General features: G+C 32.6%; 3 protein-coding genes and 2 long non-coding RNA genes across 14 annotated transcripts; 2 read left to right on the plus strand and 3 right to left on the minus strand.

The window, feature by feature from the left end:
* Positions 1-13130: 13130 nt before the first annotated feature.
* On the minus strand, positions 13131-20167 carry LOC7486557 (ubiquitin carboxyl-terminal hydrolase 17). Of its 2 annotated transcripts, XM_024601407.2 has the most exons (12): positions 19810-20167; positions 19478-19678; positions 17084-18500; positions 16902-16990; positions 16597-16682; positions 16326-16488; positions 16097-16217; positions 15768-15925; positions 15156-15240; positions 14861-15073; positions 14163-14224; positions 13131-14066 (listed from the first exon to the last, which is right to left on the minus strand). In XM_024601407.2, the coding sequence occupies exons 1-12, from the start codon at positions 19824-19826 to the stop codon at positions 13373-13375; spliced, it is 3306 nt and encodes a 1101-aa protein (XP_024457175.1). In that variant the 5' UTR covers positions 19827-20167; the 3' UTR covers positions 13131-13372. The 2 variants fall into 2 exon arrangements, with proteins under 2 accessions (XP_024457175.1, XP_002307344.3); XM_002307308.4 differs by having other exon boundaries at positions 19478-20167.
* A 5636-nt stretch (positions 20168-25803) lies between these two features.
* On the plus strand, positions 25804-28822 carry LOC7486558 (uncharacterized). Of its 7 annotated transcripts, none has more exons than XR_002981727.1 (4): positions 25804-26004; positions 26105-26418; positions 27123-28527; positions 28660-28822. It is a non-coding gene; the product is annotated as an uncharacterized LOC7486558 (long non-coding RNA). The 7 variants fall into 7 exon arrangements; XR_002981728.2 differs by lacking the exon at positions 28660-28822 and having other exon boundaries at positions 27123-28162; positions 28392-28566; XR_002981726.2 differs by lacking the exon at positions 28660-28822 and having other exon boundaries at positions 27123-27220; positions 28094-28566.
* LOC112327484 (uncharacterized) lies at positions 28533-36560 on the minus strand. 2 transcript variants are annotated; one of them, XR_008059373.1, is made up of 2 exons: positions 35815-36560; positions 28533-28942 (listed from the first exon to the last, which is right to left on the minus strand). It is a non-coding gene; the product is annotated as an uncharacterized LOC112327484 (long non-coding RNA). The 2 variants fall into 2 exon arrangements; XR_002981732.2 differs by lacking the exon at positions 28533-28942 and adding an exon at positions 35158-35517.
* A 9327-nt stretch (positions 36561-45887) lies between these two features.
* Positions 45888-47314, plus strand: LOC7468862 (mitochondrial uncoupling protein 5). The gene has a single exon (XM_002306506.4). It carries the CDS (start codon positions 46220-46222, stop codon positions 47183-47185), a length of 966 nt encoding a protein of 321 aa, XP_002306542.3. The 5' UTR covers positions 45888-46219; the 3' UTR covers positions 47186-47314.
* Positions 47315-57192: 9878 nt separating this feature from the next.
* On the minus strand, positions 57193-71802 carry LOC7468863 (rho GTPase-activating protein REN1). Of its 2 annotated transcripts, none has more exons than XM_024602337.2 (23): positions 71503-71802; positions 71328-71408; positions 71104-71140; positions 70680-70756; positions 70457-70527; positions 70268-70346; positions 69564-69708; positions 69317-69436; positions 65211-65288; positions 64839-64894; positions 64667-64736; positions 63740-63824; positions 63229-63472; positions 62448-62651; positions 61803-62135; positions 61547-61596; positions 60226-60286; positions 60050-60133; positions 59455-59568; positions 59209-59378; positions 58893-58956; positions 58285-58392; positions 57193-58015 (listed from the first exon to the last, which is right to left on the minus strand). In XM_024602337.2, exons 1-23 carry the CDS (start codon positions 71533-71535, stop codon positions 57644-57646), a joined length of 2736 nt encoding a protein of 911 aa, XP_024458105.1. In that variant the 5' UTR covers positions 71536-71802; the 3' UTR covers positions 57193-57643. The 2 variants fall into 2 exon arrangements, with proteins under 2 accessions (XP_024458105.1, XP_024458104.1); XM_024602336.2 differs by having other exon boundaries at positions 61803-62141; positions 71503-71801.
* Between the last annotated feature and the right edge of the window lie 287 nt (positions 71803-72089).

The following is a 72089-nucleotide window of genomic DNA, read 5'->3' on the forward strand; positions in this document are numbered from 1 at the left end:
TAGATAATGCGGTTGTCCTTTCTATGGTTGGGTAGGATAGATGGATTCAAATCAAGAAATGATCTGTTATTTTTTTACTTTGGTGATCTGGTTTATGCAAAACATAAAACTTGCATATATATTAACAAATAAAAAACAATTGCACAACTAAAAATAAACGGTGAATCAAAATTGCATGTTACTTTCTATAAAAAAAATTGACAAGAAATGCAAAAGATAAAGTTTTAGAAAGACTATAAATTTTTTCTATTATCAAAACCGCGTGAGAATTGTCTATTTGAAAACTTATAGTCTTTCTAAAAGATGGAGAAAACTTATAGTCTTTCTAACAGTTACCTTCTAAAATAAAAGGATACAACTTTCTAGTTTAAAAGAGCACAAATCTATTTCAAGTAGAGTTTTAACATACACAACATTTTTATTCACACCATAACAATCCCCTCACATTAATGAAAATTGTTTGATCAAAATAAAATACAAAGTAGACATGAAAATATAGAGTAACAGCGAAAAATCATTGTATTGGGCAATGTATCTTTAGGCCTTGAAACATTCCTTAGTGAAAACTATTGGATTCACTATACTAGATAGTGAATATGATATCTTGAACTATTTAGTCTTTTGTGTGAAACTAGACAATAGAAATCACACAGTTCCTTTTCTTACAATTTTGGTTCTCACGATTGTGTTCATTTTGACCTCGAACATATCCTGGTTTTAGAGAGTCCCTTAGAGAATTCAACATTTTTCAATTCTCATAGAAGTAGTCTCATTTCACTCTCTCATAGGAGATTTTTATTAAGAACATCTTGTAATACCCAACTTGGATTTCTTAAGCTATAAGAATAATTAAAAGTTTAGTTTATCTTGTTTTTACTACATTTAGCACTTTTCATCATAGGAATGGATAAGAGTGCTACTACTGAATTGACACATGATTTGGGTTTTCTTTTGAATCTAGATCTTGGGATCTCCAGTCAACTAGGTTAGGTTGTCATCATGACAATTCTTCGAATATAGGCTTTAATCCCATTCCCCTTGATGATTTATCGACTTGCTTTCTTGTTAAATATTTTATTAGCAGATCCACGATATTATCCTTTAACTTTATAAAGTCAATAAAGACAATCCTACTTGAGAACAACTATCTTATGGTATTGTGTCTTTGACAATTATACCAAGACTTACCGTTATATATAAAATTTTATGCCCTTCCAATTACAGATTGGCTATTGCAATGTACACAAATCATTGACATAAAATTTTGGTCAACTTGAAATATCCTCATAAAAGTTTTAGAAATCACTTTGCTTCTTTTCCATATTTGTCTAAAGCTATAAACTCAGACTCCTTCATGGATCTGGAAACGCATGTTTATTTAAAGGATTTCCAAGAGGATATAGCTTCTTTAATAGTTAATAAAAACTCATTTATGAATTTTGAATCTTTATTATTGAATATCCATTTAGCATTGTTATACCTTTCAAGTATAGATGGATATATTATATAATACAATCTATATTTTGACTTTTTCGGTGGAGGAACCATTTTGTCTAATTTATTAAGAGGTATTTTATTTATAATATAATTTACTGATAAAATATCCTCCATACAAGTTCCAAGATAATCTTGAACTTACCAACCTAGCATCATTAATTCTTTCAATATTCGATTATTGTATTTAGCAATATCATTCTCAATTTCTTTTGATCAACATAATCTTCGTGCTAAGTTGATTTTTACCATTGTTTTCCCATATGGAGCATGTGTAAGAATAGGGTTTACCAGCAGGACAACAAGGGTTATTGGTATTACTAGTGCATTAGTGTTATTAATACTAATTTTAACCATCTATTGTCTCAATAATAGAATCAACTATACACATGTTTATCACACTAGAAACTAATATAAGCAAATTGAATCACATAATGTATATAAAAAATCAAGCACGAGTTCGACTTTTACTGTCAAGGAGCAAAATAATAATTAAGTATTTATCAATGGAAAGTGGATGTGGTTCTTTCAAGAGTTCTTGTGTTCAAAGCCCAGCGTCCACTGCCTTTCTTACATGTCTTAATAAGACAAGACAATGCAATTAAGGAATTTAACATAAAAATGTACACCCACACGGTAGAGTTTCTTTAGCATTTATTCCCCGTTTTGTTTCACCAAAGCAAAGCAAACAGGCACTTCTTTATTTTTTCCAGTTTCCAAGAGTAAATAAAAGTTCTTTCAATCTCTAATTTATTAAAAACCGGTACGTACGTACTTAATAACAACCAGCCAGTAATTAATGAAATTAGGAGACATGCTATGCACAAAAATTGCCAGTATTATTTATTTAGCAGTGGACTTCTTTTATATCAAGAGAATTTTATTACAGAAATAAACATAATAGACAATATTATAGAAGCAAAGCAAACATCCTTTTTATATTTATTTTTAGTTTTGTTTCAGCAAAACAAAGCAAATATCACATAATAGACAACTTCCTTTTCTTTCTTTCCTTTTCAATTTCCGTTTATGTCACTGATAAACTTCAACAATAAAGGCAGTGATAAACTTCAGCAATTTTATTTCAACAAACGTTCTTCTTTTTTCTTTTTTTTTTCTTTTTCCAACGTAAACAGACCATTAAAATAATTAATATAATAAAAAATATTTACTTCACCTTCTCAGTTAAATGCAAACACATATATCTAGTTTGTTTTTAATATATTATCTGTTTCATGTATAACCAGATCATACTCATAACTAAGCAAGCTAAATTGTTTTAAGATTGTTGCAACACTTTAAATATATAGTTCTTATTCTTGTTCTTTCCTTACTCTGATGTTTTGGTTTCTACAAAACATAAACATGCATATAAATTAACAAATGAAAGAAAAAAACTTAAGATCAAGTACAAATACATGAAAATTCTCTCAAAGAATTCAATTCTATCAAGGAAGCAAATGATCAAATTCCTTTCCTTCATCAAACACTACCAAAAAATCTATGAATACAAACACAATCACCGATGGAAAATTTCCATCGGTATTTTGGATAATATTTACCGACTGAATATATTTCATCGCTAATTTTATCAGTATTTACCGACATAATATTTTTGTTGGTAAATACCGAGGTATTATAGTCGGAATAAAAGAAATTTAAAAAAATCAAAAAGTACGATGAAATGTAATTTTTTTTGGATGATTTTACCAACAAAATTACAGTTGGATCAAACAGGAAAAGCTATACAGTAACGTGTCACTTATACCGACAGATTGACATACGGAATAATTTCATCAGCAATTCCATCGATAATAGTTAATATTTAACCTGGTCGTCGACCCTCCCTAGGGAATATTTCTCCTTCTTCCCCTCTGCATCTAAACAACCCCCCCAAATCTGCAACTAACATAGCCCCCTATATAACCCCCCCTCCAATCTCAACATAACTTATCATTCCTTGACTTTTCAAGTCATAACAACAATTTTATTATGGAATTTCTATTTTAAGTAAGTAAATCTACTATTTTTTTTAATTTAAATACAATTTTGAAATGTCAATTTTTTTATTGTATATTTTTGTAGTATATGTATTTTGTTTGGGTGTTTACTTGTTTTATTGTTTTTTTCTCAAACAAACTTGCTGTATGGATACATGATTTTGTACATGTTATGTTCTGTTTTAAATTTTATAAAATTATATTTGTTTGTAAATTATTGAAACTTATATCGAATTACTGACTTAGGTATGTTGTGATGATATAAATAATAGCTTGTTTAACAGATCTGTTTTATATTTTGTCAATTTTATTGTTGAGTTGTAATTTTCATAAATTAATGTGTACAAATTTGTATGTACGTAAATAATTGATAATGAATTAAAAAAAGTATGAAAGTAGGTTTATTATTTACTTAACGTAGTTAATTAATACATATATATTTTTGTCATCATTATATATATATATATATTCGATAAAAGTCATGGATGTATCGAGATTCAATCCAAGAATTGTGAATGATAGATTATTGTGATGTGATTCAAGGTTTTAATAATCACACAACATATATCCTGAGAAATATTAGTGGATGCAGTATTAGGTGTCCATGTAGGAGTTGTCAAAATAAAAAGTTTCTCAATCCAGATGTTGTAACGATGCATCTTCTACACAAAGAGTTCATGGAGAAATACTTGTGTTGGTATGCACACTAAGAACCATTTGTTCCTCCCAAGACCATGGTAGAAAGGATGGTTGGGTCAACTTCTAATGCTAGTAACGTGCATGGAGTTGAAACTAACAATAGTAATCCTTATAGGACTATGGTTATGGATGCAATGAGAATGAATAAGGGTTATGTCGGTCAATGTCCAATCATAAATGAATAACCAAATACAGATGCGGCCAGGTTTTTTGATCTTATAAAAGATTTTGACGAACCATTATGGGATGGCTGCACAAATCGTAATAAATTATCGGTCATTGCACAAGTGTTTACTATTAAGTCAGATTATACGTTGAGTGAGGCTGGTTATGACAGAATTGTCGAATGAGCGAGAAGCATTTCACCTGAAGGAAATAGGCTGAAAGAGAACTTCTATGCTGCCAAGTCCATGATGAAACCCCTCAGTCTAGGATATCAGAAAATTGACATGTGTCCAAACTTCTACATGTTGTACTACCTTGAAAATGTTGAGCTGACCAAGTGCAAGACATGTGGGTATTCCCGTTATAAACCCAGAACTGGCAGGAGAAAGATTCTGATAGCACATAAAAAACTTAGATACTTTCCAATCACACCTAAACTACAGAGGTTATTCATGTCACTAAAGACTATTGAGCACATGACATGTATCAATCACATGATGCGGTAGATGGAGTGATGGTGCACCCTTCTGATGGTGAAGTATGAAAACATTTTGACAGTGTGCATCCTTATTTTTCAGTTGAATCAAGAAATGTGCGTCTTAGGCTATGTATAGATAGATTCAATCCATTCGGATCATTTGTTGCGCTTTATTCTTGTTGGCCGGTTATACTAACGGTTTACAACTTACCACTAGGGATGTGTATAAGGCTAGAGTTCATGTTTTATCTATGGTCATACTCGATCCTAATAGTCTGGGCCGAAATATAGAGATTTGTCTTCGACCGTTAATTGATAAGTTGACGCAATTATGGTCCTCTAGGGCGTTGACTTATGATGTATCGATGAAACATAATTTTCTTATGAGGACAGCTTTGATGTGGAATATCAATGATTTTCTAGCTTATAGAATAGTTTCTTGTTGGAGCACACATGAAAAACTAACATGTTCATATTGCATGGAAAATAACAAGGCATTCACGCTAACAAACGAGGGTAAAACATCTTTTTTTTTACTACCATCAGTGTTACTTGCCAACGGATCACAGGTATAGAAAGAAAAAAAATGATTTTTTTATTGGCAGAGTTAAAAAGGATGTTGCACCCCTACATCTTTTCAATGAAGAATTGTATGATGTGGTGTTAGAGTACGGTGATATTGTGTTTGGTTTTTAATCTGGTAAGCAGAAGTTTCCTGGTTTTAGTTTGACCCACAACTGGGCAAAGCAAAGTATTTTCTAGGAGCTTCCTTATTGGTAGCCTAATCTCCTCCACCATAACCTAGACGTCATGCACATAGAAAAGAACGTGTTTGAGAACATTTTTAACACGGTTATGGACGTGAAAGGAAAGAGAAAGGATAACATCAAAGCTAGAATAAATATAACATTGTTTTGTCACCATAAAAATATGGAGTTGATTTATGCTAGGTCATGGGTTGCAAATCCCAAAGTAAGCTTCGTCTTAGACAAGAATGCACAAATATTGGTGTACCAATGACTGAAGAGTCTATGTTTTCCTGATGGACATGCCTCGAATATATCAAGGTTGGTTTATTTGGAGGATTGTAGATTGTATGGAATGAAGAGCCACGACTGCCACGTGTTTATTCAAATACTCATTCTATTAGCTTATCATGATTTATTGTCAAATGGAATATGGGATGCACTCACGGAGATCAGTCATTTCTTTAGAAATATATGCTCCAACAAGTTGCAAAAACAACACATTGAGAGGCTTGAAATGGATATTGTCAAGACAATATACATCTCTCCATCATTTTTTGAGCACTTTATAGATGAAATATTTAACATATCAGACTGTTTTTCTCCCTCTCATAACTTGTGAACCATAAATTATTTTTTGTGGTGAGTCCCATATTTTTATAAAAGAGAGGAATATGATTACTTCCTACATGATAATTTCTCTCACTTTATATGCGTTTTGTTCTGGTCAACATTCTGGTTAATATAGACTAAGTTAAGGGTTTCTATTTTTATTTTTATTTTATCAATATGAACACTGTATATATTAATATATTGTCCTGTAACTGACTTGTATAAATTCACTGCCAGGTAACTACTTGGCTTTCAACATTGTCAAGGCAGATCAATCATCTATATTATGGGCATATCGCTAGTAAAGTTATCCGCACGATGTTCACTGCTTTTCAAAATCTAGATATTTATAAATAAATAAATAAATAAAACATTTACGATTTAAATTCTTAAAAAATATATTTTGTTAAATGAATTGTTTTATATATATATGACTTTTTCTACCATAGTAATTTTTTTATTCGTCATGTTTTTTGAATTAATAGTAAAGGTAATTATAATAAAATTTTGAAAAAATAATTTAAAATAAATGAATATATACACACACACATTCAATTTAAACTACATTTTCTTATTAATGAATTTTTTTCTAACAAAAAAATATTTTTTCATCAAAAATTTTGTTTTTTAAATAAAAAACTTAAAAACAAATTTCAATTAAAAAAACACTGAAAATCATATCTTGATATTTTGTATATAATTAAAAATTATAATTAATATGAGAAAACTTTGTAAAAATTTTATTATAAAAATAAAAAAAAATTATTTTCACTAAATAACCTTGACCCTAATTTTTTTTTTTCTAAAACAAGTGCATATTAAATTCATATATAATAATTAACAAAGTTATTAATGAAATGATTGCAAATATTACCAAAACAAAAAGCTATAATCTTAATTGAAAATAAAGACAAAATTAAATGGTATTTAATAGAATATTATTTTAAATATATTTAAAAATGATTTTTTATTAAAAATAAAATAAAATAAAATAAAAACTAAATGGTTTTCTAAAAAGAGGCTATGTCCATTCGCTTGGATAGGTCAATGTGCCTGGAAAAATACAAAAATCCCAGTTACGAGTAGGCCTGCAAGGCCAACCACTAGTCTTTTCTTTTCTTTTTTGTTCCCGTTGCTTGCCCAATTGTTTTTTTAAAGGAAAAAAATTGGCAATAATGAGCGGAAAATCGAGTCTGAAGTTTTGGATTGGATTTTAAAATAGGATTTTCTAACCATTTTGTTTTATCTAAAAAGATCTAAGCACCTCAATAAATCCGCTCTTAACATTTAAACACTCTAAAACAGTGTGTGTATATATATATATATATTAAACCAAATCAAAAGAGAAATTAGTTATTAATTAGCTGCCATATCCATTAATTCAAAAAAAAAAACTCTTAAAATTCGGAAAAGAGCTTCAATCTTTATATCAAAAGAGATGGGTGGATGATCTTTAGAAAGCACACAAGCCACCATTGTTTAAAAGCAAAGGAACACTGCACTTCTTGACATGGGTGGATGATCTTTAGAAAGAACACAAAAATTATTGCCTGTTGCTGCTTTGGCCGACAGCTCCGATACACAGGGGATTCTGTGGTGCGGCGGTGGACATCTTTTCCTGCATGCTTGTGTTGTTATTACAATTCACAGGCTTACAGCTAGGACAAAGCTTCATGAGAACACGCACATCCGTTATAAATCACTCCTCTCTCTGGGGTGGTTCACGGTCCGGTTCGGTCCGGTTTTAACCTAAAAATACAACCAAATCGGAAAATAATATTCTTTATTAATACAACCCGGACCGAACCGAGAACCGGTTCAAACCGAACCAGTTTTGTTCGGTTTGGGTCGGTTTTTTAGCAAAAAAAACCAGAAAAACCGGATTGTTCTATGGTAACAGTGATAACCATTGTTCACTCGCTTCCCCTTCCTCTTTCAGATGATGTTAAGAAATATTTGTATATTAATAATCAAACTATACAATAATCAAACCAGATTGTTCTATGGTAACAGTGATAACCGGACTTTATACCCTGCACAATGGACCATTTGCCCTTCTCACAGGTAACCGGGAAAGAGTATACAAGGCCAAGTTGAATCCCACAAGATCCATCAGAATATACCCCCATGAAAACCCATGTTCCCTGAAAACAAGATACAAGGAGAAACAAGATAAATTAGCCAAAAGGGATGTCTTACGATCTGCAGATCTGCAGGGAGAGCTTGGATAACCATTGTTCACTTGCTTTTGGGGAAAGGGGAGGGGTGGCTGAGAAGGGAAAAGGGGGAAAGGGAAAGGGGGAAAGGGAAGGGGAAGGGGGTGGGGCGGCTGAGAAGGATGAAGGGGAAGGGGGAAGGGGGAAGGGGGAAGGGGAAGGGCGTGGGTTGGTTGAGAATGGGGAAGGGGGGAAGGGGAAGGGAAAGGAAGGCTGGAAAGGGAGAGTGGAGGGGTGGCGGCTGAAAATGAGAAAAGTGATTTAGGGTTAGGAATTGTTGTTTTTATACCTTTTTTTAAACCGGTTCGGTTTGGTCCGGTTCAATCGGTTTAAGTTGTTTTAATTCGGAACCGAACCGGACCGGGTGGTTTGTTTTATTTTTTAATCGGTTTAATCCTTTAAGTATTTTTTCTCGGTTTTTTCAGTTTAATCGATTAGTCGGTTTTTTTGAACACCCCTATCTCTCCCTAAAGCATGTTTGGGAAGGCGTTTCAACCTGTATTTTCAAAAAATTTAATTTTTTTTTTTGCTAAAATTTAATATGGTTTATACGTTTTAGATCGTTTTGATGTGCTGATGTCAAAAATAATTTTTAAAAAATAAAAAAATATCATTGGCATGTATTTTGACACAAAAAGTTATTTGAAAAGCATCCACAACAACACTGTCAAACAAGCTCTTAAATCTGCTATTTTCTCCCCTAGCTCGCTCTGAAAATTGGTTCGAAAACATTAAAATAAAATTGATTTGTAAAATGAAAGAAAGTATGGAGTTTTTTATCTACAGGTGAATCCGCTCTTCGTTTGCAAAATTTTCTGACTTTAATATTGGGGTTTTTTTTATCGTGCTTAACTGTTCACATGAACAGTAAATATATCATAATATTTTTTATTCCTTTTATATCAATTTTGTGACGTAGTTTGGAGCACTCACTACATCCAACACAAAGCTAAGAACTCGTCAGTCTTTTTTAAAAACAAATAAATAAAAAAACAATAACATGTAGTCCATCTCTTTAATAAAAAAAAAAAAAAACAAATGGGCTATTATGATGGGCCAACCATTGGGCTTGGCCTGTTGTTGAATTTTTCTTCTTTTGTTTTTACATTTATTTCTTGGGTTTGTTTTCCAAATACTTTAAAAGACAATTGTGCTATGTGCACGTAAAAGATATTAAGAAATTGCCAAAAAAAACTCAATCTAACTCTTTAATTAATATTTAGTTAATTTGTGACCTAGATTAGATTACAAACTTCACTTGATCAATTTAATTTTTTGATTTTATTATATGATAAAAAAAATACTTTATTATTAACTCAATTCTAAATAATAAAATTAAATAAAAATCTCTTTCTAAATGATAGATTTGAAAATATATTTATAAAAAAAAAACTAGAAAAAAAATGACTAGAAAAAAAGTGTGTGCCCCATCTTTTTGTTTTTTTATAACAGGTCGTTTATGTTTGTTAATAAGGAAAATACACGTTGTGAGGGACTCGAACTCGCGTCGATCGCATGTACAAATCACGTAAAATAACATATTTACATGTTTCCCTAGATATACAAAGTGAAACCGACTCTTAGCGTTTTAGTTATCTTTATAACATAAAATTCATTGTCTTGTTTTAGTAATTGGATTATGATGACTTATTTATTTTTGTGTTTTAAAAATGTTTTATAAAAAAATTAAATTTTATTTATTTTTTTATTTTAAATTAATATTTTTTTTAATGTTTTCAAATCATTTTGATGCGCTGATATCAAAAATAATTTTAAAAAAATAAAAACAATATTATTTTGATGTATTTTCAAGTAAAAAATACTTTGAAAAGCAACCACAGCTACACTTCCAAACGGTCCGGGAACTCATGATTATTTTTTTTCTAATCCCACACTACAAAATATCTTTAAACCAATATATGTATTAATAAAAATGAGATTTTCTCTTCAAATTATTTGAAAAATACATCGCAGATCCAGTTGATGCATTCTGATGAATGCTATGAATAATAATATTGCTGGATTTGTAGGAAATAAATTATTCTCATGCAAAATGTAGCTCTCCCTCTCCTCAATTGTACCATGAATTATTTTTTCCTGTGTACTATAATCGTAATGGGTTATGTTTTGTAGAAATCAAGGTAAAAGAAATTCAAATTTGAAAGCTCCTCTGTAAATCTATGACTTGAATATTTCTTCTGCCTGCCAGGGATGCATCTTTTTAAGGTTGAAAATTGAACAAAAATGACGATCCAAATTCTGCTTATGCAAATGGGAAAGTTTTAAAAAATAAAAAATAGTTTTAAAATTTATTTAGAAAAATAGCACCAGTGAGTAGCATATCTCTTAAAAAGTATATATTAAAAGTTATTTTAAAATTTAAATTTAAAAAATAAATTATACTTTATTCTTATACAAGAATAATTGCTCTATTTTTATACAAATTCTACAAGTAAAAAGAGTTATGCACGTGACTTTAAATTTACCCTTTTTGTTTTTTTAAATTAAATAAGTTTAACATAAGATAGGATTAAAACTATTTTCGAATGAGAAAAAATTAGAGTACTTTAGTTAAGATAGAATCAAGTGTATCTATCTTTTTAATGAAAAAAGTTTTTTTTAATAATTAAAACCTATAAATTTTAAAAAACAAAAAGAATAAATTTAAAATTACATGCGTAACTCTTTTTACTGGTAGCTTAGGGTTTGTACACATATTCTTGTGTAGGAATAGAGGTTGATTTATTTTTTAAATTTTAATTTTAAAATAGGTTTTTTTAAAATAATGAAAAAGTAACGAATGTTATTTATAACTCGCTAAATTATATTATTTTTTTAAATAAATTTTAAACTATATTATTTTTCTAAATATATTTTTTACCCACTAAGTTACTTTAAAAAAAAAAAATTCGTAATCCCGGCTTTAAAGTAGAAATGAGAAGTGTTAAGGAAAAAAAAAATTTTATTTTTTTTCAATGTTTTTAGTAAAAAACAAATTAAAAAACAAATGTGTTCATTTATCAAGAATGAAGATGAATTTTTTATTAAAAAAATAAATTAATTTTGAAACAATTTTCAAAATAAAAAAAACATAATTTATAATAATCATCTTAATATTTTATATTCAAGATAATATAATTATAGAATATTAAGTTTATTTTATTCAAATTAAAAATTATCATTAAAAAATTTATATTCTTAACTAAAAAAATATTTATATTAAATTTATAATAAAACTTAAATTTATGATATTAAGTTTTAATTTTTCTAACTCCAATTTTTAATAAATATTATTTTATTTTTAAATATTTTCAAAATTTTTATAAAAAAATAAATTACATCACAAGTGGGCTTAAGACACTCAATTAATATATCAACCTCTCTCTTTCTTTATTAATATTACTATCAGATAGGTGATCGTGCTTTGTATATCTAATTAATCTAATCCTTAATTTAACCTAAATCAACACTAACATTTCAAACACATTATTTTTTTAGTTCGCAATCAACAACAACCTAAAATATTAATAATCAAACAAAATAAAAAAAATAATTATATCTAATTAACAACTTCAATTACATCTAATTAACTTAATTTCTAATTCAAAACCCTAACATTCAATAAAATCAAATTAACACTAATTAAACATAAATTACATCAAGTTAATTGAGAGGAAATGTTTAAAATATCGGGGGTAGAGCTAGAGAGAGAGAGAGAAAATGATGAGTGTTTTAGAGAGAGGAGAGTGTTTTAGGACTAGTAGGGGTGTTTCTGGTGGTGGAGAGAGAGATATCGGCCGGTGGTGAGAGCGAGAAGGGGAGAGAGAGAGAGAGAGATGTCTTGTTTTTAATTTAAAACAAGTTGGAGATGTGATCTGGGACTCGTTTAAGTGTGCTAGTTTTCTAATTATTTTTTCAATTATGTTACTTTACCAAAAGTAAATTTACTGTGTTAAACAACCAAAAATCAATCCCTTCAGCTTGTTCGGTGCTAGTGGGGATGGGATGGGATCAGTACCCATTGCCCCTTGTTGGTTTTGCAGACTTCTTCATTTGCTACTTGTATTCGGTTGGAGAAAAGAGTGGGAAAAGGAGACGAAGAGAGAAAGGGGCTCCAACTTCAAATCACATACCAACACAACACTAGTCATTGCGAAGGGATTGATTTCAAGGAAGATCTTTTTACCCTAAAATTTAACCAACATTAATCGATCAACTTGTGTTTATGTATCGGGTGATACTTCCAATTGGTTCCTCCATCAATCTTAAAATCGAGCATGTAAATCCTGAGAGTTCATTTTTATATAAAAAATTAATTTTAAAAATTAATTATCATGGGCTCCACTGGCCGATAATGATTTTCACTACCTTCTAATCCTACTGGATCAACTCCACCTGAATTTCCACAATTTATAACCAGCTCACAATCACATTTTACAACCTCTGCTCGAGCAAGCCAGGCTCACAGCTCATCTTACAACCTCTGCTAAGATAAGCTTTAATCTAGCAACTTTTTTTGCTCTTTTTTTTTATGGGAGAGCTGGGGTCATTGTAGATCTTCGTTGATTACTTACTACAGATGGCACTAGGGAGGGCTCACGAGCAATCCACTGGCTCCGTATTAGAGCGGGCTCGAGCCCAGATTGTTTCTCAGCTAGCTTGTAAGAATCATTCTGAGCATGGAAAGATACTCATCCGCATACATCTCGACAAAGAAGCCTTCAAAATGTGATCATTTTTATATATATATATATATATCTTGTTTTCAAGTGAAGGACTGTCTGGGGTTTGGAAAAGGTCCCTTGCACTATACACTCTGAGGACTTCCCGGAAAGGAATTTGACAAAATGGTGATGGCCGATCTATTTTAAACAAATCCAACTACAGGAGTACAACATTACATACAGCCCCTCTCTCCCAACTCTTATTTACCCCTCTAACTTAATGCCTGCTTATAAATGCTCAATCTGTTCTTTCGCTCGCTGTTCTTCTAAAGGATACCCCGGATTTTACACCATTTAAAGGGTTAACTGATCCTAATTTTGTTGAGTCATAACTACTACTACTAGCTAACTTTCTACCTTGTTTAGCCGTGTCAGAATGCAAAAAAGTTCCTCCCTTACCTTCCAAATACACCAGCTTGCTGCTCTCACTGGGTATCCTGTCCCAAAGATCAGAACCCCCAACCCCTGAATCTGCATATGAACCATGCTGGTTCATCTCACCATGAGGTGATTGCCTTGAGTACAAAGGGGGGGAAGATGAAGAAGTATCCGAATCAGATGTATTCTGCCAAGAGTTCCAACCTCCAAAAATGTAATCAGAAAGGTCATCAGTACTTGTAGAATCATGGGTGCTGTCAGTACTGCACGAACCTTCATCGGAGTTGCCACTAGTAAAAGAGAAACTGTCACTTGATGAGTCCTCTTCTAAAATCCTCTGAAGCCGGTGGAACTTCATATAGAAAGATTCAACACTGGCCAAATTATCTGGAGGAATTGAATCGGGATGCAATTGGAAAGCACTTGATTGCATGGATGTGGATCTTGAATCCAATGCAGTGTTTGTTGCATTGATTTTGGAGGTGTAGCATTTATTTTTAGGATCAGAAGATATTATTCTGCTCCTTATCGATCTTGGGGCCCTTGGTGAGCACCTGCAAATATTAAATTGAGTCAAACATCACAATAAAAAAAAAAAAACACTCAAGAAATTTCAATCTTCATGGAACTAATCTCCTGAGATCCATCACCTTGCATAAAGAAGCATGTATGCGCCTTTTGATAAAACCCTTTCAAGTTCCACAGCTGTAACCTAGCCAATCATTGCCAATACCATGATCAAAAGCTTAAAATAGCAAATGCACAAACACACACGTAGATATTTTATCCATAAAAAATTAATGCATAGCAGAGAAGGTGTTAACACCAAAACAGTACAATTTGAGACTAAGAAGAACTTGGGACCCAGCTACCAATAGGTCTTACAATGAAAATACTTCCAGAAAGAAAACCAACCAGAGCCTTAAAAGATACTGCTACAATAAACAAACTTTGATTCTCTATATGGTTTGCTACCTCACGGACATGGGTAAAACACAGGTTTATCACCAATAATCAAGGTTTGGACTTCTTTAAAGGGACAAAAAATATGCACAATACACTGGCTTGGTCATCTAAATAAAAGATTTAATCAGACAACAATCCTAAACAAAACAGAAATGTCGAGGGTTCCTTGACTAAAGCACAAAGCCACAAACCCCTAACTTTTCTTGTAATGCACCAATGGAGATTATTAACAATAAAGTTATTTTTTAGTTTAGCCAAGGGAGCTGGAGATGCCAGGTTAAAGCATGTCAAAATACCCAATTAATCAAGCATAAGCAATTTCAGGAAAAACATATCAAATAACCAAATAAACTTGCATTGCATATTAAGATAGAGAACATACTGTGCTGTCATCAATTTTGAACCACTTGTTCTGGATGTTTTTGACATAGCACACATAGTGACCAGAAAATGCAGCATTCATGACATCCAAGTGAACAATCACCCCATAAAGCCTGTATATGGGTGATTTATCACTAGTTCCACTCATATATGGTGCCAAGTCCAGGATCTCTGGGAACCGGATAGATTTATTGAGCTTTCCAAATTTACCAGACTGAAAATCAAGCACAGTAATGAAAAATAAGAATTTGCCTGTAACATGGGAATAAAATACCATCTTTGATTTCAAGATGTACCTGAAAGCGCTTCAATGCGATTGTAAGGACATTGGGAGCCTCCAATATTGTCATTTTTTTCTTCGCCTTCTCGTAAGATTTGCATCTGAACAGAATGATGATGGTGTAAACAAACTCTGAAAGCTCAAAATCAACAACTCCAATAAAAAGAAAATTCAATATACACTAGAATTAATACAAATTCAGATTCGAAAAAAATGATATTTCCTTGGAAGTAAAGACTGGCAGAGCAATCATCAAAATGCTGTACAAGCAGCATATCACAAAGCATCACATCTCAGTTTGTTTTCAGTAACAAACAGTTTGATCCAAATGCAAAGAAACTCAGATATAAAATCAAGATTTAACTATTTACGGTTGAAATAACTTGGTTAAGTCTGCAAAGTCCCACTGCAGTATAGAATTTTAGTAAGAACAAATAGCCAGCACACTGCTGAAGACAATTTAAAAACATGCTTTGACAAAAAAGTCGAAATGGTTCTCTCCTGCTGGGCCCCAACCCCCCACCCCACACACACACACACAAGAAAAAAAGAATAAAAACAGGTTGAAGAATAAACCCATACAAACAATATGTTCAGGAGTTTTATCAGAAAACATAAACTGACAAACCTGCCACATTGGTACTTGTTGTCTCCATCCAGAATCTCAGCACTCGTGAATCGTCTTAGTGCATCTTCAAGCTTCCCTATATTCCCCTCTATTTCAACAGTAAGATCCATCATTCTTTCTTGCCGCTCTGACTTGTAATGGCACTTCATGCATTTTATCTACAAACAACAGCAAATTTTGTTTGCATGAGCTAAATTATTGAACTTTTCCCAAAAGTAAGCATTCAGATGCAAATGTGTTAGGAGCAAGAAAGATAATAAAATAAAATAGAAGGAGAATTGCTTTGTATTAAATCTCTGAATGTCATTAATCTCCAAAAAATGCATTACCTTTGAGTGAAGGTAGCCTCCGAATGTAAGGCCTATGAGAGTGGTTTCTTCTGCAAAGGAGTCCATTGCATTTACCCCAGCTTCCTTAAGGCAAACAGATTGCATTGCATCAATTGCATACCTGTTTATTGTTCCTTTATTATCTACCATGAAATTCTCCAAAAGATGAAATCATAAAAACAAAAGAAATTCCTATTTCATTGGTTGCGGAGCAAGGAAACCAGCTCACCTTAGGAATTCATGTGCATCTTCTTCTCTCCCATTACCAAGCTGACTCCCGATATTCTGTAGTTGGGATAGAATGCCAAGGGGAGAAAGTGGAGATTTCCCTTCCTTTGCCTTCAAAATTATACTTTCAAACTCACAAGAGAAGCAACATTCTCTATTTAAACCTGGTATGGAAACAAAATGATGACCTTATTTGAAAATGTTACCAAAACATGCTATTCAAAAAACTCAACATGTTAAATCTAATAAGGTGACCATGATGAGAAACATACAGGATTTGGAATGGAGCCCTTGTACAAAAAACGAAGTCAAAGGAGGAGTAAATGCCAAGCATTGTAGAACAGCATTAGCATAGCAGCTGCAGAAATGGAACAGAGGATATGTTATCAACATCTTGGGGTAGTTTATGCAATGCTAACATATAAAAGTAGATGCAATCAGATAGTCACAGGCATAATTAACATTAAGGCAACTGCATGTAGTATTCATATTTCTAAATAATGGATAGTGAAGCCCTTTTAATCACAGCTGCAGCTACTTCAATCTGCTTTCACTTGAAAAGAAACATATTGCATACCTGTTTCCACAGTTGATAAGACCACATGGTCGCATTTCCGCCTTACTCGAATTGTATAACTTTACAAATAAATCATATGGGAAAAGGCCCTGAAAAGTAAAAATAAATTTATGGTAAATTCATTGCATCCAAAGAAAAAAGATTGTTGGAGATGCAAACAAGAATCAATATATAAGCCAAACCTTTTTACTATATCTTCCACATTTAGGTCCTCTGAATTGGTCAACAACTTTCCACACTGATGACTTCAATCCATTAATAGAACTAGGAGAAGAGCTTGCCATTTGAGAGGAACTTGCAGCACCCAGTTCCACATTTCCATATTGCACACTTGAAACTGAGTGCCCACCGATGGTAGAAGTCAAATGGGTCTGAGAAGCATTAGATGATAATCTGGACTTGGATAGATGTAAAGCACCAACAGGGTCATTAACAACAACATCTGATCTTTCAGATATCAAGGATTGAGATCTGCATACTTTTGAAGCACCTGCATCTAATTTAACTCCTCCAGAACTGGAAGAAACATGACCATAAGAAGAGGATGATGATACAGATTTACGCTCACTGGAAACATTCAAATCACCACGAGAGTTAACATCAATATGACTGGACCTTTCACAGCTTATGCATGGGGAGTTCTTGACTTTTTGAGCATCAACACCATTCTTTTCTGATGAAAGAGCTCTATCAGAAGCGGAAGGGAGTGCATCATCTGGTATGATGTCATTCACCCTTGTGCTTTTTGCATGCTGGGTAGGAGCATCACTTCCAGATAGATTAAACTTGAAATGTATGAATGATTCATCATTTGATCGCTTGCTGTTAACAGGGCCAGTGAAATTCGACATAGCAGATCTGTCCATGGTATCACTGCTGGACACAGCAGAATCCAGGGTTCTACCCCAGAAACCAGAAGAAACTTTAGCTGGCTTTGTGATTGAATCATCATTCCTGGCACTGATGCTATGACCTGAAGAGCTAGATGAGCACTGGCTCTCCCCATCATTTCCGTGAGGTTTACTCTGATTTGATTTACTCAATTTATTAAAACTATCTACAGAATCAACCAAAGTAGCAAACTTTGGAGACAATGGCTTGGTCACATCCACCTTGTTCAAACTGGACTCCAGTGTGTCAGGAGCAGTATCAGCTGGCATTTGTCCATCTGATCCCTCAGTTTCATTTGAACCGATGCTCTCACTTACAGAGACATTATCAGATGATTCACCACCTGAATGAGCAGAGAATTCAGAAAACGAAGAGCCAGTAGGAGTAGAAAATCCAGAAAATGAGGTGCCTGATGATTCAAAAATGGAATCTGTTCCTTCTGTATCTAAAACAGAATCAACTTTAATATCATCATCCTTTACAAATGAAACTCCAGGAGAGTAATTGGAATCAGACACTACAGGCTCCACAGAGAATGTATCGACTGGTCTATTCTCGTGTCTGCCATCATAAATATCATGTTGGTCTCCCTTTGCAGCCCTCTGGCCAGGATTACTTCCATCATCGTTAATGTGATATGTAGTGGTAGGAGGATGGCATTCTTCCTTGTGACCTTGTCGCCAGTGGATAATTTGACACTTGCCAGAACTGAAACAGACCAAATTATGACATCAATATACAAATACAAATAACAGAAGCCTACCAAGTAGGAAGGAAAAAGGTGAAAAAATAGTCTTATAGGTTGTAGAGAAGAGCACATCACAAGTTAGCTGATCTCTATTAGGTCCTTATAAAATATGTTTCATCAAAAGTTAGTGCACTAAATGACATTAAATTCTAGAATACCCCTGATTATGCAAACAAACTTTTTACAATTATATAACAGAGTAATACTGGAATTAAACACTATTTACCTATAACAAACAAGCATTTCATACTAATCCAGGTAAGCTACCACCTTGCAATATTTGGGAATTTAATTTCATATAACGATAAAAAAGTAGATTGTAGTTAAACAAGTAGTGATTTGTAAGTGTATGAAACCAGTTGTACAGATAATGATTAATTTGAGACAAAATCTCTACAAATTCCTTCAAGTATTGACTCTCACCACACTCTCTTTTTAACAAACTAAAATGTTTTCAGTTAGCAATACAAGTCTTTTCCTTAGTTTCCCATATACCTAACAACTCTAATACAACCCACGCAAAACAAGAAACTGGTCAGCAAAGATTCTTAAATCCCACATTTAGCATCTAATTAATAAACATTGATAATTAGTTTAGTAAGTCAGAAATCCCTAAGGATTTCCACGCAGATTAAACCTCTATTTGGGAATTCCCTTCATCAATTAGCACCTAATTCCACAGTTTTTTCCCCTTCCCTGTTTAACTGGAACAACGCGAAGTAAAGAATCAGATTCTTCTCAAAGTTTACTGTTAAAACAGCTTCCCTTCAAAATCATTACAAATTATCATCAGCAATTATCTCTCATTCACTTAATTACGAGAAAAAAGCAAAAACAAAAACAAAAACTTCAAATCTCCCCAGAACCAAACCTGAATTCAACGCAATTAAGGACTAAAACCCGATAAAAATCAAGCATTAACACGAAATTAACATACCAATATCTAACAGCTTTACAGCGGGCACACCGTGTCGTTGTCGGGCAAAAACAAACAGCACATTGATAGTTATTTGTCAACACCGGAACGGTGCCGTATGAAGCCGCGGCCTCAAACTCAGCCCTAGCGGCTTCCTCCGCTGCCAAAACCAACAGCCTCTTGATATCCTCCTTTCTCGCAACCGCACCTCGCCATTTACACCTAATTATAAAACAGCCCAGCGGAATAATCACTACACAGAAAACAAGGACCACCAGGCTCGAAAACCCTAGATCCCCCTCGACATGCATTTATAAAAATGAGCAGCATCCACCAAATTTCACAATTTCAACCTCCTTATCTCGTACATAGATGGTAGTGATGTCTTCGTGGACGATTTTGCATCGGTTGATTGCAAGATCGGAGCCGCTGATTAAAAAGCCGACGGTGGTTGAGGAAAAATTAACTTAACTGGGTTTTGATGTCGAGCTAGTGAGAGAAAATTAAAAAGAAAAAAAAAAGTGGTCTTTTAGCTAGAGGATTTTCGGACAATCAGATCGAGATTTCAGGGCTTCTTGTTTTTGTTTTTGTTTATTTTCAAAGAGGGGGAATTAAGAAGGAGAAAATCGAAAAGGGGAGGCTAAATTGGATTTATGTTATTTTAATATTGTTTTTTGAAATAAAAAATAAAGAAATTTAATGGGTGAGGGAAAGGAATTTTGTTTTCAGGAACATTGAGATGCGTGAATTCTTTGCCCATCAAATATTCGGACCTCCGTGGCCCCCACTTGGTCTTAGTTTTTCAGTGTTTAAACGGTTAATTTTTATTTTAAAATATATTAAAATAATATTTTTTATTTTTAAAAAATTATTTTTAATACTAATATACCAAAATGATCTAAAAATTATAAAAAATATATATATTAATTTAAAGTAAATAAAATAAAAAAAATTAAATTATTTTCAAAATGCTTTCAAAATACAATCTGAACCACACCCAAAACTCATCTAGGGGAACCAGCCGGGGTTTGAACTTTCGAAATAAGAAGGAAGGTAACCTTTTTGTTCTTAATTTTTATTTTTCTTGTTTGATTATTATTTTTTGATAATATTAGTTACTGTTGGGATTAATGGCTTTTTCTTTCTTTTTTAAGGTTACGTGTATGGTTGATGGTTGTCTCTGTCAAGAGATGCTTGATCATGCCTGATGGAGCCGGCCATGTGATGGGAAATGGGTTGAGGGGATCCGACGGTGGCGACTTGTTGATTTGATTACATTGAGGATGACGATGACGATGGGTGTGTGGAATTAAATGCCTTCCAGGGTAAGGAGTTAGTGGATACGTTTGGGAAAGCGATTTGCATCGTGTTTTTAAAAAATTTAAATTTTTTTTATTAAAATTTAATGTATTTTATATATTTTAAATTGTTTTGATATGCTGATGTTAAAAATAATTTTTAAAAAATAAAAAAATATTATTAACATATATTTCAATACAAAAAATTATTTAAAAAACAACCGTAACCACACAATAAATACTCTCGAAGTCCTCGTCACAAGTCACAATTTTTGGTTGTTGATGGCCACAAGCCGTGACTCAAATTGATTGGATAATTACTTCTTCTTCTTCTTCTCATTTAGGGGTTTTTGTTTCATTTATAAGAACGACTGATAATAGCAATATGTTATCTTATGCTACAAGCCAGGTTAATTTTATATCAATATAAAAAAAAATTACATGATATTAACATATTAAAAGGAGTAAAAAAATTTTAAAATTATAATAATAAAAAAAATTAGAACAATGATCTAGAAAACAAACAAAAATAAAAAAATTATGAATCAAGCATATAATGCTTACTTTTATGCAATTAATTTAATTTGATTAAAAAAATAAAATTTATTTTATAAAAGTTATATGTAACAAAGGTCAGAAAGAAAATTTCAAGTAAACCCTTGTTACTTTCAAAACCATAGAAAAAACTCATAGAAAGTGAATAAATAAAAATAACAAAATGTTGGTGGGTGAAACCAAAAAAAAAATGAAAAAAAAAGAAGAAAAAACCAAGCAAAGTCAGATCAACTTTGTAAACCCGAGTTAATCTTCCAAATTTGTAATCCATTAAATTGTAGACCTAGGTTAAACTAAGAAGTTTAACACCCGCGAAATTAAATGTTAGAGGATGAAATAAAAAAATTAATTTAATTAAAAAAAATTCCTTTTAAAAGAGCTAAATTTAACGAAGACCTAAAAAAAACTCGAGACAACCCTTGTTATTTTAAAAATAAAGAGAATAAAAACAATGTTGTATGATGAAATTATATTAAAAAAAAAAACATAAAAAGGGGGGAAGCAAAGCAAGCCTGAGTGAATCTTGTAAAGTCGGGTTAAACTCTCAAACCTGCAATCCGTTAAATTAAATGTTAAAGAATAAAATCAATTAATTTAATTTAAAAACAAAATTCTTTTAGAAAAGCTAAATTTAACAAAGAAAAAAAAAAACGAGGCAACTCGTGCTATTCTCAAAATGATTAAAAAAATTCACATAAAAAGTGAAGAAAAAAATAACAAAATGCTGAAGGATGGAAAAAAAAAAGAAAAAAAAACTAAGAAAACCCGTGTCAACTTTGTAAACTAGGGTTAATCTTTTAAACCCATAACCCATTAAATTCTATAATTGGATTCAACTAAGAAATCAAACACCCGACCAATTAAATGTTGGTGAAGAAAATAATAATAAAAAAATCAATCTATAAAAACCTTTCAAGGCAAAAAAAAAAAAACAATAACAATAAAAAATGATTAGATTTGATATGAAAAAAAACTCAAGAAGTATGAAATTAAAAAAGAAACAAGTGCGAAAACCATTTTATATAAAATAAATAGTAATTAAAAGAATGATAATCAAATCTTATATATGAAAATATCAATTGAAGATGAAATTGAAAAAAATCCTTAATTTTATAAATTATTCTAAATAAATAAAATTTTAATAAAGATAATAGAGATGAAATTGAAGAAAAAAAAATTTTAATTTCAGAAATAATTTTTAATAAAAAATTATAATAAAAATAATAAAGAAGAAATCTTGAATACAATAAATCTCAGGGTCTATTTGAATTTTGTAAAAGAGAAAAAAGAAGAAGAATAATTTGGTGACAAGGGTGGATTCATTAGACAATTGAATGAATAGTCAAAGTTGGATGCATAACTTCCAATATCTCGACTCTTTACCTGCCATTTGCTTCCAACTTTAAGTTGGGCAATGCTACAAGTATGGTTATGGTTGTGTTTTAAAGTTTTTTTTATTTAAAAACATATTAAAATAATATATTTTTTTATTTTTTAAAAATTATTTTTGATATTAATATATTAAAATAATTTAAAAACATAAAAAAAATATTAATTTAAAACAAAAAAAAATTAATTATTTTTAAAAGTGTTTTTAAAATACAAAAATAAACAGAGTTAAAAAATAACGATGGTTGGGTGACGATCGCGGGGAAATTTCTTCACCACAATCATGGTAACTGTGTTTCCTTCGTTTTGACACAAGCCATTAGCAGTATCGTGATAGAAAAAGAGCATTTTGTTTCTACTTTATAATGCACAACATGAGTTGGGATTTGAAACAAATGCATCACACCTGCAAGCTATCTCTAGACACGAAAAGCAGGAAAAAGGTCACCAAGTAGGTAAGATCTTAGTTGAGCCTCTAGAGAGACATCTTCTCTCTATTCCTCGGGTTAGCCAGCTCGTTTTTTTGGATTTATAAGGTCCTGCATCCATCTAACAAGTTGCTGCCGCGAAATATTGCTATGTTAGATCCATCCATTAAGGAATGATGCGCCATTCCTTTGCAATCCCAACTTCAAATCGAGCCATTTTCCCCTTCACAATGCTTGTATCTTCTCCATTCCGTGTATGCTACATTTGCAGGGCTATTTATAGACCATGCCTATGGCGTTAGTTGCTGGGGCAAAGAAAATAAAAAATAAAATATTACAGCAATGGCCTCCGTCGTTGAGATACATGGAGGCAGCCTATCAATAAACAAAAGCAACAGAGCTTTCGGTTTTGGTTCTTTCTTCCTGGAGAAAAATTCCAGATCCCCCACGAGATATTACGGTAAACCAACCCCTTTATTTCAAAAAAAAAAAAAAAACCTTAAAAATAAATTGGAATAATAACATAACCTCCGGTAGCAACACCAAACTAGAGGTGTTCAAAACCCGGATTGGATTGGCATGAGCTGAAAAATCCAATTAAACCAAGTTCTTTAATTTTTACAAAATGTGTTCATTACCGAGCCAAAAATCGGTTCAAACCGACCCGGTCCAGCTCGTTCGGGTTCAGATTTTGTGTTTTGGAAACCTGAAAATTCAATACCATCAGAGCCTTTAAACTTCCCAACACTTCTCCTGTCTACCTGAATTGTTCCATCCGAATCTCCCAATCCAATGAAAGGTAATTAACTCCAGATTAAGCAATGAAAAAATATTTCTACCTAACACTAAAAAACCAGGTCTACAACCAAAAAAAAATATATTTACTTAAGAGAACCTCCATCTTACCAAGCGCATAAAAGGAAAAAGAAAAAACCTCTTTTTAAAACACTTAAAAAAAAACAAAAAAGACTTGATTAACCATGGATTTGCCAAAAGCAAACAAAAATGAGAGAAGTAAAATAAATCCAAATGAAAATCTCAAGTGGCTCACAAAAATATTAACTTCCCGTCCCTTAAAAACTTGAAAAAATAACTATCTAGTAGGTGATACAATAATAAGAGCTTAAGACTAAAAGGTTTGTTTTTCCTGTGGTCTTATGTTCTAGCTTGTGGTTGCTAATATGATGGCCACTGAAAGTTTACATCATTGTTAATTTCAGGATCCGTGAGATTAGTCAAGATACACGCAAGCTAGTCCAGATATATACATTAATTAAAAAAAAACCTAGAAAAATAAATTGGGCAAACAATTATAAACAAAACAAAACGAAGAGTTGTGAATATATAGGTATGTATATTCGTATATGCAGAAACAAACTTATACTGATGGAGTAGGTGAGGCCAGCACGGAGAGTGGCAGTGAGTTGTTGAGCAGCAACCATCTTGAAAAATGTGGGCCGCGTTCCATGTCCTCCTACTTGAAACAACATCTTCCTTTCTTGAGGTTTTATAACAGGAAGTCGTTTGGACTCCAATCACATCGGGGAGAATGAGGGGGCGGGGTGTGATTGACTGTAATGATGGAGGTTTTTGGAGTTATGATTATTTTTTAAAATATTTTTTAATTAAAAATGTATTATTATAATATTTTTTATTTTTTAAAAATTATTTTTAATATTAATATATTAAAATGATTTAAAAATATTAATTTGAAGTAAAAATAATAAAAAAATTTAATTTTTTTTTTAAAATTTAAATTACAAAAAGAAATAGGAATTTTTTATTTTACAATTGGTTCAATTTTGATATTTTTTATAATTGGTTTAATTTTGATTTAACCGATTCACTCTGGTTTAGTTTTTTAAAACTAAAATCAAACTGGGCTGGATGATTTTTCTTGTTTTTAATTTTTTTAAAAATTTGATTTATTTAACTAATATTTTTTTAGATCTTATCAGTTCTTTCACTTGATGACACCCTTAATCCAAACTATAATATCATTTATAAATTTGGAGAATTGACATAAATTCTTTGCAAGTTTTTAAAAAAAACCCCACAAAAACACGTTTATACTAAAAAATGTCTTTCCACAGTTTAAACTTAATTTTCGTTTCTATACGGGTATTGTAATTATTTTGATATTGTGATTTTAATATTAGGTAATAAGAAAAAAACAATAATCAATTATAAAACTTGATGAAATTATTTTTAAAACACTAAATAATTTATCAATACTCCAATGGTTTTATGTTTAATTTTATCGAAGAGAGAAAAAAAAAATCTATTGGCTCCTACAACAAAGTGTTGTATATACATGGCTCAAAAGGTATTCCAATATACTGTTTTTTTGATTTGATCTCAAAACTAATATCACATAAATTATTAGAAAATTACGTAATGGATTATTTTTTTAAAAGAATCAATTAAAAATTTATTATGATTTATTCGATATATTTTTTTAAAAAAACAAAGTCTCAGTTAACTAACATTGAAATTAATAACAACAAAGCAATTAAAAGGCATTTTTGGTATAAATATTGATATTTTCTTAAATAATATATGTCTAAGGTAGTTATTATAATTCACCAAATAATAAATTAATTACTTGGAAGTATTTTGTTGAACAGAATTTAAGGAAAAGATAGTCCAAGAAGAGGTAAACACTTGTTCGGTCCACGGCTGACTATTCTATTCGCGCGCATCAAAGAGCCGTCTCCTTCACGCTCTCTCTCTCTCTCTTTCTCTGGTTTCTCACGTATTTTTTTTAAAATGAAAATGAAAATAAAAATAAAATCACCTTCTATCATCCTCCTTTTCCAATCACCACCTTCTATCGCTGCTGGACTTAATCTCGGTGCCATCCCGTTCGGTGGATTCAGTTAAGTATTAAACTCCCGTGTCTTCTGCTTTCGGCCTTTCGATACTGTTTGATTGTCACGATTTCTGATTACTGAATGGTTGCTTTGAAATTAATTAAGGTGATCTGGAGGTACCTGCCTTCAAGGCGGCGATTGAAGCGCATCAAAGGAAGATTACGGAGGCGATTCTAGAACATGCCTTGGAGATTTGCCATGAAAAGAAAGTAACTTTTGTTTCTGTCGTATCAGCTTCATGAGCTGCTATCTCTATTAATTCGTTTTGCTATTTTGTTGAGAATTACTTTAACGCTCAGGAAAATGTGAAAATACAAGGGGTGATGGGGGATTCGAAGGAGAAGATGTGTGAAGTTGTTGAGAATCTACATTCTGATTTGCTTGTGATGGGCTGTCGTTCTTTTGGCCCCTATTAAAAGGTAGTTAATGCCACTCGAGATTAATTCATTCGACTACTAGCATTTAGTGCTAGAATAGCATATTTCCATTAATTGATGTTGAACATCAAATGGAGATGGCATTTATTGGTTCCTGTAGTCCCTTAATTAAGCATATAGGTAAGCCGTAAGCACTATCCTGGTGGTAATTTTGTGATTGAGAGTTAAAGAGTTATTTATGGGCAATTTTACTGATACAATTGCATTCGATGCAATCAGTTATTTCTAGTAGGAGTAGCAATTTTCTTTAATAGTTATCTTGGACAGAAATTCTAACGATGACAAATGCAGGTCCTTTGTTGGAATGGATTTGCGTAGTTTTATGCAGTCAACAACCACTCATGCATCCATTTAACTGAATCCCTCCAATGATTTTGATTTCTCAATGCATAGATATATGGATAAGGTTTTTTTTGTTTCTTGTTGTTGACTGTTGAGTTACTTTTTAGATACTAATTACTGAACTTTTCATTTCAATGTTATTCAATCACTTTTTGGCATTTCTTTGCATTCATTTACCATTTTTTTCCCCTCAATTTAATATGATTTTTAAAGTGTGGTAGACTTTCAAGTGAAAAAGCATGGTCAATTTTTATTTTTGTTCTTAGCTTCATAAAGGCATGACTGGCATGTCAATGTGCTCCTTCAGAATGCTAAAATTGCTGAAGTATGTTGTTTGTGACCAGGATGTTCTTGGGAAGTGTAAGCAATTACTGCACCAACCATGCACAATGCCTTGTCATTATAGTTAAGGGAAAGGACCCTTCATCATAAACTAAACGAGGTATGCTTCCTAATACTACAGTGGACAAATGACAGCACTTCATGTCTTTAACCCTTCGATTTATGATATATGAATCATCTATAACCTCTTCAATCTTCCAACATTTATTTTCTGTATATCTGTTCTAGCAATTCATTGTTATACACTTAGATAACTACTGTGGCAATGGACACAAGGTGCATAGTTTGCATTCTTGAGTTACTTCAAGTTGATATCTTCTTCTGCAGATAAATTTGTTTTGAAATCAAGCTTTCTTTCAATTATGCACTTGGCGAATTCCAACTAGTCTGGGACTAGGGTTAGTTGAATTGGATTTGATGCTGTTCTCGCAAACAACTAACTGCTTTAGAATATTAGTTTGGTTGATACTATGTGCCATCGAGCAATTATTTCTAAGCCTGAAACTTTGAATGAGTGGTTCCTAGATTTCATTAATAAATTAAACTGCATAGGTCAGTGTTTTTTTAGATGGAAAAGCTTCATTGTCACACATTCTTGGACAAATTTTATGTTCTACATGGCAGGCAGAAACTTGATGTTGTCTCTTTGGCAAATAGGTTGCTGAGTGACTGGTTTTTGACTTGGAAATCAAAATTCGCATATTTTCACTTTGTTTCCATATATAATTTCCTAATTGGAGAGCTAATGTATAGGATGCCTAAGTGATTGCACAAGTTAAAATGCTAAAATAAGCAAAACATGTGCTTCGACAAATTTTGGGTGCTCAAGTTTGCTTATTTAATGAACTAAAAGAAAGTCTAGGAAAATTAGAACACGTAAATACTTTCGCATCAGTTCGGATGGACTCTTTTTCGCTCAGTGGTACGAGCTTACTTTTAGTATCTCTGGCACGTTTCTTGGTGCTTTTAACAGGAATCCCCTAATGCTTTTAAAACTGTGCTTGCACCAACAGTTTTTCATGCTTAAGATGAAATTATGCAGGTAAGAATATGTTTGGAAAAACCATCTCCAGTGAATTAGGTGGACTGCTGTATAACTTGAATCTCGACTTCTAAATTGGATCTCACTACGTTGAATCTTACCACGCCATTTATAAATTTCATTCGCTTTTAGCTTTAGGTTATATCCTCTGGTTACGTCTAATTCCAATCAAAATCAATATGGAATGCTATCGTGATGCTGACCAATACTGTTCTGTTATTGGCTACAGTTCATTGTGGATGTGATGGGAAAGAGTTTCAACCAGTTATGTTGTCCTTCACTCTGTTTTGTAGAGTTTGTGAGTGATTTTGGAGGAAAAGCTTGGTAGTGGGATATGGATTCATCTGTGCTTGCGCTATTGCTGGGTGAATAATAATAATATTCTGTTGTATATTCATTTTTTTTTAATAAAAATGCCTTCATTTGTTTACTCTGACGGGCATTGCTGTCTGTATTGATTTTAGTCTAGGAAAATTGATTAATTTCCTCAACCGCAGGTGGCTGCTTCAGAGTCAACTTCTGTGTTGGTGCGTTTGATTGTAAGTTTTGTATACTGTTATACTCGTACATGAACTGCGGCATTTCTGTTGCATAATAATAACATTACAAAACCCCCTCATTCCTCCCTATAAAATAAAGCGAGCTCAATAATCTTCTCAATTCCGATTTCTTGTTTTCATGCGAAAACTCCTTGCTTAACTCCAGAAAGTCTGTCTTGTGCTTCGATTTTGTTTCAGTCTGCTTGTAAGGTTCAGAATGGTTGCTCAGCTTCTGCAACAACTATCACGAATTTTGCTTTTAAGGTTTTAATTTCACATAAAGTTAAGAGATATCATTGGTTTTAATAATTGGTTTTAGATGAACTTAATGCAGGGTAAAAAAAGAAGAATATGTGATTTTTACTTAGCTTGAGGGTATGTGTTAGTGATGGACTGATGTGTTAGTGTTGGCTTATCACGAAGAAATATAATTTGAATTGAATATACATTGAGAATATAGAATGTAGAATATATTATATGCACGTATTCACAATTTATCTATTTTTTTTTCTTAATTCATTAATAAGCTTGTTTTTATTATAAAAGTATAATATAGAATGTGTTCTGAGCTTTAAGGAAATAATTTATATCGTTAATGTTTTAGTGTACAAGATTTAGAATTCGGATAAATAAGCAACATTCATGAGTATCTGCTTTATTACTATTTAAGGTTAAACATGACAGGATTAATACAAATAAAAACAATCATATCAATTAACATAATGCTTTGATAAGATCACCGTATAAAATATTAAAATGATAAAAGATTTGTTATTTTACATATAATCAAACTATCAAAATTGGACTACCAAAGCATTGCAAGATCATTGTTAGATAATTAGGGATGTTTATGGATATAGCCTAGTCAGGTTTAGATCAATAATCATCATCAACCTAACTTGTAATACTTTATAATTTGTCAACCTAATCCTAATATTATCCAAGTAAGATTATATTCGGATTTTGAAGTAAAATCTCCTACTGTCTAGTGTATGCTATTGAACATAACTTTTGATTCGATCGTTAGATTGGCTAATATATTTACAAGAGCTTTTAGACATACTTTTATATATTAGGTTAGAATTTCAGGTTAATCATGATTAATAGACGTAAAGGGATACTCTATTATCTACAAGTTTCAGCAGCTACAAGGGATCCAATGCAAGGCGATATGATTTGAGACTATTTTGATAACTTGTATTAATATGAATATTTCTTAAGGTTTATTTATTGTTTTAATTAATATTTGAGATAATTATATTTTAGTTTTTAGGCTTTTATTTCCATTGAGTTTGTTTTTGTCCAAAATTAATGTTTAGACTTGTTTTAGACATTAAGCTTGTGCTTGACTGAGTTTTAGTTAATGCCCATTGGTTTGCAACCCAATATGAAACCATTAGGGTTATTATCTTAGAACTATATTATGTTTTGTCTTGTTTCAAATTTGAGGCAGCCTTTAGACATTAATGAAATTCAGTTTTGCATTAGCAAACTTCTTCTTCTTTGTTGAGAAAAAGAGTAAATTTGACTTAACATGGTATAACTAACGTTGTAGCATCATTCACAATCATCAAATACATCTGCTTCTTAGTTACAAGTTAACTATGGGTCAAGGTTCAATCAAACCTGATTATTCAGTTTTTTTAGGGAAGTTATAATCTTTGTTGTGGTTTACATAACCACGTGATTATAAGATTCACATCAGAGCTGTTCAATGTTTTTTGGACTCAATTAGGTTAAATATATATCATGTTGGACTAAATGTTTTATGGATATTATAGATATCCATGAATTGGGCATATGGAATCCGTTATTTCTCGATGATACTGGAAAAAATAAACTTACAAAGGCAAATAACCGGATAAATTACATTACCAAATACATTTAAATTGATTGTTAGACATGCAAAACCCTTGTCTGCAATCTGCATAACAAGAAAGCAAAATTAATCCATTGGCAAAAAAAAAAAAAAAAGAGGAGTAACTATGTGAAAGAAAAGATGAAATTAATATCTACAGTCCCGGGTCTATAAACATACAACAAACTTCTCTATTTTTTTTTATGAATAATCTTTGTTAGTCATTGAGGAATAAAAAGGAAGTTTCAGAATCGACAACATAAACATAGAGAATTGCATCTTAGATGACACCAACACAAAGTTTATGTTTTAACACAACTTAAATTTTATTTTTGTAATTAAAAAATGCATGTAAGATCAAAACATCAGTGAAATAAAAAAATAATTTAATAAAAATTACTAATTCTTAGACAAAATCCTATCATTTAATTTCAATGGCAGGCAACATGTATTGTCCCCGAGAAGGAAAAAAAAGATATAGGAACCATCTAGGTAGTGGCCCAATGGTAAGAGCTTGAGACCAAGAGGTTTGCTCCCTCTGTGGTCTCAGGTTCGAGCCTTGTGGTTGCTCATATGATGGCCACTGGAGACTTATATGGTCGTTAACTTCAGGGCCCGTGGGATTAGTCGAGGTGCGCACAAGCTGGCCCGGACACCCACGTTAAACTAAAAAAAAAAGATATGGGTACATGGACATAAAATTTTCTTTTGGGATAATTCTTCAATGTACAGTCCTAAGAACAATACATGCCTTTATTCAACAAAACTTCTCTCGATTGTTAAAAAAAATATTTTCTTAAGATATACCACTTCATGGTATATGCAATATTCAATGGAGGAAATAACAAGAAGCTAGTAATTAACTTAAAAATAAGTATTGCATCACAAATTCAGACAAATTAGGTTATTTAAAAGAAAGAGAAGGAGATCCTACCTGAAAATGCATTCCACATCTTTAATGTTTTAAGGAAACACCAAGTGAGCTATACAAGTTAGGTCGGTTAGGTCGGTTGAACGGGTTTTAAACATCTTGACTTGTATCCAACTCGTGATATTTATTTATTAAGTTTTTTTACCCATCATAATTTGTAATATCCATATTAATCAATTTTAACAAGTTGAGTCAAGTTGAATAATGTAAATTTTATAGATACCCTGGCTTTTTTAAAACACCTATAAATAATATAATTGAAAAAAGTTCATGAACTTATAAGATATACATGGAAATAAAGCTCTGTATTATGATTTTAATTTTGAAGATAAGTAAAATTGATAATGAAATAAATCACAAATAATCTACTTATATAATTAAAAAAATTATTATACAATATTCTAAATGGTGTGGGGGAATTACTGTTCCCCCACACCAAAATCACTATGAATTACAACAGTAATCCACAATGCATTTCTTTTTTCTTTTTCTTTTTTTGCATTTTTCCCCAACTTCCCCCCCTTTTTTTCAACTTTCCTCTGTTTTCTTTTCGTTTTTTGCATTTATTTTTTTTAATTATTTTTGTTGATTTTACTTTTTAAATATTGAGCTGATTAAAAATTTTGCTTTGTAATTTTTTTCTTTTAAAATACTGTGCATTGCTGCGATGTTTTCCCACATAGTTTTTATATTTTATTTTTTTATTTTTTAAAATTATATTTGTCGATTTTTTTAATATTGAGCTGGTTAAAAATTTCGCTTTATAATTTTTTTCCTTATACATACATCTAAATGGTGTGGGGAATCACTGTTCCCCCACACCCAAAATCAATGTGGATTACAATAGTAATCCACAATGCATTCCTCTTTTTTTTTTCTTTTTTTTTTTTTTGCATTTTTTCATTTTTTTCCAACTTTCCCCCTTTTTTTTTCTTTTTTTTTCAACTTTCCTCTATTTTCTTTTTGTTTTTTGCATTTATTTTTTCTTTTTTTTCCAAAATTATTTTTGTTGATTTTACTTTTTAAATATTGAGCTGGTTAAAAATTTCGCATTATAATTTTTTTCCTTTAAAATACTGTGCATTGCTGCGGTGTTTTCCCACATGGTTTTTCTATTTTATTTTTTTATTTTTCAAAATTATATTTATCGTTTTTTTAATATTGAGCTGGTTAAAAATTTCGCTTTGTAATTTTTTCCCTTAAAATACTATGGATTGTTGCGGTGTTTTCCCACATAGTTTTTCTTTTTTATTTTTTTATTTTTCAAAATTATACTTGTCGATTTTTTTAATATTGAGCTGATTAAGAATTTAGTTTTATAATTTTTTTTCTTTAAAACATTAAGCTGGTTAAGAATTGCAATTACAAGTAAATACAAGTTTTTCCTCACAAAACACTATGGATTGATACAGTTTTTTCTCACATGGTTTTTTTTCTAATTTCTTTTGTGTTTTCTTTTTTTGTAATATTTTTTTCTAAAATTATCTTCATCGATTTTTTTTTCTATATTGAGTTGGTTAGAATTTAACTTTGTAGTAAAGCTTAATCATGTGGGGAAAGTATTGTAGCTTTCCTTACAAAACATTGTGGATTGCTACAGTGTCTCTTCACATGGTTTTTTTTCTTATAATTTTTTCCAAATTATCTTTGTCAATTTTATTTTTTTTAATATTGAGTTGTTTGAGAATTACAATTACAAGTCATTACAAATAAGGCTAAATCATGTTGGGAAGCACTATAGCTTTCATCACAAAACATTGTGAATTGATACAGTGTTTCCAACATGATTTTTTTCCCCTTTTTTGGTGTTTTTTTTGTTATTTTTTTTCTAACATTGTCTCTGTCGATTTTTTTTTTAATATTGAGCTAATTAAAAATTTAGCTTTGTAATTGTTTTTCTTTTAAACACTATGAATTGTTGCAGTGTTTTCCCATATGATTTTTTTATGATTTTTTTCAAAATTATCTTTGTCGATTTATTTTTGAATTTTGAGTTGATTAAAAATTATAATTATAATAAAGCTAAATCATACGAGGAAAGTGTTGTAGTTTTTCTCACAAAACACTATGGATTGCTACAATATTTCTCTAAATGATTTTTTATTTTATTTTATTGGGGAAAACACTGTAGTTTTCCTCACAAAACATTGTTAATTGCTACAACGTTTTTCCTCATGGGTTTTTTTCCTTCCAAAATTATCTTTGTTGGTTTTTTTTAATATTAAGTTGGTAGAGAATTTAGCTTTGTAATTGTTTTTGCTTTTTATTAACAGAAAAGTTAAATCATGTGGCGAAAGCACTGTATCTTTCCTCACAAAATGTTGTAGATTGTTTCAAACTTTTAAATCATTTTGTCCAGTCTCTAAGTTTTTGATCACTAACACAATTTTTTTTTCCGTCATGAAATATTTGCTGCATCATACCTTTAGTTTCTATTATTTATCTAGCGCTGGTTCACAATTATAACACTATCAAGTACATTTGTTTTATAAGCCCACGGCAGCGCGCGGACATGTCATCTCATTATAATTAAAAAATGTGATAATCTTGATCACTTGCCGAGACGGGCAAGCCTCCAACTAGTAGATTTTAAAAGGATGAAATCCTTGTAAATAGGTAATGAGAGTGAGACAAGATGGTTGCTAGTGATAGGTTTGGCACAACATGGGCATATTCAATGGGAGAGCCAAAAGAAGGGCTAAAAATAAAATAAAATAAACTAATTTCTTAATCTTTTTTTCTTTAAATTTGAAACTTAAATGGGAAAGCTAAATGAAGAGCTGAAATGACTTTTTTTGTCAAAGAAAAGCCATTCCTGAATATTTTTCAAGAGTAAAAACATTAAAATAAATTATTTAAAGATTTAAAGATTTCTTCTTTTATCAATTAAACTTTTCTCAATAGTTTTTCTCAAAGAAGCCAAATTTATTAATATTCAATATACTAAAATAAAAATGGGTTGTTAAAATAATTTTTTTTCCAATTGAAGTTCACATAAAAAAAATATTTACACTTGTCGCACCCGATGTCATGGTAACCTTTAAAAATTAGATAGAAATAACAAATTAATGACATGTTCTTTAAGAGAAAAATATCTTATTTAAGAAGTTATCACCTAATATTATGATCACTAGGAACTCTAACCGGTCAATATAGATTCTATGGTACATAACTTGTTATAAAAAAAAAAGATACTATCACCCTTAAAGCGTCCTACCTGAAGTAGGCTACATTGCTGGTTTTGTTCTAAATTGCTAAGGGCCTACTGTGTTATGCTATTGATGATCTGCCTATAATATTTCTGACTCTAATGTCAGTGAATGTTTAACTACAAATACTTCCAACTTTAGCATTAATAAACATATGAAGAAAAATATATGATATTCCTAACTTCGATGTCAATGAATACTAAACTAAATTTACTTTCAACTTTGGCATTGATAAGTATTATATGAAGAAAGGTATGATGTTTTTAACTTTAGCTTGGGTGAATACTCAACTAAAATTACTTTCAACCTTACCATTGGTAAATATTATATGAAGAAAGGTATGATATTCTTGACTTTGATGTCGGTAAATATTTGAGGTTTGAAGTTATTTATAATTCTAGTGTCAATATTCATTATTTTTATCGCATCCGACATCGCGGCGCATTAAAAAATTCAAATTCTTTACGCAAAGAACATATTTCTGGATCTTATTCTTGGGTAGGAAAATGTCTTGTTTAAGGAGTTGACACCTAGTATTATGGTCATTAGAAACCATAACTAGTCAACAAAGATTTTATCGTACGAGACTGGTTACGCGAAAGAGAAGATATTATCACCCCTTAAGCGTCATATCTAAGACAGACTGCATTGCTGGTTTTGTCTTAAATTGCTAAGAGTTTGTCTTTATTCCATTTTTATGATCTTTCTATAATATTCCCGACTTTGGCGTTAGTGAATATTCACCTATGAATATTTCCAACTCTGACGTTGATAAATATTACGTAACCCAAACGGTATGATATTTCTGATTCTAGCACCTGTAAATGAATCCACAAAATTTAGATTAAAAATAAAGAAATCTATTTATTTTTTATTTTTTTGGGGTTGGATCTAGTTCAGCCCGTATAGGTTGAGCTAGACCCAACAACCCAGCCCAGTCACTGGCACAAGCCAGTAACCCGGCTGGGCAGCAGGCCGCATAAACTGATTCACGCGCGTGCATGCATAAACCAGTGAATTATATGTTGGCTGAACAGTAAGTAGTGATTTAAATTTGCATATGTACAGTACCTATGTAATTATAATTGCAAAGGAGAGGGAAATGAAAAACTTACCTGTGCAGGGAAGCGAAGTCGAAGACGGTGGCTTGCTTTGGATCCCTTTGTTTCTCCTTTCGTTTTCTTTCCCTCTGATTCTTTCTTTTCTTTTGCTTTCTCTCTGTGCAATCTTTTTTGGTCTTTATTTCTGTTTTCTCTCCGTCTCTCTCTGCGTCTGGCTCTCTCTGTGTGTTCTGTCTCCTTTCCGTTTCTGTGTGTTGTTCGTCCGTCCGTCCGTCTGTTTTTTTTTTTTTTGATCCTGTGTTATTCTCTGTTGGCTTGATATCGAAGCCTGGTTTTCTCTGTGTCTCTCCCCTTTCTCTGTTTTTGTTTTTTTTGTTTTTCTGTTTTGGTTTCTACTGTGATCTTCTCCTGGAATGCTTTGTTTCTGGTGCAGCTGCTGCTGAAGGTGGAGCTTTGGAGCTGCTACTGAATACGAAGTCGAGGGCGTGCTGCAGGAATACAACGGTCTCCCCTTTTGTTTTTCACTTCTGTTTGTTTGTCCCCCTCTGGTTTTTCACCAGTTCCCTGTGTTTTCGTTCTTCTCTGTCTTGTTCGTCCCTCTGGTTTTTCTCTCCTCGTCCCTGTCTTTTTGCCCCCCCTGGTTTTTCTCTGGTTTTTTTATTCTCTCTCCCCCCTGGGTTTTTATCCTCCTTCCTTTTTTGTGGCCTTTCTGCCCTCTCTTCGTGCCAAAGCACGTTCGTCCCTGTTTGAGGAAAAACAGGGGACTAACAGTCCTGCCATTGCAGGACTGTTGGTCACGACAACGTGGCCTTTTGAAATGGTATCGTGGAGGATAGTGGGCAGCTGAGGTAAGAGTCGTGGGTGACTGTCTTTGGCGTATTTCCCTGGATTTTCCTGTTGAATCGGTCATCCATTGATGAAAAAAGATGACGATGAACAGTGATTCAAAGACGGCACTGTTTTAATCCATGGCTATTTCCAATTTGGCCCCTTAACTTATGGAATTTAACAACTGCGTCCCTAATCGAGGAAAATCTTTTTTTTTGTTTTTAATTTTACCTCTGGATCAAATTGCAAGTGAACCCCTAGATTTCTACGCCATTTACAAAATAATCATTAGTTTTCAATTTAATCAATCAAGTTCTTAATTGATTTTTTCACTTTTAATTCTTTCAAAATTATCCCTGGAAAAATCAATTAACCCCTATAGTATCACCACATATTCACTTTGGTCCTTGAACTTTAATTTCTTGTAATTTTGATCCAAATCACCCCCAAACTTTGATATTTCTCCAATTAAGCCTCTGATTGCATTAATTAGTTAAATCAAAGTTTAATTAAGTCTTACAACTTATTAATTCTTTCAATTTTTAATTAAATTGACTTTCAAATTTATAATTCCATCCTTATTAATCCTCAAATTTTCAATTTGTGTTGTCTTAACCTAATCTTTAAATTATTTTTCATTTATTCATTTTGTTTTTTTTTTAAATTAAAAATTGAGTTATGACAACTTTGATGTTAGTTAATACTGGAAATATTTAAAAAAAAAAAAACTTAAATATGCAAGAATATGTTTTTTTGTTTTTTTATGGATACGTAGGTCAATGCTTCTTGTATAATGCCAAAAAAAAAGAAGGCAGGAATGATCCTTGGCCTTGCAATTTTTTTTGAATTATTATTTGTATTAAGAAGGATATTGTGGTAAAAAGAACCGAGAACCTCACCCAAGCAAACGAGAACGAGCATGGACCTAAACCAGAAACAGGAAAATGAAAACCACAGCCCCAAGACCCGTACCTTTCCCACTAGGATGCATTATATTACCCCTTTTTTTATAAAAAAAAAGAAGAAGAAGAAAACAAAATTGAGGTGGTAGCATAGTATTTTAACAGGGCATGTAATGATTGAAATGGCTGACACTCGAGCGACCCATCATCTGATCAACTAATCTGAATATCCAAATGAATGATTTTTTTTTTTTGATAATGATCAAATTTGCATTCAAGATGGTTAAAGTTTGAATATCACTCATATAAAACTGTTTTTTTTATATATCTCATGTTCATTTTTTATTCTTAATAACATTCTTATCATATCATTAATTACCAAAAATCTTTTATCTGTTCAAAAGTTTACTCAAGACAATAATGTTTATTTTGAGTTTTATAATTTTTTTTTTATTAAAGAGTACTCGGGGAACATCCTACATAAAAACTTTATGTCTGATGATCTTGTTATTATGTTTGTTTTTTGGATGCTTTCATCAAATTTATTTGGATATTTCCTTTAAAATTCAAATATGATGTTGAAATTACTTTTATTCAATTTCCAAATATGTTGAACGATATTTTAATTTAAAAATTAAGGCTATTCAAATGGATTGGGAGGGAGAATATAGACGTTTAAATAATTATTTCAAAACATGTGGAATTCAACATCGTATCATGTCCTATACACATGAACAAATAGGTTTTGTTGAATGTCAATATCATCATATTGTTGAGATGGGCTTAGCCTTACTAGCTCACTCAAATTTGCCTCAACCTTATTGGGAAGATACCTTTTTAATTGCAACATATTTAATCAATCGTCTTCCCTTCAAAGTTATCAACAACGAATCACCTTTTGAAATGACTTATAATAAAAAAAAAACCCAACTATTTGTTTTAAGTGTTTTTGAATGTGCCTGCTGGCCAAACTTGCGTCCTTATAACAAACATAAAATTGATTTTCGTTCTAAAATTTGTATTGTTCTTCGCTATAGTCTATCACACTAGGGATATAAATGTCTCGATTTAGCTTCAGGAAAACTATATGTTTCCTGCCATGTCATTTTTTATTAGTCTTTGTTCCCCTATAAAAAGACTCCTCAACATCTACTTTTTCCACACCAGATACTCATTTACCCCCTCCTTAATTCAACCGAATATTCCAAACAATCATCCAGGGTCAAATTCATGTTCCAATAACCAACAAATTGATCACGCCATTCCACTGAATCAGGGTTCTTCGGATATTCAGTCTGCTCTAGTATGTTCAGATGGTACTACCGCACTAGCAAGGGATCTCTCTCAGCACTTAAATGTTGTTGAAGAACCTCCACTTTCCAGTGATAATCTAATGTCATCCCGAACGATTACTCGATATCAAACACAATCTCTCAAGCCAAAAGCCTCTTATGTTGGTATAACACATTACCCACTCCCTCAATGTTTCTTAACTAATCATGTTCCATCTGATGTAGAACCTTCTTGCTTCTCTGAAGCCATCAAACATCACCATTGACATGATGCTATGGACATTGAGTTCAATGCACTTATAACAAATGGCACTTGGGATCTTGTCTCCCTTACACAAGATACCAATATTGTTGGAAATAAATGGGTGTTCCGTTTCAAACAAAATGTAGACGACAATATTAAGCGTTTTAAAGTGCGACTAGTAGCCAAAGGTTATCATCAACAACCAGGTCTAGACTTCACGAAACCTTTAGTCCAGTGGTTAAAGCAGGTGCTATACGATTAGTATTATCTTTAGCCATTACACGACAGTGGACCATTCGACAGATAGATATATAAAATGCATTCTTACATGGCAAATTTCAAGAAGAAGTTTATATGCAACAACCTCAAGGCTATGTTCACCTTGATTTTCCTCATCATATATGTCGCCTTAAGAAGAGCTTATATGGTCTTAAACAAGCACCCCGAGCCTGGTTTTCTAGATTGACAGAAACATTGCAGCAAATGGGATTTGTTGGTTCCAAAGCAGATACATCTTTATTCACACTTCATTAGACCACATTCTCTATCTTCATACTCATATATGTTAATGATATAATCATCACTAGAACCTCTTCAACTGAAATTAATAACTTCATTCAGCAGCTTGGTGATGTCTTTCCCGTCAAGGACTTAGGCATTTTATCCTATTTTCTTGGTGTAGAAGCGTTGTTTTATAAGTCTGATCTCTTTATCACTCAACGAAAGTATGTAACAAATTTGTTACAGAGAGTTAATATGCATGAAGCCAAGCCATGTACAACTCCTATGAGTACAACTTGTAATTTATCTAAGTTTGAAGGTGCAGATTTTTCTGACCCTCAACTTTACAGAAGTACAGTTAGTGCTTTACACTATTTGGGTTTCACTCATCCAGACATTGTTTTCGCCGTCCACTGTGTAAGCAAATTCATGCATCAACCTAAAGACCCTCATTGGCAAGCTGTCAAAAGAATTCTCAGATATCTCAAACATATAGTTGGTTATGGCCTTCATTTGAAAAGCCTATCAGATCACTCTTTCCATGCATACAGTGATGCCGACTGGGCTCTCGATAAAGATGACAAGCGTAGTATTGGGGTGTACTGTATTTTTCATGGCTCTAATCTTGTCAGTTAGAGTTGTAAACATCAACAAACTGTTGCTCGCAGCAGTATTGTATCAGAATACAAATCACTTTCCAACACAACGGCAGAATTACATTGGATCCAATCAATACTATATGATCTATGACTCCCTTTGCCAACAAGTCCGAAATTATGGTGCGATAATATTGGTGCGACATATTTTTCCTCTAATCTAATCTTCCATGCAAGAACTAAACATATTATTTTCACTATGTTCGGGATCAAGTCTTGGCAAATAAACTTCAGGTCTCATTTCTATCTACAACACAACAACTTGCTGATTTATTGACAAAGTCTTTGTCATCTGTCCGTTTTCAGCTGACAAAGACTATCTTCATGTTCAGGATCTGCTCATTCGGTTGAGAAGGCGTGTTGGAGATAAATTTGATCTTTATCCTAAAGACATAGTGACAGCCAAGATAAACTCAGTCAAAACATGAACACTATTCCTGATATCTTGCAACAACTACTTTGTTAGGATTGTGATAGTATTTTTGATTTTTGAATAGCTAAAGTATAGGAAGTAATTATAAAAAGTTTGTGTTTAAATATACAGTTCATGGACATACTTCAACTAATGAAAACAAAGGAAGACTTTTCATTCATCTCTATCTCTCCTGTATCAATTAAACATTAAAGTTCCTTTACCAACTTTTCATCACAAAGGCTTTTTCCATAAAAAGCAATTATTTTTAGACGAAATGTGGAACCCAGCGGATGGCAATTATTATAAATAGCTAAAAGAGATCAGTGTTTTACTGTGGACTGCACTGTGCAGTCCACAGTAAAACATTGATCTCTTGTCCCTGCTGCTTTACCCTTTTTTTTTTTAAGTTGTTTCTTTTGGCTGTTTTTTTATGCCTTTTGGAAAATTATTTTTTACTCTTTTTTTTTAGCAAATTTTTTTTCTTTAATTTAGTTTATTAATGTTTTATTAATGTTAAATTTTGTTATTTAGTTATCAGACTTTCATGACACATTTTCTGGATTTAACGGGTTAACCTGATTTGACACGTTAACCTAAAATATATATTTTTTGCTTTTTATTCTTTTTAATTAATTTTTTTTAGTTTAGTTTAGTTGTTAATGTTAAATTTCTTTCTATTTAGTTATTAGATTTTCATGACATATATCCCGAGTTTCACGGGTTAACCTGGTTTCACGGGAGAACCCAGTTAATTATGGGTTGACCCGTCAATTTTTTTATTTATTTTTATTTTCATAAATTTTTTTGTTTAATTTAGTTTGTTAATGTTAAATTTTTTTTATTTAGTTATCAGACTTTCATGACACAAATCCTGGGTTTAACAGGTTAACATGATTTGACGAGTTAACCCGGATTTATTTTTTGATTTTTCTTTTTAATTAATTTTTTTCATTTAGTTCAGTTTGTTAATGTTCACTTTTTTTTATTTAGTTGTCAGACATTCATGACACGGATCCGGGGTTTAACGGGTTAACTTGGTTTGACGAGTTAACCTGAATTTTTTTTTTGCTTTTTTTTTCTTTTAAATTAATTTTTTTCGTTTAATTTAAATTGTTGATGTTAAATTTTTTTTTCTATTTAATTATCAAACTTTTATGACACGGATTCCGGGTTTGACAGGTTAACCTGGTTTAACGAGTTAGTTCAGTTAATTCTGGGTTAACCCATTAATTTGTTTTTTCATTTTTAATTATCAAACTTTCACGATGCGAATTCAAGGTATGACGGGTTAACCCAATTAATTCATATATTTTTTTCTTTTTATTCATTAGTTTTTTTCTTCCTGTTGGTTTTTTTTCTTTGTTTTTTTCTTTTTAACTAATCTATTTAATTATCACACTTTTATGACACGACCTTACAGTCAGACCCACGTCCAATGCTATTGGGTCTGGTATTGCAGTCCAGACACTTTTATGCTAGGGGTTAACCCAAGTTTAATGTTATTATTAATATTATAAATATTACTCTTAGATCAGGCGTTGCAACCAAATATAAAACTCTTACGTATAACTTTGCAAAAAAACATAATATTTTTAGATCTTAGCTTTTTTTGAAATACAAAAAATAATTGATCCGCGGCATCGCGCGGTACATATACCTAGTAAGTACTAAGAATGAAACCAAAGTTTTCCGATCTATAAACTAACCTAGCTAAGATGCAAACCTTCTACAAGCCAGAACACGGGCTCTTTTTTTCTTCATCTTTCTTCTTTTGTGTTAAACTAACGGGAACTGATTAACTGGAAACCAAGCACAAACTACATGGGCACGGAGCCGAGAAATTAACGGAAATGCACCTTTAGGACTTTATGATATATATATATATATATATATATATATATATATATATATATATATATATATATGAAAAGTGAGATCGGATTACCCAACTGACTAGGTTGGTTGACGGAGTGTTGGAATAGCTAAAGCCCACTCCGCCCAGGGTCTTCGTCTCTCGGCACACGTTGATATCTTTCGCGGGAGGCCTGATCAACCACCTTTAACGGGCTTGGGGCCGTCCCCAGAACAGGTTTGAACACCTGCTCCAATTCTGCCAGCGGAGAATTCGACCAGGTTAAGGACGCGTGCTGATTTCACTAAGACCAGGAAACTTTGCGTAACGGCTCCAACTGTTAGAGCTGAGTTGTGTGTGTGTCACGGTTTGTGCACCCTTCATAATTTTCTTCATTTTTTCTAAAATTTTATTTTTCTCTTTTCTACATAATTTTTTTTTTGTTATTGCATGATTACATAAATAACAAACTCAAAAATATTGTTTGATTCTTATATTTTTTAAATATATTTGTGACATAATAATAAAATAATTAATTGTTTTTCATTAAATTTTTATTTTATGATTCTAATATTTTTTGCTTCAAAAAATAAATATTCTGATAAAAAAAATTGCATTAATAGGATATAGAGATTTTAATTAAAGAAATGTCTTTGATCATTACTTCAGATCCTTTACGAATAAATCGTCATTGATTTTTATTAAATTAAGAGTATTGTTAAAAAAAATTATATATTTGGTTTATAAAAATATATTAATAAGAAAGAAAAGGATTATACTAGAAAATTATTATTTTTATATGATTTAAATTATCAACTTTTTTTTATAAAACATATAATGAAATAACAAAATTGTGAATAGCTTCAGGCAGATCAAATATTAATTTTAATTTGAATTTACCTCTTAACTTTTAGCAACGACCGGTAAAGTTGATGAATAACTTATAAAACTCATTAATAATAATAATAAAAGCCTTCATACTCACGCTTGAGGGTCGTGCTCTAGCGGTATGTGGAGGCTTGTCTTCTTCTGCCGTCCTGAGTTCGATTCTCTCTGCGTATGTCTGTCACTTCCGTGGTGTTTTACTTGCTCATTAGGCTTGCAGGGTGTTCAATGGGCCGTGAGGAATAGTCGTGGTGCGCGCAAGCTAGCCTGGACACCCCGCGCTAATAAAAAAAAAAAAACAAAAAAAAGAAGCTTCATACTCGCTGAAGAATGTTATCTTCAATGCGATATTAGGAGTTCCAAGGGCTCCTTCCCTAATCATTACTGATGAACTTATTAGAGGTCATTGGTAAAAGATCAAATATATCATGACTCCATGAAACTATGCAGTGATGAATAATTGTTAAACTCACGAGATTTTATTATGATTAAGGGAAAAAAAATATCATATGAACCAATCATATTATAGGAATGCAGTAATCAGTCATTAGTAAGGTTAAAATTGTACCTCTGTGTAGGTCTCTTTTAAAATTTTGTTTGTTTTTACATTTCAAAATTATTTTTAAAAAAATTTATATTTATATTTTATTTTTTTTCTTTACTTTAAATTAATATTTTTCGGTGTTTTCAGATCATTTTGATGTACTGATGTCAAAAATATTTTTTTAAAATATTTTTTTTATTTTGATGCATTTTAAAATAAAAAATATTTTTTTAAAAAATCATTATTGCATTCCCAAATACCTCCTAAATCTAATCAATTTACTAACTTGTAAGAGTTCAAGCCATTGGCCCTAAAGCGATCATACTTTATAATACACAAATTTTACGTTATTGATCCTGCAGAAATATTGAAAATATACGATGGAAAAGGGAAAAATTACCCTTTTTTATGAAAATTTATTGATTGTTATATATTTTAATGTTGGCTTTCCGGAAAAAAAAAGGCCACTATTTTCATTTTTTATTTATTTTTTTAAATGCTTCCTTTTGTAAAATTTGTAATTATATATAATGAATGCATAGTAGAGTCTCTTGGACTTCCATGACTATTAGGTTTAGTCTTTTAGATTTCCATGACACTTGAGTTCTTTTAATATTTGCATTTTCTTCTCCTATAAATAAACTACTTGTCTCGTGTTCTAATGATTTAAAAATAATTTCTATAAGAAAAGGTATGAAATTCTCTTTTAAAATTTATTCTGAATATATATGTTGTTATTTGTTTATTATATTTAACACGTTATCAGAACGATCACTCGCGTGTGTTACACGTGCTAGTAGGTGAGCATTCTATCACTTTTAGGTGACACGTGTGACTCTAAAGCTCCATAGATGGCATTCCTTAGTGTCTATGGATTTGTCCCGTCAAGATTTTTGTAATGATATTAGATGTGTCGTTAGAGTTATAGTGTATTCCTGATGTCTCATTTTTTCTTTCTATCATTTTCTTCTATGTTTTCTCTCTGTTGCTTTAATTATTGTGTCGACCCATATTTTTTTTTTCTTCTCTCATTTAGTCTCTCAAGTCTTATATTTAGTTAATTTTAGTTATATTAACTATAGTTAATTTTTTTGCGCAAAAAATATATATGAAATGATTATAATAATAAAACTAAAATAAATTGAATAGCAAAAATTGAGGGATTAAATAAAGAAATGAGCTAGAAAAAAGAAAGAACTTTTTCGGCATATGAGTTGCGCAATTAATTAAATTGTGTTACAAATTATCTTTTAACTATATTAATTTGAAAAATATTTTTATTCACTTTGGTAGTTCGGAAAAGGTCTTGATAACAAACATATTGATGGCTGCGAAGTGTTATCCATGCAAAATGAACTTAGCAAGTGGTAAGGGGTTGGCTAGCCACAATCATGCAGCCCTCTATAGGATTTTGATATATAAAGGGAAACTATGAATCCTCCAGATGGTCTCAGGCACTGTTTGGAAATATCATGTTCTATGAAATTTTAATTTTTTTTAGATTTAAATTTAATTTTTTTATAATTTTAGATTATTTTGATGAGTTGATGTGAGAAATAATTTTTAAAAAATAAAAAAATATTATTTTAATACATTTCTAGACAAAAATTACTTTTAAAAAAACTACCACTCTATCCTAAATAAAAAAATCAAGGACATGGAAATAAAGAAGAGGAAATAAACAAATAAAGAAGGAAGACAGTAAAGGTTGTTCTGGCTGGCTGGCTAGTTCGTAGAAGATAGGAAGAAGAAATAAAGAAAAACAGGGCTTGCTGTTAATCATAGAAATCAAACCTAGAGTCAAAGTCAAGCCACGGAAAGCCAGCAAGGCAGCAACCAAATTAGAAAATTGTATTAAAAAAAAAAAGAGAGGTCAGGTCATGGCAGGAAAGGGCAGTTGAGGCTTGGCAGTTGGCCCCCCTCCCCCTCATAAACCTAAAAGGCACCAAGATGGACCCCATCAACCCGCGTATTTTATACTTACAGGACAGCTTCCACACGCCCCGTTCCAAGCATCGAATTTCTTGACAACTGTCCTATTCTATTTTCTCCTATTTCCTATTCCCTCCTCCTCCTCCACCACCCTCTGAAGACTCCTTACCTCTCCGCTCCCTAAACCATAAATATATATATTTATCTCTTCTTGTTTGCCCTCTTTCTCCTAGCATGTCTCAAAGACCTAGCGTCCCTCATTCTTCTTCCATGCTTCTAGCCCACGTCTCTAGTGACTTGAAACCCAACTGGTAACATAAAAGAACAACAAAAACCCAATCTTGCGTACACGAAATATTCTTTTATTCTTTTTAACCCAACCAAACGATACTTACTTTGCTGATAATCATGGGTGTCAAGGGTTTTGTTGAAGGAGGTATCGCTTCAATTGTTGCTGGGTGCTCCACTCACCCTTTGGATCTCATCAAGGTCCGTATGCAACTCCAAGGCGAAAATTTACCAAACCCACAACAAGTTCACAGTCTCCGCCCAGCTTATGCCTTCAACTCCGCCGCAATCCCTCATAATTCCGTCCACATCCCTCCACCACCACTACCGCGTGTGGGGCCAATTTCTGCCGGCGTCCGCATCTTCCAGTCCGAAGGTGTCGCCGCTCTCTTCTCCGGCGTCTCCGCCACGGTCCTCCGCCAGACTCTCTACTCCACGACGCGCATGGGACTCTATGATATTCTGAAGCAAAAATGGACCAATCCGGAGACAGGAAACATGCCGTTGCTGAGCAAAATAACAGCCGGTTTAATCGCCGGAGGGATCGGAGCTGCTGTTGGTAATCCAGCTGATGTGGCAATGGTTAGAATGCAAGCAGACGGACGTCTACCTTCGTCCCAACGGCGGAACTATAACAGTGTGATTGACGCTATTACGAGAATGTCGAAGCAGGAAGGTGTTGCTAGCCTGTGGCGAGGGTCATCTCTTACGGTGAACCGCGCGATGATTGTTACAGCATCGCAATTGGCATCGTATGATCAGATTAAGGAAATGATTTTGGAGAATGGAATGATGAAGGATGGGTTAGGGACTCATGTGACGGCGAGTTTTGCAGCGGGTTTTGTGGCGGCGGTGGCGTCGAACCCGATAGATGTGATTAAAACCAGGGTCATGAATATGAAAGTGGAGCCAGGGAAAGTTGCGCCTTACAGTGGAGCAATTGATTGTGCAATGAAGACAGTGAAAGCTGAAGGTATCATGGCCCTTTACAAGGGCTTTATACCTACAATTTCAAGACAGGGTCCTTTTACTGTGGTTTTGTTTGTGACTCTTGAGCAGGTTAGGGAGTTGCTCAAAGATTTCTAATTGACGATGATGATGACGAAAAGCATAGTATAATTGGGTTGATGGTATAATTACTAGTATCATAGGAACAAATTTTATCTGATGTGCTATTTATTATTATTATTAATTTTCATTTCACATTATGATGAATCGGGTAATAATTTTATTCTTGAATGTTTTTTTTAATATATTAAAATAATAATATTTTATATTTTAAAATTTATTTTTGACATTAATATATCAAAACGATCTAAACTAATATAAATTTAAATTTTTTTAAAAATATAATTGAGCAGCAATATTAAACATCATCTTAGATTGGTTGGTTAGGTAAGGTAGAGATTAAGAGCTTGCTGGGAAGTGAGTTTGTATTTGCTTTTTATTTCAAAAAATAAAAATATAGTGTTTGAGTAATTATAAGAAGTTGTGGTTTAAATAGTAAGTTACACCAAAGGTTTAACTTGTGTTTCTGAAGTCTCATTTCAGTTATTATTTTATTTGTGCAAGCAACAGAGGAAGAACCATTGAAAATACAGTGAGACCAAAATAATCTTAACCTTTACCTTTCTTTCAATTTATCTTTGCCAACAAAAAAGAAAAAAAGAAAAAGAGAGCCATTCACAATATATACATGCCAGAATGAGCTCTTAATAAATAATTTACTATACTTTAGCAAAATCTTTAACAAAAAAGTAATAAATGGAACAATAAAAATAGAATTTTAATAGCGCATTGTTGTATTAATGACATGTTAATAATCTAGTATACAATAATATAATTCAAAACTATAAAATTACTATGTTTTTTTTAATCATTTTATTATTAGCAACACTTTCAACAAAACACTTTTTAATTGTTTTTTATATAACAATAATTTTAACCGTATTTTTAACCAAACACATATTTTAATCCAATCAACCACAACAAAAATGATTTTTTAAAATCTATTTTTTTAAAACCACAACCACAAAAGCTACCACAATACCAAACATACAAAATGTTATTGGTTAATGTTGGATCTGTTTTTCTTTTGTCTTGACTTTGAACATTGAAATAGAATAGAAATACCATAAACTGTCGGTACTTTTAAGGTCTGTTTGTTTTTGCGATTCAACTCATTTTTTAAAGTTTTTTTTCAAATTATTTTTCACTTAAAAAAATATTAAATTGGTTTTTTAAATAATTTTGATGTGTTCTAGTTAAAAAAATCTTAAAAATATTATTTTGATATATTTAAAATTAAAGAATATTTTTATAAAAACATCTTGCAATATACTACCAAATATACTTTTAAAAAAATGTAATTAAAATGTTTTTGTCACTAATACTGCTCTTGCCAATAAAATAAGATATAATATGAGGTTTTGGTCTTTTGTGTTTTGCTATAAATTATAAGAACATATAAACTATAATGTGACTCTTTTACTATAAGATATTATTACGATTCACTCTCTCACATTTCATTATGGACTGCAATGATGCAATTTTTTTTAAAAGTTTAATTTGGTCATCGATCTTATATTTTGCATAATTGAGCTATTTTGAGCCCAAATTAGAGCTTAATTGCATGTTTTTTTGGTTGTGAGGATTTAATTGAAAAATAAGGGATTGAAGTGACACACACGTGTAACATAAGTGGTTCTTTAGAATTTTCTTTGAAAGTTCATTTGCATCCCCATCTTTTAAAGTTATTAGGTGATCAATACCTATAATTTTTTAAAATGAAATTTTGGTATAAAATTTTATTTTCCTTAATTTTTAATCCTATTTTGGTGGAGAAGAAAGGGTGGGTTGTCGGATTCTGGTTTATAGAGAGAAAACTATCATTGGGGAAGATTTAGACCACAAAAATGGTCGATTTTTATGTCAAATGATTACATATGATAAAGGGGTTTCTATTGTGTGTTTCTTTTTTTTACCTTCAAAACATCTAAAAAAACATATATAGCCTACTCACAACTCTTTAGTAGGAAAGATTCAATGCACTAATTTTAGGATGCAAAGCCCTGCTGATCTGCAGTAAAAAAATGCAAAAAAAGAAACTGAAATATCCTGATTCCTATTTTGATTTCAGCAATTAGTTTCCATTGATCAAAGGATGGTACAACTCCTTTCTTTCCTTCCATAGCTGGGATCATGAGGCACTAGATGCTCCCTTTGAAATGAGGCAATAAAAGCGTGGTCTGCAGCTCTCCAATCCAGCAAGAGAAACATGGAAACCAGCAGGAAATTTGCAAAGAAAAAAGGAAAGAAATTAGATGGGTAAGGGTGGATGCTGCAAAGTCTTATTTTCCTTATTCGTTGTGGTAGAAATCCCGTCATTTATGATGATCCAGGCCCCCTCTCTAGCTTCCAATATCCTTCTTCAATTAAATCCCTCATTTTAGCACTTTTCAATTCAGTTCTTGGTCAAAAAAACAATCCTTCGAATCAGGCCCGCGAACTTGGGCTAAACCCTTATCGCGACAAGATTCTCTGTTTTCACATTAGATATTCAAATGGGAATATCTTGAGCTTCTGATATTGAAATCAAGCTATTCAAAAGCTCAAATTCATCTACATGTCCAGGATTACAACTTTGATGAAGGATTCGAAGTGAGATAAAATCGTTTTAGAGAACAGAATCTGGCAGTAATCTGGTTGGTCAAAAAAAGTCTCCTAATCTAATTCCGAAACTGACAATGCCGAGCATCCCGATATGACTGAGAATATGACCTAAGAACAAATCAACAAAATTTGTGACAGAAATAGAGTCTTTAGTGCAAAACTCGGGTCATGATCCTTCTCACGGCAGAATTCTCTGCTTTCACGTTAGATATTCAAACAGGAATATTATGAGCTTTTGATATTGAAATCAAGCGATTCAAATGTCCCAAATTCATCTATACTTGTAGAGCTACAAATTTCATGAAGGATAAAAAATGAGATAAATTCATTTTGAATAACAGAATTGCAACCAAACTCAGCTGGAAACCTTCTCGCAGCAGGATTCTATGTTTTCACGCTAGATTTCAAACAGGAATATCTTGAGCTTCTGATATTGAAATCAAGCAATTCAAAAGCCCAAATTCATCTACGTGTCTTGGACTTCAACTTTGATGAAGGATTCGAGGTGAGATAAAATCATTTTAGATAACAGAATCTGGCAGGAATCTGGTTGGTCAAAAAGGTTTTCTTGATCTGACACTGCCGAGCATCCAAATCTGACCGAGAGTCTGTCCTAAGAACAGTGATCCCTAGGACCCAATAAAGGTGTATGTCAATTTTTCAACATGTCATGAATGATAGAATATAGTTAGGATGGTCAGATATCATACGGAACCAAGTCAGAATCAAAGCCCAAGTTGGAACAAAAATTTACGACAGTAGCAGAATCAATTTTTTTAAAAAATGAAAATTCTGAGGGATTTATATGAAGACTCCTTATCAGCCTAAGAAACCGGACGCTTTTGGCAACGAAGGAGAGGATAAAAAAGAGTAGAAAACAGCTCAAACAGGGTTCGAAAAAAATATTTATTTCTCCGCTTTTGTCAATTTTCCATCAAACATGAGCTACACTCTTGCACTTGGTTCAAAAGGGGTACACACCATCTTCAGCACGTGGGGTTCAAAAATGAGTAACAACAGGTGTTTTGGGTAAAAAATGGGTTGAAAATATTTTTTTGGGTAAAACAAAATCTCATTTTTTCCTGCCAAACCAGTGGTCGGATTCTGGGATTAACAAACAACGGGTCGTATGTTTTTGGTTGCAACTAGTTGGACTGGACAACACATCATCCACCCTACTGAACTTTTTAAAAAATAAAAGGCCTGCACACAAGGGCCTTTTCTTTATTGGGCCAGGCCCAATAGTACCTAGCCTCATTTCTTTTATTTTTTTTTCAATTTGTTTTTATATTAATGGCTTTTTGTGTGTGTTTTTGTTAAGTAATTTTTAAATTTATGTTTTAATTAATACCTTTTCTCTATTATTTTTTGGGTTTTTTTATCCTTTGTTGAATAGCTATAATTTTTTTAATTATATTGGACATGTTTAATTTTTTCTGAAGTTAGTATGATTCATCTTTAATTTTTTTATATAGATTAAATATTTATTTTTTACCATCTTTTTAATTTGTGTAACCTTGAATAATATTTTTTTCTTTTATTTTATTCATGAATTTTATGTGTGTAAATATTTATTACAAATTGATTTTCATAAACAAATTCATTAAACACATCATGGTAAATAATCCATGTTGAGATATTAAATATCTTGATTTACATTGGTATCTTAATTTTTCCAGTTATCTTTTTTTTTTTATCGTTAATTATTCTTTGTCATTTATTTACACAATGGTTCATGATTTATTTAATTGAATGTGTGTATAAGTTTTTTTTATTTGCATTTATGATTTTTTTATCTAAAAAAATGCGTTGAAAAATTCTACATGTCCAGGTTTTTTTCATCATGTGTTGGTGTTTTTAATTTGATCCTTATTCTAATTTTTTTTCCTTAACTCTTTTATAAAAAAATTATTATTTTTAATTTTACCCTTCAATTCAAGTTGATAATGCATTGTTTTTTTTTTCTTCCAATTTTGGTCCTCATTTATTAGTTTATATATATATGTTTTCCCATTTGCTATCATTGCTTCTCTTTTTTACTATATGATTCAAATATATCCAACTTATTTAGTTGGTCCGGAATATAACCCGAGTTATTAGATTTCTTAAAAAAAAATTCCTTGCAACGCCTAAATTTTTTACAGGTAAAATAATGCAAACTCGCGGCATAATGCTGGTACCAACCTAGCACTAAATAGAACTTGTGGTGAGCAGGTGGAACCTAAAACTAAAATATCATGCAGACACTGAGATTTTTTTTACTCTTAACACTTTTTTAAAAATTGAAAATAACTTAGCATATAAATTTTTTAGGAAAATAGTACAGTTTATAGAGTTGCGGATGATATCTGCGACTCGTGAGTCGTAAGTGTTATTAGCAACTCTCAAATTATAAAATGGCCTGGCAGAATTTACAACAAAGAGAAAGGAAAGAGAAAGAAAGAAAGAAAGAAAGAAAGAAAAAGACCTCAAAGGCACACCAAAACTTCGATGACAACACCATTGATACTGGCAGAAAGATTTCGATAAAACAAATCCAATGAAACTAAGAAAGGTCACTAAGGATGAATAGAGTGGGCCATAGGAGCCGTCTAAAGGTGGCGAAGCTCATTTGCCTTTGGATGGATCATGTGGCCCACTTTGGTCAGCGTTGGTGACCTTTTCTGGTGCTGTTGGATTTCTCTCGTCAAGATATTTTTTTATGGTACATATGGTGTCATCATCAGAGTTTCGGAGCGCCTCAGAGATCTGTTTCTTTCTTCTTACTTTTTTTCTCTCTCTCATCTCTCTTCACAAATTACTAGAAGGTGAAAGAAAAAAAAAACAAAGAAAGAAAGAAAAGAAAGAAAAAGACCTACCGAAACTCCAATTGTGACATCATCGGTATCATCAGAAAGATCTTGATGAGATAAATATAACAACACAAAAAAGGTCATTAGAGGTGACCGGATTGGGTCACATGATCTCTCTAAAGAAAAGTGAGCCCCACCACCTTTGGATAACTCGTGTGACCCACTCCATTAATAGTTTGTGACCTTTCTTGGTGTCGTTGAATTTATCTTGTTGAGATTTTTTTGTGGTACCTAATATGGACACCTCTCAAGATACGCTAAAATTATATTTGAATGATTTGCAACTTGACCCAATAAGAACTTGCCTTGGAGAGTTAAAGTTATACACAATGATCTCTCTAACCTACGCCTAAAAGAGACATGAACAAGTAGTTTAAAATCATAATGAAATTGATCAATCATTCAAAGAGTTTGCAAGTTCAATCAAGATCTTAGAATGAGAATCACTCAACCACACAAAATATAGCAAAAATATTGATTTTTTTTTATTAAAAATATTCTTTTCTCCAAAAGTCTTTATAAGAGAATATTTATACTAAAAAGATAAATAAAACAATAGTCCAATTAATAATCCTTAATACTCACGAGTCACATAAGTCTAATAGAATATCCTTAATAAATATGGATAAACCTAATAAATAATAATAATCGAATGAAACGTAATACAAATAAAGGCCATAATATATCTAAAAGGCCTAATAATAACTAAAAGATAAATAAAATAATAGTCCAACTAATTTAAATAGATTAATGTCGTTTTCTTAATGTGTTGTTAGAATCAAAACTCAACTTCAAACGTATGGTTCTCTCTCATATTAATTAATTAGAAGGCTTGCTATATATTATTAAAAAAATATGAATGTCTACTTTCTAATGCAATTAAAATAGTATTAAAATGCCTTCTACAACTCTAGGTATAACTAAAATAATAGCTAAAGGTTAAAATTGATAAATTTGAATCTTCTTATTCCAATCTTTTTGTAATTTCTGAATGTCCACCTTCAAGTCCTTCTTGAACATGAAATAAATAAACTAAGGCTTGTGCTTTATTATTTAATATCCTCTTGAAGTCTATCTTAGTCCATATGCATTGAAGAAGTCCATTGAAAGCTTATTTGAACCTTTTAGCTCTAAGTTTTATCACTAGACCAATTGGAACCTCTAATGGATCTCTTGGTGTTGCTTGGATCACATTAGTGCCGGTGGTGTCGTTATCAGAGTTTTGATATGCATCCGAGTTCTCTCTCTCTTCTCTCTTTTCTTTTTATTATAATTTGTATCAGATAATTTCACAATTTAAGAGAGTTATTGGTGATACTCACGAGTCACAAATATCATCTGCGACTTTTTAAATTGTGCTACTTTTCTAAATATTTTATGAACTTTATTATTTTCACAAATTTTTTTTATTGTTAAAGTAAAAGAAAAAACTCCTAAAGATGGTTCCCTCCATCCATTTGAATGCTAATGTCAAAAAAAGGCACACCTCCACTGTTATTTCTGAGATGGGGTGCTTCAATTCCCTATTTTAATTTATGGAGCATTTGAAAAAGAACGATTCCAATTATTCTTTATGTTACCACTTGGAAAGAATTTTTAATTACCAAGAATTCAAGGCCATGCATGAAATCCTTCCCTACTGCACTGGTTTAATTTGTAAACGAAGGGTTGGAGTATTCAGATTGTCTCCCCTCGTTAATTAGTTTCTTATCAAAATAAGTAATTAAGATGTAAACTAAAACATATGTTATTTTTATCATAGCAGATGATAATGTGAACAAGACATAGTTTTAGTTTATAATAGATTACACTGTTTTTAACAATAAAATCTTTAAAAAATGTAATTTGGTTTGTGAAGTTGTCAAAAAATTCAATTTCATTTCTAGATTTTTCAAATATTACATTTTTCATCTTTATATTTTGAAATGTTTACATTTTGATTCCAAAACATTATTTTCCTAACCTTTTAGTCCCTAAATGTTGAGAAAAGTTTAATTTAATCCTTTATATTCTTACAAAAGTTCAATTTGTTCCTTTTTTTTTTATCCATATAGTTTTAGGTGCTCACGTTTTGATCCAAAAACTTCATTTCCAATCTAGTCTTGTAGTTTTCAAAAAAGTTCAATCTAGTCCTTAAATTTTAACATTTTATGTTTTTTGTCCCTCTAGTTTAGTGTGGTCATGTTTTGGTTTAAATCCCTATTTTTCTCACGTTTCAGTCCTTGAATAATGAGAAAGGTTCAATTTAGTCATTGAAGTTTTCGCAAAAGTCCAATCTTGTCCCTAAAGTTTTTTTATTCTATATTTTGTCCTTATAGGTTTGTATAATTTTATTTATCTCTAATACTTTATTTTCCTAGCGTTTCTGTCTCAAATATTGAGAGAAGAATAAGTCGTTTGAAAAGGGAAAGGAGAGAGAAGATTTTGACCTGCCACATTCCAACCACATAAAGATTGGTCTTTATGTCAATGAGTTCATCTCAGTAGAGAATAACGTGGAGCATGTTACAACCATATTTATAAACCGTATAGACAAGACCAAGCCTGAAGAAAAGTCCACGAAGAAACCCGGAAGCATATGATATAAAGATTGAAATTTCTATTTTAATTTTTTTCCTAGTTAATTTTGGATTTTAATTATGTATTTCTAATTAGTATTTAGAAATCCTAATGCTAGATGAATTTTATTAATTAGGTAAGTTTTAATTATAAATAATTTCATGTAAAGGGTTTTGGTTTTAATTAGGAATCCTTTTCCATAAAGGATTTTTGGACTAATATAAATAGGAATGTCTAGTTTATTTTGAGAAAAAGATTATTATTTAAACTTTTAATTAAATACTAGAATTTTATCTAAATTTCTCTAACTTTAGGGCTACAGCATTTGGGATAGATGTTTGGTTGTTAGGAGTAAACTATAGAAGATCTAGCACGACTAATAGGTGATGCAAACATGAATCATGAAGACAAGATGAACTTGTTTGGAGACTTGCCTCGAGGTAGGCAAATCCTAAACCTAATCCTGAAGATCTACCTAAACAACCGGTTATCTATGTGAAGGGTGTTGGTGGAGACAAGTTTGACGGAGCTTGTATGGCCTTATCATTCCGAGATAGACTACTATAATAAATATATGATTTTCACATCAAGATAAAGAGCCTGACATTCTATGGAGATATGAAAATATAATAATTCCTTAATTAGGTTGCTAAATGTGATAGGGTTAAGGAGAACTCAGATTGTTGGAAGAGAAAATGGTGAAACTCATCATATATAACCTGAAGGTGAATCTTTTTCCTAGTGGAAACATCAGACATATACATGATTAAGAGAAGGAAGACAACCTATTACATCATGGATGTACATGAGGCAGTTGTTGGATGAGAGATTTCTTCCTCCTGACTATGAGCAATATTTGTTTCAGTAATACCATGATTGTTTATAAAGTAATAAATATGTCATTATTATATCATTGAATTTCAAAGGCTTGTAGAAAGAAATAGGCTTTAAGAGATAGGGAATCAACAAGTTTCAAGGTTTATGAGAGGGTTAAAATCAGCAATCCAAGATAAAATTAGGGTACAAATGTTGTTTATGCTCTCTGAGGCGAGGAATATAGCGTAAAAGTTGAGATGCTGATGAAAGATAAGGTTAGTAGCAATAATATATTTGATAGATTTGATATTTTTAGGAGGCAATATAATGAGACAAATATATTGCAACGAACTAAGTCAGGTTCAAATTTAGCCTTAAAATATTTGCTGACCAATTTGGCGAGATTAAGCATATCTCTCAAACCGTATATAGGATCAAATTAATATTTTACAAGGAAATACTAAACACGTGGAACTATATTGTAGTAAAATTTCAGATCAAATGGAGTTCACTAAGATTTTATTTTATAGGGTTAGAGTTATTAGATGAATCTTGTCAAATATGTCAGACTAGACCTTCACGTAATGTTTGAGACATATATAGAGCTACAAGTGGTATTTTTCTGTGATTCAAGTTGATCTGGAAACTAGACATATCAAGCTTTAATCAGGGTTCATAAATCTTTTTTAATGGGTTTGATTTTTATTTTATTTTTAGACCGATTATATGTTTTGAAATTGGAAATGAAAATGGTGTTATTGAAGTTACTAGAATGTATTTGAGAAATTTTGGTTTTGAGGTACAAAAATCATGTTGATGATAAAAAAAAAAAAAAAAAAAAAAAAAAAAAAACATGTTTTGTCAAAAGAAATAATAATACATAAATAAAAAATAATGATTTTGACTAGAGATTTTTTTTCTCTAGAGTTTTAATCCTTTCACAACTTTTTTTGTATATATAATTTATCAGTTTATTATTCATTGTCTTTTCATTTAATAATTAACTAGTTTTATGATAATAAAAAAAAACTTCTACAATGCCGAAACTTTCTTTTATATTGAAAATTAATTTTGAATCCTGCCTGACAGTGACGATGATACTATAACTAGTCATCATCTAGTCAAGGTAATTAGCATCAACGTTTTAATATCCTTTCCTATTTTCTACGCTCAACCGACCATGCAAGATTTACAGATGTCAAACCACGATATTACATAATAAATCAACTTTCAAAAGCGTGAGGTGTATGAAAGAGACTGCTGTAAAATGTTAGGGCTCTGTTAAAATAAGTGCAGAACTTGGACGGTGATAGGGCAAAAATAAAAAAAGAGAGGACACTAGGACAGCCCCAGGCCAAGCGACTCTAACTACATGAAAAATTGCATTTGACAATACAAAGGATTTTATGAATCCTGAATCATCTCTGAACCAGCAAGATTCAGCAACTACATCAAGTCATCTTACATAAAGGAGATTGTTAACGTGTACATCATGGACTTGTGGTGCTGTCAGGAATTTTGGGCATCTCGTTGAGAGGGCATAGATCAACCTTGCAGCTCTGCTCTCTAATTACTGATATCTGTCTCAAACAAATTGCTGAGGGCATAAGCTATGTCCCATGGGCACAGAATGATAATCCATACATCATCTTGAATTAATCCTTGGAGGCACTAGAGGTTGGCCTTTGCCGGCAATGTAGGACTTCTCGCTTTGCAAACTCTGCGGAGGAACACCTTCCGAATATCGTCCACCATCTAGGTCCTGGAGTGACTGGACATCTGATGCTGTAGATTTTTTGGAATTCTGAAGCGGTTTCCCCTCTTTTCCCAATTCTTTATCTTTTTCTAGTTTTTGAAAAGAAGGTATTTCTGAACCCTGGCTCTTCTCCAGGTTTTGATCTGGACCCCGGCCCTTGTCCATATTCTGGATTTCATTTGCAATCTGGCTACGGCGTTCCTTCAGAAAGTTGAGTCGGGTAGTCAATCTTGTCAATGCAGAAGTGGTGGAATTCACTCCCTATTGGGCACACAGTCGTGGCAAGTAGCATGAATACATCTCATATAATATTTACTCTTATGAAATAACATGCTTAAAGCCAGCTTGGCCACGTGAAATATGCACTCACTTTCATAGGTTCAACAGAAAACAAAGAGCTTTTTATTCCACAAGATTCGAAAGTCCATCCTTCCTAACCATATTACCCATCCTACCCAACCAAAGCAATAATTTGATTTGGCATAGAGTACCCTATTTCCCCAGCACAACTAGAAATTTCAACAGCCTACCTCACTCCTTGTACTGGACCTCTTGAAATTGGTTGAAGAAACGGGTCTGGAGTTGCCACTATGTGCTGAATCCAGCTGCTGGGTTTCAGTCCCATCCGTACACATATCCTGCCATAAGAGACCTCCCATAGTTGACTTAATCCATGCAATCAAAGAGGATTAGGCATGGAGAAGCTGCCTTTATATATTTTTTCACAATTATTAACACGATCTCAATATATATATATATATATAAACCCTCTTTCAGCTGCCTTGACAACTTAATCAGGATTCTCTAACAGCTGAAGAAATTTGTTATTATAGTTTCAAAAAATTAAGCGAAGAAACACCGAGGAAAACATGAAAATAATAATAATAAAAGAGGCACTAATATAATGGCACATGTCGGTTCATTAGGGTTTTAAAGGTAAACTCAGTAATTTTATAATCCTGTTTGTCTATTCCTCCTACTTGGAGAGACAAATTGACCTCTACCGTTCATACACGAGACTGGATTGAAAGAAGTATAAAAGATGTTTGGGCAAGCAAAATTTTACTTGTACGCGAAAGAATTAATAGGCTAAAGTAACATAATAAGATAGATCGAGCCACGTGCTGCAAGTGCATACCTTGCTTGCAGGACGTCTAAATTGAGAAGTACCAGTAGCTTCAGCATCCTTCCGTTCATCATTCCTGCAACAAAGACAATATTAACCACAGCACCATGACACACCACATCCATTCAGTTTCTTTTTATCACGTACAAGCATCATTTTCTGATTGTCCAGTCCTCCCCCAAAAAAGAAAGAAAGAAAGGGGAAGGTTTTTCTTTTAAATGAGGGCTTCTCATATACTTCATCTGCTTGAAGCACCAAAGAGGCTTTGTACACAAATGTCTAAACACTAGTCAGACATGGGGTATGAAAACCAAAAAAAACAAATTACCATTTGGCTTCATGCAACGAAGCATTCATGGGCTGATTGATCAAACCATGCATAGAACCAGAGTGTTGCTCATGCTGTTGATTAAGCTGTGCACCTAGATCATTGACCTTCCACTTCAAATTGGCAACATTTGCATCTGCTTGAGTTATTTCCTCAAGACCTGCCTTTATCTGTAGCACAATAATAAAATTAACTCAATGCTACAATCAAGACCAATTATACAAGTTAATGAAAAGGTGAACTAACATTTTCATCAATTGTAACTGGAACTTGCAAGGGTCCTCTAGAAGTGTTAAGATCTGCTTCTAGAACTTTTCTCTTATCTCTCTCCTTTTGCAGCTGTTCCTGTAGTCTTGCCACCTGTAAATACAGTGAATGCCCACAGTTCAAAAACCCTAGGAAACAACCAATCAATCTAGTATTTGTAAGCGGGGAAAGGCATAGTCGTAGCATCCCTAAAGTAAAGGTTTCAGAAAGGGCTTCCCCCTACACCGCCAAACAAAGAAAACTTCCCAGCACCTTCATGTAAAACTATCTTGAAAAGAACTCAGGTATGTGTTAAAATTAAAGAGAAAAACAATCACCAGCATGCTTCACACACAAGCAAAATATTTAACAAAATCAGTGACACTATTTCTGACATTGAATGTGTTAGTGAAATAAAAGCATATTTTTCATCACTTTTATCAGTATAAAAGGAATATAACAACCACTGTACTAAACTCTCAAACTCTTAACATGAATCTCTGCTAGCCCAGGTCATGTAAACATCCTTGGAAGAATCATCTGGAAAGGGGAGGAACAGAGGGAAAAGTAACAACAGAAAGGAAATGGAACATACATCTTGCTGGAGGGCTTGACGATGATCGTGCAAAGCCTTCTTTCGTTTTTTCAACTTGGCTTGCAGAATGGCATTACCTTTGATCTACGAAGGAAAATACAGCAAATTATTGAAGTGAAAAAAGAACTCATGAAACTCCATGTACTGACATCAAGAGGCGTTATTTTAAGTCCCACCTCTTCAGAAATTCTATTTTGCAACTCAATTTTACTTGCCTCCAGCTTCTGGATTTCAACACTAAACAGTAAAAAAGTCAGCTGATCAGCATGGCTAGAGATGATAAAAAACAGTCCATGACACACAAAGATTTGATGTGAATTCCAAAAGCAAGAAACGAAACATAACATGCCATGTTATGAAAGTTGCAGCAGCATTTAATCCATAAATAAGATGAATTGATCATTCTATGGATAAAGCTATCTTCAGCATAATAAAAATCATGGGAGCTAGACATCACAAAGATGTCACTAACCTGAATATTTGTAAATGAGTAAGAAACAAAGCATTAATAGCAGGAAAGCGCACACCAAGCATTGACTAAATGAATTGACAGAAGATAAACTTCAAAGTACAAAATTACGGTGACACTACAGTTTCGCCATTTGTTTTGTGAGTGTATTTATGTAAGAATATTCGTGCTATAAATCTTTTACCATTAAAGTACAGAAAATGAGAAGGAAGAGCTGGATTTAAGTTAGAGAGTTGTGAAGCATGACATTCAAATCTTCACTGTGCACCAAAATTAAAGTCAGCATAGGAACTGATTGACAAGAATAGACAACAACCTCCTGACACTAAGAATTCCTAACTCCAAACCAATCTTCCAGATAAATGGGGGTAATAAACGGGGTTTCAATTTTTCTAGTGCTAGATGGAACCTTCAATTTCAAACCCAAAGTTCTCCTAATTACTAGATAAAATATTTCATCAGTGTATCAATTAGAGTTCACTTCCTCATAATTTGTAGATATCTATTTGATCCAACTAACATACTACGGTAATTGTCCTCTTTAATTCAGACATACAGAAAGTGACCACTGGCAATAAAAAAACCTTGCTTTTGTAACAGATATTTTTCTAGAACTAAACTTCATATATTAGAGTTATTTCCTCAGAATTTGGTGATATCTATTTGATCCAGTTAAGATAAAATGGTAATTGTGCTTTTTAGTTCAGACATACAGAAAGTGACAGCTGGTTGTAGAGTCTTGCTTTTGCAATGGATATTTTCTACCATGGAAAGACACGCTAAATACATGGGTAGCTAGCACCTACTGCATTGTTTAAACCGACAAAAGGTTGTGTCTTAACACATTCCACATTTATCCCTTATGCCTATAGCCACAAGCAAAGAGTATAACAAGTGGAAAAATACCCACCTACAGTGGTAATGCCAAGAATGTTGTGCGTACGTTTGATGAAACAAAGATGCAAAAAGGCTAAAAGAATGCTTGTGTAAACAGAACCATGATCCATACAGAGCAGATATATACTTACTCATCCTCAATAGGGTAATCAATGGATTCCATGGAAAGGTTCTTCTTGGCCTGAATTCATGCCAAAGGGGATAAAAAAATATAATTAGTGATGCTTATATTGCACAAATATGCCCTCTTTGAGATAAGATAATGATCGACTGTGTGATGTCAGATGCCCTTTGGCAAGCGAAATCATTTAGTCACAAAAACTTTTGGGGGAGCATGACTGAAGGAAATGGCAAGCCAAATCATAGATCTATAAAACATGCACTCACAGAGGTACGTCCCCAAACAGTTGGACGCTTTCCACGCACAGGTTCATTTGATATAGTTGAAGGTTTTTTAGCATCTGGGGATGCCTTGTGATCAGCAGTCTTATTCTTCAAACTTGTTTCGGTAGAAACATCTACAGACAGGTCATCTGACTTATTTGACTGCATTGTCAAACTGTTGTTACTTTGATCTGGAATATCCTCCCTCTTTTCTACATTATCATGTTGATGCGATGAGGTTTGAACTGGACATGATGACAGCTTTTGTTCAACTTTCAAATCATTGTCTGCTTCAGGTTCAGGGGACTTGGAACCAGAACTACAATCATTACTGCCCTGCATCTTTAAGGCACACAGAATAATTTTTGCTCTTAAATTTCAATTGAAAGACCAAAAATAAAAAGAAACTAAGTCAATAATGGGCCAGAGGCATAGCAGATGACAACACAAGAAGCATTTCAAATTATAATGATGCATGGGTGGAGAACGAAATATTAGACTTTGGCCTGTAATGCCATTGAAAAGAAGTCCAGAGTTAAAATTGCAGAATATCTATATCCATAGTTTTGCAGTAAGTTTAATAATTGCTAGGTTTAAACAAGATCATCATTTTGTATAAAAATGCAGGTTAAAGTCCAATGGATGTACCTCATAGTCAGACGGATCATCTTCGCCAGATTCACCACTCTGAGTGCTGGTTCCACTTGATGCATTGTCATGATCTTCATCTGTATATACATCAGATTCTTCCGTTGCATCATCTACATAAGACTCATCATCATCAGTTACCTCCTCATCCTCACTTCCACATTCATCTGAGTCAGAGTACAGTCCTGGGGACATGGAACCTTCCTGCAGACACAAAGCAAATTCAAGAAAGCATTAAAATAAAACCTGGTGCCAGAAGAAGTAAACAATATAAAATGGAGAAAGCATGGCCAAGACATTCAGCTTTGAATTTACTATACCATAAAATAATATTTAACAACAGCCTCTATGACCTATCATTTTCTGTTCTGTTGTGCTATAAAGTTCCCTTATCATTTGAAGCTTTACGCTATTCTTGTACTTCTTATTCCTCAAGTGAAACAGAGTGAAATTCTGGGATAGTTTCTGGTAAAACTGATGGTAGGGATGATAAGGATACCAAGGCATGCATAACCAGAACTGCAAAGCAGTTAAATGGTCTTTATGGAATATCATTAGTGAATGAAACAATCCTTTAACTTGTGTTGTGCATCAAATAATTGTTGGTCACTTCATACTCGTTTTAGACTCCAGAGTAAACAGAAAGTGTTTTGAACCTAGTTAATATGCAGCTCCAAACCTGATCAGGAAGAAGAGATTCCTAATTTAAACATCCAGTGTCTGTATTACACAAAGCCATACCGTACTCGAGTTAAAACAACAACAGAGACTTGCAGCTTACACTGAATATTTTTTCATACTCTTCCAATAATGTTATAACAATGGCTTGTGCATGATTAGCTGCAGCAGCTGCTTTCAGAAGCTGGATGGAACCATCACCACCCACATTAAAATTGGATTCAATTTCACAGTCACCAGCCAGAAGGGGACGAAGAAGCAAGGGAGCCATACAAGCAGCCACAGCAGATGTGCTCATTCGGTTTGCAGCTTTGTGAGAAGCCACAGTTTGCATCATTAAAAGAATTCTGAACAAAAAAGGGAAATGAAGCAAAGTGATACAAAACAATGCAAGAAGTGCAGAGCAGATGGGTAACATTTAGTCCTCCGGTCAGAAAGACAATAGGTAAAGAAAACACAAACAAGATAGTTTGATGCTCCAAATCAACAAGACTGAAAAAAAGTTCAGTCAACAAATCTCATTTATATTCTGTTCCGTCTTCAAATCCTAATAATCCTTTTTACCAAGTGTCAAATTCCAACATTCAAGTCAGAAGTAAGAGAAAATCATCTACCTCTGCAATAAGCGACGATTTGGCTCCGGGAACGTTTCACATATTGCAACCCGCATGGCATTTACCCTACTGCCACGATCAGTTCCTAAACATTATTAAATCATCAAATAATGGAAAATCAGAAACCTAATGAATTATGGAGAGTGCTAAAAAAATTTTATGGTACAAAAAAAAATGTTGAACATAATTCCACGGGACGATTACCATTAAATTTTCAAATTTCATTATTTACAGCATATCTACAGATACTTAAAGATGCCATGGAATTGGGAAAAGACTCAATCTTTGACCCAAGTCAGTAACATAGCCATTAATCCACAAAATTGTTTATTAACCTTAAAGCAGACCAGTTTATTAATGACAAACAGTAAATAAAGCTTCTAATGGATTTCAAACTCCATCTACCAGTCACCATCATTACCAATATTTAACATCCAGGCATAAAATTTCTTCTGAAGTAGAACAAGAAACCCATTTGTGAAAAAAGCATAACCAGATTAATGCAGTGGTAAACATAAAGGAAACTAAATAATCAACACTTGCAACGTGCATACCTAGAACATGTACATGCAGAAGATAGTGCTGACAACTATGAAAGTACATGGTTGGAATGAAATTGGAATATATATGCTCATGCTTTACACATGTATGCTTGTTTTCCATTTAATTCAACAGACAAGCAACGTCACGGTACCTTTTTAGTTTTCAAAAACTCTACAAACATGGCAACGGAAAAACAATTTGTGGAGCAAGCTGTGTAATTGGATGTAAAGATTGTGAGTGATGAATTTTATATGAAAGATAATGGTTGGGCATTAACACAATATTTAATGCACTCGTCCAGTTCATTATAAATTTTGTAACTATAGCATAAGGCAGCACAGGAATAGATGAATATAATAAAACACAATCGAGGAACAGACTTACTACATGCTTCTAGCAGTGCATTGCAGCATGATGTGGGGACTGGAGATGATGGCAACTCTCGAAGGAAATACTGTCATATTGCAAGGACATTTCATAAAGAAACGTAATGATTGCTTGTGAAATTTGTTATTCACAGGAATCAAAACTTTATTGCAGCAGGAAAGAGAAATACCTTGACACAATCAGCAATGACATGTGCATCCTCCTTCGGAGAGAACTCAGTTTTTCCTAAGGCACACCAAAAACCATTATTTTGAGTAACTCAAAAAATGAAAACATAACTAAGAAACATCAATGCAACTGATTTCCTAGTCTGTACTGCTTTATTAGTAAAGAGGGTCTCAATTCTTATATTTTCTTGACAATTTGATTTTTCGTGAGCAACTGTTAAAACTGAAGTCAAAGAAATGGACATCTGAACTTTAAAACTGTGTTTGCGCTAAAATGTGAAAAATTAGAAAAGACAACCATCCGGACCTGAGTTTCACAGTAAATAAAAAGTGCAAAGGTTTACTGAGGACAAAATATATCTCAATAAACTAACCCTGTCCAAATTCCTTAATTCGATGCTCAACATCATCAACATCTGCAGCTTGCCGCAAGATGCCTTCCACCTTTATTCCTGTTAACCAATTTCAGTCAATCACATTCGGACAAGTTTGAAAAAACAAAAATATCAGTACATATTTAAACAAAAAATTGAAGAAGTCTTCCAATCGATCCATGTTAATTGTAGAAGTCTTCCAAACTCTAAAACTCATGTAGATTAACAAAAATATTTCTTTTGTTATTTGTGTGGGAGAGAGAGTAGAAGAGATATTATATTTGTCTAAGATAGGGCATTTCAAAGTCATAATAGCCTATAACACTTGAAGAAAGTAATCTTTAGTCGCTCCACAACTAACAAATCATGTGTATGTCTTATGAGACAGTTTAAAAGCAGATAACCCAGGAAAGTACTTACAACTTGCAAAGCAAGCTATTTTTTCCATTTTTGGTCCTGGTTATGGGATATCCAGTGACCTAGAGACCACCACCATTATATATGATGGGAAAATACTATTCATAAAGGGGCACTGAGAAACATAAGAGCTGAGATTTGGAAAGGGCACATTTCAACCAGTCAGCCAGAACAAAACTTCCCTCATTCAGTACAGTGCTCATAGCTAATTGAAGTTGAAGTGGGGAACTTTCTTAATTATTCTTGTCATAATAATGTTTATTGCATTAAACTATTAATGATTAATAGTTAAGGTTTTTAGATTTTGAGGAGTTTAAGAAATCCAAGAGGCAGTTTAGTAATTCAAACATAAGTTTTAATCCAACCATATTCTGAAGGCCATGTTTCACATTAGGTTAAAATTTCATGATGATCAGATATTGAAAAGGTCATCAAATAAGTAAGTTATTGTGCAGAATTGTCTTTATTTACTTTGTTGTATTTTGATTTTTTTTTCCTATTTAGATTAGGACTTTTAAATTAATTAGTATTTTACTAGTTGGTAATCGTAATGCTAGATGGATTTTATTAATTAGGTAAATTTTAATTAGGAATCCTTTCCTATAAAAGATTTTAGGTCTAGAACTTCTATAAATAAGGATGTTTTATCATGAGAAGATTTAGACTATTATTTATAAAATATCGGAGATTATTCTATAAATTTCTCTGCAACTTAGTTCTGTAATCTTAGGGTTTTAGAACCCTAGCTTTTATCAATGTTATAGTCATGTCAATCGATATCAGAGCAGGTTAAACTCTTTGATGGACGGAAACGGTAGCAACTCATGCCGCAATACAAGAATAGAGGGCCTTTGGGACACTATTTAGGCTCAAAAGTAGAAACTAGATCTTTGGGAACAAAGGTTTGATCGATTGGAGCAAACCATAGCAGGTCTAGCTTGGCTAACGAAAGATGCAAATAGGGATCATGAAGAGAAGAGGAACTTGCATAGAGACTTACCTCGGGGCAGACCTAACTTAGACCTATTCCTGAATTCAATGAAAATCCTTTCTATGATGGAAGATTTTTGAAGAAAAGATTTATTAACTGGTTGACAAAGTTGGAAGCTTACTTTTATTTCAACAAGATTCCTTGTTATAAAAAACTATGGTTTGTTGTATAAAAACTTTTGTGTGGTGTCAAAGAATGGTGGTTTGGAGTTCTAGAATATATAACATGTATAGGTATGCCTCTAACTCTATCATAGAAAGATTTGAGACAATCATTAATTTTGAAGTTCATGCAAAATGATTATGAAGATATTTTATATTGGGTAGATAAGTGAATAGATTGTTATTATTTGCCTTTTTTTTAACCTTCTCGAATAGCAAGGAAGAAAAATATAAAGAAGGTGTTGTCTCTTCAAAGTAGACAGTCTTAACATCACAACAGTGACAACAACAATAATATTGTTGCAAATACTACTCTACTTGTTGACGTTTCATCTACTAATAGTGAAGAAGAAATCAAAGATCCTAAATTAGTATTATGTAGCGATTCTCAAGGTCTTGAAGACCTAAAAGAAAAGTCAGAACAAGTTGTTGGAATTGTTGAAGAGGCTAAAGTTAACATCAAAAAGGAATTAAATGTGGATGTGTTGTCCAAACCAAACGTATCTACGTTGGATCAATCTTCTAAAATTACCCATTCAACTGGGGTCAAGACGTTGTTAGGAATGACCAAACTCGTCAACTAAAGTTGTCATCATCACAAAAGATGGTTTTATGCAAGCTTGTTTTTTGGGTCTTGAGAAGTTTTGTCTAGATTCAAAAATTCTACATGAATATATCTTTGTTGAAATTAGATTTAAGATATTTAAAACAAGTTATCTCATACATACATTGGTGACAATGCTATAGTCAAAGTATCTATTTATTTGGAGTGGTCAAGTTCAAAGGGTGAGTTTTTTAGAAGTATCTGACTTGGAGAACTTTCTTCATTATCTTGAAATAATAATGTTTATTGCATTATTTCATTAATAGTTAAGGTTTTTAGGTTTTGAGGAGTTTAAGAAGACTCTAAGACATAGTTTGGTAAATAAAGCATGACTTTTAATTCAACTGTGTTGAATCGAGTTGTAATTTTGATAGATTATTCTGAAGGCCCATTAAAAAATGTTGTCACAAGGCACCCAAGCACTCGCTTAAGCGTCGGAGGTGAGGCAAGGCAAGGCCAAGGCGCCTTTCTTAGCCTGAGGCGATGGAGTTTGAAGGGGTGTCATCCAGGCGAGCACCTGAAGAAAATTATCTAACACTAACACTGAGGATTGGTTTGAAGAGGCGTCTCTTTGATTTCTGGTTTTTTTAAAAAAGGACTAATGTTTTGTCTTGTTTGTCTCTTTTTTTTTGGTCTTATACAAGAAAAAATTTAAGGGTAGTTTTGTAAAAAACATATATTAGGGTTAAAAAAAGGAGAGAGAAGACATGAAAGTTAAAGAAGAAGAGAAGCATACGTGAAAGTTGAAACAAGAACAAAAACAAACATGAAACACCACCAGAAAAGAAGAGAAAGAAGAGTCAAGAGTGAAGACTGAAGAACAATAGAGGCATTCCTTTAACTTTTTTTCTTCTGTCATTTCATCTTTTTGTTTCTTAATTTCTCTCTTCTTTAATTTTCTCTCTCTCTCCATGTTATTCATTCTCTCTCTTCTATTATGCTGCCGAAATTTCTACTAAGTTATATCATTTATAATATTGTACATGTAATTTTTTTATATCATACAAGTTGAGTGTCTTGGTTCATTCGGGCAAGCGCCTAGACGTGCCCCTAGCGCCTCGAGTATTTTCCAAGCTTGGTGCTTCTTAGCGTCTTTCTCCTTTGACAACACTACCGTTAAAATTTTATAGTGATCAGAGATCAGAAAGGTCTTCAAATAAGAGACGGAAGTTACTGTGCAGGATTGTCTTTATTTATTGCGGGATTGTCTTTATTTACCTTGTTGTATTTGGATTTTTTTTTTCTATTTAGATTATGACTTCTAATTTAATAAGCATTTTACTAGTTAGAAATCCTAACCCTAGTTAAAAATTCTATTAGTTAGGTAAGTTTTAATTAGGAATTATTTACTGTAAAGAATTTTAGGTCTAGAACTAATATAAATAGAGATATCTAGTTTATTTTGAGAAGAATCAGATTATCATTCAGATTTTATAAAATACTAGAGATTATTCTCTAAATTTCTCCAAGCTTAAGTCTCTAACCGCTTGAGAGCCCTTTATCCACCTTATACTCCGCATCAGAAGTCCCTATAACAACACTCCACAAGAAAGCACCGGGTGACGTATAGATGGTAGTCAGACCTTTTCTTTACAGTTGCACCGGAAAATAGGCAGACTATGAACTATGGTATAGTGCCAAATCCATATTCGTATGCGCATGTAAATTAGTTCACTATAAATAAAACAAACATCTTTAAATCACATCCATAAGCATATGCAAATTCATTCACTATTGGTAAGGTAAACAATCATATCCTCGTGTACCATAGAAGAAAAAATCAGGAACTATGCTGTCCTAGGTATTGCCAGTATTCTCTCTTAACTCTCAACCTCGAGATAAGGGAATTCATTGATGAAATAGGAAAAGAAAGTATTTCAGAGATGTGGACAAGGAAAAGGAAATAATGACAGTAATGGTAAAGGAAACCCACCATGGTCTTCTATAAACCTTAAAGCCTTCTCCAGAAAAGATGGAGATCCATCAACATCTTCTAAAGCAAGTAAAATTGGTCTGCCAATGACCAGGGATTTTACTGGCTGCTTATCCTTCGCTACAGGGAAAACAGTCAAATGTCAAAAGGAACTGAAAAATGAAGACAAAGTTTCTGACACTGTTCTAAAGAACTACACCGAATAAACACAAAATACTGATGTCAACCAAAAAGGATGTATACTAACACTGTTCCAAGGAACCATCAGCTCCATCAGCCTGGTCATTCTGGAAGAAACCATTTTGCCCCATCACAAGAGAAGCACTTGGTGCCTGTGCCAGGGCATTCTCAAGAGCAGTCTTCCATTCATATAAATCTTCAGAAGATTCGGCCTGTGGCATCAATTCAAAGGAACCACAAATAAGTTATCAAGATTGCAAAAAGAGACCAAAACAGAACACAGAAAAGAGCACCCAATTCTCACTGAAGCCATAGGATTTTCAAGTTGAGAAAAGATATCGGTTACAGCCACTGTGGAAAAATAAGAATGCTCAGGATGAGGTAGTAGAGGGATGGATAGAGCTTACAAAAGGCATTAGAATTGTGACCTTGTCACCTAGGGACATCTGATAAAATTACAATTGTGACCTACAGAAATGACCGATCAAACCTGCTTGTGTTTTGAGATCATGTGTGGTGAAATAGCTTGATGCATTCTCAAATTAATAGTGAAAAAAGAATGAATAATTAAATGCAAAATAAGCTAGACACTAAGCTGGAGAGCTTGAACTTCTTTGCCAAGTCACAGCCCAGGTCAAGCTCCGACCAAGCTAATACCCTTAAGCTTAACTCTTTGTTGCCTGGAGAAATTATACGTGAAAAATATGCAAAAATGCAAGCAAAAGAAATGTCAAAGGAGACCGCAACGAAGCAAGAAAAATGAAAAATCACCTTGAGAGTGAATGCCCGTCCATCACGGCCATCAGGAAAGAGAACAGTCAAGAGCTTTTTCTCTGCTTTGACAACCACACTATAAAATTCCAAAAGAAGTACTACAAAGTTAGTAAATTACTTCCGGTTGTGAACAACAATGAGAAGACAGCCAGATTAACAATGTCTAATTTGAAAAAGCAAGCCAACCTGCCTGAATTGTTGAGGTCAATACCACCAAGGGTCAGGTTCACTTCACTCCCTTTTTGAGGAATAGCACTCTGATAAAGTAAAAAATACAGAGTGTGAAGTTTACATGGTAAACGAAGGCGCAACTATGCTGGGAGGGTGGGGGCTAAAGTTCCTTAATTGTGGTATTTACCACCAACGCAAATTACAAGAAACAATATCTATCATACGTAAAACTACCAACCGGATCGCTCCTGAAGAAAACCAGTGATGTCCGTGTCAGAATAAACCACCTTTTTTTCCAGGATGTCCATCCAATTCCTAACAATATCAGAGAGAAACGCGTATTTAAATGCTCACGGAACAGATACTTCGTTTTCTTGACTGGATCATCAAAAGAAGTGGCAATTTTATTATCTGCAGTGCCTAATCAAGTATGTTAAGAAATGCCTCTTAGATAAAAACAACTCCAACCCAACCTTCTCTCTCTGTGTGCATTATTTTTTCTTTCTAGTGTTGACCAAAAACAAACCAACTCCTACTGGGATGATACTAGAATCAGAAAAAGACGGTCACCTTAAACACATGGCCACTACAAGTCACCAATATTTTATTATATCTCGCTAATTTGTCATTAAGCATAAGAAAAACCGTAAGGACATGCATACCTTTGGATGAAATAAAAAGCGGCCCGCTCTTGAAAATCTGCAACACAGATTGTTACAACAAAAGAAGAAACAGGGTCTGATCCATGAAACCAAACTACAAACTGATATGGTCTGAATAACCGACCTGATCAGTAATGGTGACGATGATCTAGTAATTGATCATCATCATTATAATGTTAATCATGTGAAAAATAAAAGCGTGAAAGAAAGGAAAGAAAAATCACCGCATTGCCACCGTGAAAACGCAGATTTTCAAGCTGTCCTGGTGCTGGAGGTGGAGGTGGAGGCGGAGGACCGCCATCTCCCTTCATAGCATCATACAAATAAGTACGTCATTTTAAATCACATTGTGAACCAGAAAATGAAAGAACGCAAAAATAATTTCGTAAATATACATACCTTAGAAGACTCTGTGTTTTTGTTGGTAGTCATCACTTAATCATCCAAGAATCACGAAATCACATAATGTACCTTGTTATCAATTAAATGAAAAAGGAAAGGGAAAGCATACAAGATGTGGAGCGAGCGAGAGAGAGAAGGAGAAGGAAGCGTGAAGAAGGGAGCAGGGATCTTTCGTCGCCCACGGTGCTGTGATGGTGGTGAAGCTGATTTCTTTTTCTTTTTTTCTCTCGCAATTTTTTTTTGGGAAGAGATGAAAAAAATCCAACGGAAACCCGGTGGTCAAGCAAAAAGGGAGGAGGTCCAAGAGAAAGAAAGCGAGTGGGGCCTCTTAATATGCTCTGCTTGTACACGTCACCCCTATTCTTCTCACCCTCTCTTTCATCGAAACGTGTTGGAGGGAAATTATGGAAAATCAGAAAGGACATGATCACCCTCTTTGATCTTTTATTATTATACTTTGGATTTTTTTTAATGTGACTGTCTAGTTTCTTACAAGGAAATTCATCCTTTGTTTATTAATTAAGAAATATTTTAAAAGACGTGGGAAAAGTTTCCAAGCTATTGGACAGCAAGAAATAAATTAT

The sequence above is a fragment of the Populus trichocarpa genome, chromosome 5, assembly GCF_000002775.5.
Source record: "Populus trichocarpa isolate Nisqually-1 chromosome 5, P.trichocarpa_v4.1, whole genome shotgun sequence".
NCBI lineage: Eukaryota > Viridiplantae > Streptophyta > Magnoliopsida > Malpighiales > Salicaceae > Populus > Populus trichocarpa.

Bases quoted from the DNA above. Each gene is read 5' to 3' on its own strand.
- LOC7468863 (XM_024602336.2), bottom strand. From the start codon at position 71,535: ATGACTACCAACAAAAACACAGAGTCTTCTAAG. The intron at 71,141-71,327 runs GTGATTTTTCTT...TCTGTGTTGCAG, and splicing joins GTTTTCACGGTGGCAATGCG to ATTTTCAAGAGCGGGCCGCT. The intron at 64,737-64,838 runs GTATTTCTCTTT...GCAATATGACAG, and splicing joins TCATTGCTGATTGTGTCAAG to TATTTCCTTCGAGAGTTGCC.
- LOC7486557 (XM_002307308.4), bottom strand. From the start codon at position 19,767: ATGCATGTCGAGGGGGATCTAGGGTTTTCGAGCCTGGTGGTCCTTGTT. The intron at 16,991-17,083 runs GTTTGGCTTATA...TTTACTTTTCAG, and splicing joins GTGGAAGATATAGTAAAAAG to GGCCTTTTCCCATATGATTT. The intron at 16,218-16,325 runs GTGAGCTGGTTT...AACAATAAACAG, and splicing joins GATGCACATGAATTCCTAAG to GTATGCAATTGATGCAATGC.
- LOC7468862 (XM_002306506.4), top strand. From the start codon at position 46,220: ATGGGTGTCAAGGGTTTTGTTGAAGGAGGTATCGCTTCAATTGTTGCT.